A 66357-nucleotide genomic window follows, 5' to 3' on the forward strand; every position below is an offset into this window, starting at 1 on the left:
TTTTAATCTGTAGTGTTCTTAACAAATATTAGATATGCACCAGGCATCTGTGTTAATTCCACACAGTGAGAGGTTCCATTTCCTCTCACATAAAAATTGAAGTTAGAAAGAACAAAAGAAAAAAAATATTGTGAAACTAGTGAATGAGCTTTTCTGCCCTGCTCCCTTGTGCTAATTCCTTCAGAACATAACTAGGAATGGCAACCTGCTAAACTACTGCTTGGGGAGACAATCTCCTTGTGTAGTTTTCAGCTTAACAGTGAAACATAATATAGCTCCCCATTTTTACAACAGTCTGGGGTAACTAACGTCTGATTCAAATAACTGCCTTCCTTTTGTTGTTATTTTGAGGCAGTATGTAAATTAGAATATTTATCCACAAAGGGGTTCTTTTCCTGAATTTTCCGATCTTACTCCTCACATTGAGTTGCTTTTCCCAGCCTTAATACACAAGGAGGTGCTTATATTTATTGTAACTTTATATGCCATGTTCTGTTGACATCCATAGGAGATCTGCCCTTTCCTGAACAGAAAAGGAGGCAGAGTGGATTTGAGTTGGGGAAAGAGAGGGGGTGGAAGGAAGGATATGGAAGGAAGGAGGAAGGAGAAACTGCAACCTGGATATAAAATAAAGAGGAAAGAAAGAATGAAAAAGAAGATCTCTCTCCTCCTTTATTTCATTAATAATGTATTTATATCACTCTCTGATCTTCTAAATCAAAGTGTCTTTTTTGATGGATTGTTATCACATGCACATATGTATTTGATTTGCATAAAGAACATCCTGAGGATATGTAACCTTTCATGGATGCATATTTACAGGGCTAAGCATTTGGCACGGAGCAAACACTTTGTATCCCTAGAGAGTGCTACCTCCCTAGCTTTGCTCATTTGTCTGTAGTTACTTGTGTAAGGTTGAGAATCTTATCAATGCCCTACATGGCACAGTAACACAGTGAGTGCTAGCATGAAAGTATTATCTTGGCAGTAACCAACACATCTCTAATTAGTCTCAAATCCAGCTCAAATAAGAGAAATATCATGTCAACAAACTGCCTCCTTGGTAATTTTCCTGAGTTCCCTTGCAAAAATCATCAAAGCTGAGCATGTTTATCATTATAAACTCTCAAGTCTGCATGTGTCCTAGCAAAGGAAACACACACGCACACACACACACACACACACACACACACACACACACACACCACACCACACCACAGAGTGAGAGAGAGAGAGAGAGAAAGGGAGAGAGGAGGGAGGGAGGGAGGGAGAGAGGGAAAGAAAGAGCATTGAGGAAAACTAGACAGGAGGTTGATCTATGTGGTTTAGAGCCCTAATCCCTCCTGAAATTGAACGTCAGGTGCAGGTAGATGGGTTGGAGTCCCCACACTAGTGTTAAGAACTCCTCATCTATATTCTGTAAAGCAGCCTAGTAGATGCACTGGGTCCACAACATGGATTTTAGAGGAACTGATGCTGTGGTTCTTTTGGTACCTTAGGAGAAGGGGTAGATGTAACTTATGGCTTTCCTTGGGAATGACTTTTAGCAACAAAGCAATTTTACAACTTTTTATGGTACTTTCCTTTTTGAGAACATGGATTTTATTATTTTAAGTTATTTTGGCTTGAAGGAAAGTACTTCCTTTATAGATGCTCATTGCGGAAAAGCACTAGAGTGTTTAGAAGAAGGTTAGGTTGACCCGTGCCATAGTAAAGTCAATAAATTGTTATTCTCACCATGTTTCTCAAACATAAAATGTCTATACGGTGAGGAAATTTTGTCTCAATATTTACTATTAGATCAAACCTGAGAGTAAAAGAAATATCTCCATGCATTCACTGTCATTCAAGTGTAAATTAATTTATTTCCTAATTTTCGTTTGAGTACAACTCTTTAAAGATAGGGTCAATGTAAATCTCAGGGTAATTTCAGAACATATCTAATTACCATAGTAAGCTGAAAACTGGGCTGGAGACATGGCTCAGAGGTTAAAAGCAACAATTACTCTTCCAGAGGTCCCAACTTCAATTCCCAGCACCCACATAGTGGCCAACAACCATCTGTAATGAGATCTGGCACCCTCTTCTGTGTACATAAATCAATAAATCTTAAAAAAAGAAAAGAAAAGAAATGTTGATTAAAAAAAGTTTAAAAAAAAGAAAAACAAAATTTAAAATGTAGATGACTTATATCAATTTTAAATGCCAATGACTAGAAAAGCATTTTTATTTTTGAGCTTATAGTGAAATCATATCATTTTTCCATTCTCTTTTCTCTACTAAAGGCTCCTGTATACACATTCTTTCTCTCTTTCAAACTCATAAATTGTTTTGTATAAATGTTATTACATATATACATATAGATGTATATAATAACTACATAATATATAACTCATATGCACAAATAACCTATGCATTTAATTGAAGTAATATTTGTGATACATATATATGTACCTATACGTATATAATCCTAAATTATGTATGAATACCATTAGGTCTTACAAATTATTTAGTTTGCTTTGGCCCATGGTAGACCTTTTCTTCCTATCAGCATTATTTTGTTCACTTTATTTCTTTATGGTTGAGATCCTATGAGATTTTCCCATTCACACCAGGATGCCAAAAGTTGTGGTCCCAGTTCAGGTCATATTTAGGAAGTCATGTTTATCAGACTTTATGTGTCTTTATGGGCAATGCATGACATTCCGAAGAGACATAATCTCACAGCAAACTCCCTGGTCCTCAGACTCTTACATTCTTTCTATTCTATCTCCTTCAGTGAAACATAAACCTTGTGAGTGGCAAAAGTATTTATTGTAAATGTGACAGGTGGAACTGGGATCCACAATTCTTCATTTGATTGGTTGTGAATTTATGTCATTGTATGCATCTGTTTCAATGACATGTCCTTAAAGAGATGTGAGGAACAGAATTTAAATGTATGTGTAGGAACAAGAATTTTGAATCTTTAGGGCCTTTGCTGCTTTAGTGAAGGGGCAGTAACAGTTTCTCCTCTAAGATCTAAGACTTCACTAGCTCTTGGTAGTTGGTTTTGTTTCCATAGCTAGGCATGATTTCCCTGTTAACCAGCAGGAAAACCTGTTCATTTACAGCTAATAATTGCATTTGTGAAACCTCCTAGCCTAGTATATAGACATAAGAGCAAAGAAGTCACCATAACTAGATACAACTCACAGTAGTAAAGGTATAACAATTTCATAGAATTTCATTTTTATTTAATGATGTGGAAATGGAAATATTTTACTTAATACATTTTATGTATTTCGATGAATTGGTGATTAATTCTGGAGAAATGTGTAATAATAAAATTGCACATGGTAACCTATTCATGATTTTGATTAAGTATATATACCAATTCATGGAACAGCAAACAGTGAACTGGAAGAAGCATTCTGGTAAATTATGTGTAAATGTCCATATTTAAAGAGAAGTGGGGGTGTTTATCTAGACTTAAAACATTTGGAAATGTTATATATGTCATCCGAGTGTAAATAAGGAAGAGGTCCATGTAGTTAGACTTAATTACCTATGCTGAGTGACTGACATCTGACATTGAGTAATATAATTCTTACTAAATCTAAATTATAACTTAGCATGCAGTATGGTATGCAATGACAGATGAAGTATTTTGTTCACCAAAGATTGCATTTTGAAAATCCTATGATTATTTTTTTAGAAATATCACACAAACCCAAATGAAAGCATGATAATTTACTAAAGGACCCAGAGGAATTAAGAAACAGACTGATGCTCTTGTAAAACCTGGTCTATTGAAAGTTAAATAAAAAATAAAATTTATAATCTACATATTTTAACACAATGATTGGAAGGCATGATAAAAATTTACTAGGATCCAGTTTTAAAATTTAAAACGTGATTAATATTATTAGATAAGAAAATATGGATGAAGCTCTGAAGAAATTTAAATCTATACCATGAATATTAACAGTCTATATTAGAGAAGAATATAGTGTGGTAATGTGATTGGCTATCTACAATCTCAGAAGAACAGAGGCAGATGTAGGCAGATCTCTATGTGTCAAAAATATCATCATGTTCACAGAAAATTTCAGACAAGCCGAGATATATACTGAGGACTTGCTCATATGAAATACAGCCTGTATTTCAATCATGGATAACTTCACTGGTTCCAGTATAAAGAGGCTATAATATAATTGGATGCAAAATAATAGCTCAATGAATCAAACCCATACAATCACCATGTGACACAATTTGCATGAGATAGCAACTGGACTTCATCTTTGAAATTCATCCCTAACATAAGAACTATGTTTAGTTTTAAACTAGGTTTTGAGAGGGCTTTTCCTTTTAGAATGTGGCCTATTCCTGATATTATAAATTGAATTCTTATCTGGCCTTATTAATATAATGTAACACTTGGGGCCAAAAATGAAACCAAGGAGGGCTGCACTAGAAGCCAAGATAGAGAAGACTTCCATAGCCACCATGACCTTCCCCTTGGTGCTATGGTAGACAGGGAGGAATGTGACCCAGACACAGAAGAACACCAGCATGCTGAATGATAGAAACTTGGCTTCATTGAATGTGTCTGGCAGATTCCGAGACAAAAAAGCCATAATGTAACTTCCAAGTGCCAAGGAGCAGAGGTATCCCAGTATACCATGGCAGGCAAAATCTGAGCCCTTGTTACATATAAGGATGATATGTCCATGTTGAGCAAGAGCATCTTTGTCAAGGAAAGGAGGAGAGGTTCCTAGCCAGATTCCACAGAAGACAAGGTGGACCAGAGAACATACAGGGATTATAAGGTTTGGAGCCTTTGATATTATTAACCACCTCACCACCCTTCTTGGAAAGGTAACCTTGAAGGCAATAACCACAGTGATAGCTTTGACCAACACAGTGGCAAGAGCCACAGTGAAAGCACCTCCAAACACGATCTGCTGCAGGATACATGTGGTAGTGTTGGGATGGCCAATGAAGAGCAAGGAACATAGGAAACAGACATTGAGTGAGATGAGCAACATGTAACTGAGGGTCCTATTATTAGCCTTGACAATTGGAGTGTCTCTCTGCTTCACAAAGAGTCCAAGAACCCCAGCTGTGAGGACAAAGAAGCACAAAGCTTTGGTTGTGAGAGACATCCCCAAGGGGTCCTTATGGTCAAGAAAACTCACGACTTTTTGGAGGCAGTGTTTCTTCTTTGTGTTTGCATAATGACTGTCTGGACACTCCATTCACTTTACCATATCTGATAAAAAAATTAAAGTGATGTTTAGTTCAAGCTGAATTTATCCCTGTAACTCTAACCCATTTGTCTGTACCTGTTAACAGGACTGTTATCTACACCAGTTTCCTTCTTCTCAGGGACAAAGTAGTATGACTTCTGTAGTGAATACTTTCATATTCATACCACCCATCTTGCTTCTTAGATATTTCAGTTATTATTTACATGCACATATAAAATGTGTGGCTCCAACTCAGCTCTTTTTCATCACGCTCCATTTTTCATTTTCTCCAATTCTTATTTCCCAAGTTATTGTGCTCTCTGTCTTCTTTTTAAATTTTAATACACAGTGAACATATTCAATGATGCTAGTATTTATAACTTAGAGGGGAATCTAGTGGAATATGGGTAACATTTTCAGAATCCACAATCTTAAATAAAAGTGATGTCTCTTTTTTGTAAGTAGTTATGAATTGCCAGTAGCTTCTCATACAACCCCTCTTCTTCATAGTGTTATAAATTAAATACACCTTTTCTTTCTTACATACTTTCAGTTCCTTTTTTGCTATTGGTGTATCTCTTTTGGAAGTCTTTAGAATACTGAGTTACAATGTGTAAACCTACTTTATGTCTGATACCACATCATAAGTTATATCCACATTATGAATTTGACTAGTGCAAAAGGGGGAAAATACCCTTTGAAATTATTTTCATAAAATCCTGTTCTTAAACATAGGTTCTCAAATTTCTTATCACTATAAAATTCTTTGTTTTCCTAGTTTGACTCTATAGGCATTACTATATTTTTATAGTATGGAATAATTTTCTAGTGACCTGTTGTCATTCCCATGGGGGAAAGGTCAGAACTATTTTGGAGTATGAACTAAAATAGTCCAATAATATTCTGCTCTTGATAATTTGCAAAATTCATTGTGTATTTGAGGTAATTAAAATTGATTTATTCAATCTATATGCCCTGTCCCCACACCCATCTGCCTGAGCCACCTGCCATTTCCTGAGACTTAGAGACCAGCCCCCAGCTCCCTTCTGGCCCAGAGCTCACACTCAGACCAGAGGTGAGAGAATGGGTTCACACCCAGGGAGGTCTGTCCCTAGGTAACATACCTGGGGTCAAGCCATTCCCAGGGAAGACCTGCCTAAATTGACCCCAGTTGCCAGAGAGCAGGCAGGGCAACCTCAGGAAGGCTTCCCTTTCCTAAGACCCACCAGAGGACCCTACAATCTACACACCCTTCCCCCACAACCATCTGTCCAAGACTTCTCCATTTCCTGAGACTTAGAGACCAGCCCCCAGCTCCCATCTGGCCCAGAGCTCCCATCTGGCCCAGAGAGCTCCCATCCAGCCCAGAGAGCTTCCATCTGGCCCAAAGAGCTCTCATCAGGCCCTCAGTGCTCCCATCAAGCTCAGAGAGCTCCCATCTGGCCCAGAGAAAGTCAGAGCTCTCACTGGACAAAGAGCCATCATTGGACCAAAAGTAAACTCAGGAGACAGGACTCTGCCAGCCCTGATTAGTCCAAGACTGGCTTTATGAGAAGTAGAATCCACCACATCTCATTGGACAAAGAGAGGCTTCCATAAATGTCAAATCTGTCAGCTCTGACTAGACCAAGAGTCCAGATAAGAGAAAAGAATGAATCCATGAGGAGATGGGCAGACATCAAGGCAAAAGTACATACAACAACATAACGAACAATACAGCATCACCAGAATCTAGCCCTCCTCCAACAGCAAGACCTGAACATCACAAAGTGGAAGAAGCAGAAACAAAAACAACCTTAAGAATAGCATCATGAAGATGCTAGGGACCTTTAAAGAAAAAAAAATAAAAAATGAACTTTAGGAAAAAATAAACAAAAAAGTGGAGGAACACAATAAAGAAAATGAGAAAAAGTCAAAAAATGGGAAGAACTCTATAAAAAAAAATCAAGAGGAAAAGACAAATAAAGCAGAAAAAAACAATAAATCTCTTAAATAATAACTTGAAAAAGCAAAGAAACAGGTGATGGAAACAGTCCAAGACCTGAAAAAGGAAATAGTAACACAGAAGAATACAAAAACAGAGGGAATGCTGGTAATAGAAAATCTGAATAAATGAACAGGAAACACAGATGCAAGCATAACCAACAGAATACAAGAGACGGAAGGGAGGATCTCTGGTGTAGAAGATATAAGAGAGGAAATAGATTAATCATTCAAAGAAAATATTAATGCAAAAAAATATAATACAAAATGTGCAAGAAATCAGGAATATCATGAGAACACCAAACCAACAAATAATAGGGATAGAGGAATGAGAAAAAATACCAAATCAAAGACCCAGAAAATATATTCAACAAGATCATAGAAGAAAACTTTCCCAACTTAAAGAAGGAAATGTCTATGAAGATACAAGAAGCCTATAGAACACAAACAGACTAGACACCCCCCAAAAAGTCTTCTCAACACATAATAATTAAACAAATAAATGTACACAATAAAGGAAGAATATTAAAGGCAGCAAAGGAAAAAGGCCAAGTGACTTATAAAAGCAAACCCCTCAGAATAATACCCAATTTCTTAATGGAGGCATTGAAACCCAGAGAGACCTCGACAGATGTAATGCAGACAATAAGAAACCATGGATACCAGCCTAGACTAATATACCCAGCAAAAATTTCAATCATCGTAGATGGAGTGAATAAGACATTCCAAGACAAAGCAAGATTTAAACAATACTTATCCACAAGCACAGCCCTTCAGAAAGCACTAGAAGAAAAATTCCAACCAAAGGAAGTCAGAAATACCCAGGAAAACACAGGCAATAGATAACATCACAGCTGTAAATCCCAAAGGGGTGAGTACACACACACACACACACACACACACACACACACACACACACACACACAGAACACACACACACACACACACACACACACACACACACACACAGACACACACATACAAACATACACACCCTACCACCAAAAAAATTAACAGGAATGAACAATCACTGGCCATTAATATCCCTTAATATCAATGGACTTAATTCACCAATAAAAAGCACAGCCTAAACAGAATGGATACAAAAGCAGGACCCAACTTTCTGTTGCATACAGAAACATTCTTCAAATTCAAAGATAGACGCTACCTAAGAATAAAAGACTGGGAAAAGTCTTTCAAATCAAATGGTCTAAAGAAGCAAGCTGGTGTAGCCATCCTAATATCCAGCAAAATAGACTTCAAACTAAAATCAATCAAAAGAGATGATGAAGGACATTACATACTCATCGCAGGAAAGGTCCACCAAGATGAAGTCTCAATTCTGAACATTTTTGCCCCAAACACAAGGGAACCCACCTATGTAAAAGAAACATTACTAAAACTTAAACCACATATAAAAACCCCACACAATAATAGTGGGAGACTTCAACACCCCACTTTTACCTCTGGACAGATCTGCCAAATAGAAACTTAACAAAGAAATAAAGGACTTAACTGATATTATGACTCAAATGGAGTTAATCTAAATCTGCAGAACGTTCCGTCCTAACCACAAAGAATATACCTTCTTCTCAGCATCCCATGGAACCTTCTCTAAAATCAACCACATGCTGGGCCACAAAGGAAATCTCAACAGATACAAAACAAATAGAATGAACCCCTGTGTTCTATCAGACCACCATGGTTTAAAGTTAGATTTCAACAACAACAAAAACTACAGAAAACATACAAGCTCATAGAAACTGAATAATGCTCAACTGAATCACCTATGGGTTAAAGAAGAAATAAAGAAAGAAATTAAAGCCTTCCTAGAGAACAAAGAAAATGAATATACCACATACCTAAACTTATGGAACATTATGAAAGCAGTCTTAAGAGGGAAATTCATAGCACCAAATGCCTGCATAAAGAAGTTGGAGAAATCTCCCACTAGTAACTTAACAGCAAACCTGAAAGCTCAGGAACAAGAAAAAGCAAAGTCTCCCAGGAGGAATAGATGCCAGGAAATAATCAAATTGAGGGCTGAAATCAGTAAAATAGAAACAAATATAACTATACAAAGAATTAGTGAAACAAAATGTTGGTTCTTTGAGAAAGTCAACAAGATAGACAACCCCTTATCCAAACTAATGAAAAGGCAGAGAGAGAATATCCAAATTAACAAAATCAGAAATGAAAAGGGAGACACAACAACTAACACTAAGAAAATCCAGAAAATCATCAAGTCATACTTCAAAAACCTCTATTCCACAAAACTGGAAAATCTAAAAGAAATGGATATTTTTTCTGGCTAGGTACCACATACCTAAGTCAAATCAAGGCGATATAAACTATTTAAAAATTCCAATAACCCCTAAGGAATTAGAAACATTCATTAAAAGTCTCCCAACCAAAAATCACAGGAAGAGATGGTTTCAGCTCAGAATTTACCAGATTTCCAAAGAAGGGAATCCCAATACTCTTTAAATTGTTCCACACAATAGAAACCAAAGGAACATTTCCAAACTACTTCTACAAGGCTACACGTACCCTGATTCTGAAGCCAAACCAAGATCTAAAGACCCATCTCTGTCATGAACATTGATGAAAAATATTCAATAAAATATTGGCAAACAGATTCCAAGAACATATCATAACAATTATCCACCGTGATCAAGTAGGTTTCATCCAAGGGATTAAAGTTAGATTTTAACAACAAAAATTGCAGAAAGCCTACAACCTCATGGAAACTGAATAATTCTCAACTGAATCACTAGTGGGTTAAGGAAGAAATAAAGAAATATTTATTGTCATGGTTGAATATACAAAAGTTTGTCAATGTAATACACCATATAAACAAACTGAAAGAAAAAACACATGATCATTTCACTTGATGCTGAAAAGGCATTCGACAAAATCCAACACTCCCTCATGATAAGGGTCTTGGAGAGATCAGGAATACATGGAACATACATAAAAATAATAAAGGCAATTTACAACAAGCCAACAGTTAACATCAAATTAAATGGAGAGAAACTCAAAGAGATTCCACTAAAATCAGGAACAAGGCAATGCTGTCTGCTCTCCCCATACTTATTCAATATAATACTTGAAGTTCTAGCCAGAGCAATAAGACAACATAAGGAGACACAAACTGGAAAGGAAGAATTCAAGCTTTCACTATTTGCAGATGACATGATAGTATACACGAGTGACCCCAAAAATTCGACAAAGGAACTCATAGAGCTAATAAACACCTTCAGCAATGTTGCAGGATACAAGATTAACTCAAAAAAATCAGTTACCCTCCTATATACAAATGAAAATCAGGCTGAGAAGGAAATTAGTGAAACATCACACTTTACAATAACTACAAATGTTATAAAATACCTTGGGGGTAACTCTAAGCAAGTGTAAGACATATATGACAAAACTTTAAGTCTCTGAAAAAAGAAATTGAAGATGTCAGAAAATGGAAAGATCTCAAATGCTCATGGATAGGCAGGATTAACATAGTAAAAATGGCAATCTTACCAAAAGCAATCTACAGATTCAATGCAATCCCCATCAAAAAGCAACACAATTCTTCAGAGATCTGAAAAAAAAAATAGTTAACTTCATATGTACAGACAAACAATGAAGGATAGCCCAAAGAATCCTGTACAATAAAACAACCTCAGGAGACATCATGATCCCTGACTTCAAGCTCTACTATAGAGATACAGGAATAAAAACAGCTTGGTTGCTACTGGCATAAAAACCAACATGTGAAACAATGGAATCAAATTGAAGATGCTGACATTATTCTGGACACCTATGAACATATAATTTTTGACAAAGAAGCCAAAACTGTACAATGGAAAAAAGAAAGAAACTACAACAAATGGTGCTGGCATAACTGGATGTCAATGTGTAGAAGCCCGTAAACAGATCCATATTTGTCACCAAGCACAAAACTTAAGTCCAAGTGGATCAAAGAACTTAACATAAATCAGTTACTCTGAACCTGATAGAAGAGAAAGTAGGAAGTAGTCTTGTGTGTATTGGCACAGGAGACCATGTAGTGGGTAGCCATCCCAGCATTGGCCTGGAAGTTCCAACCCCCACTGAGGCTTTGGTAATGGTCACGCCCACAAGGCGGGGCAGAGGAGGAAGCGGAAGACGAAGGATCGGGAAGTACTCACTCTCTTGGTTCCCGGACTCTGGACGCTGGAGGTAGACCGAGCAGAGTTCTCCAGAGAACAACGCCGGATTGTGCTATACCCTTGCCAGACCCTGTAACCTACCCCCTCATTTGTAAGTACCCCACAAAATAAACCTCCCTTTTAACTACGTGGAGTGGCCTTAATAATTTCACCAATAAGACCACTTCTAAATATAACACCAGTAGCACAGGCACTGAGAGAAACAATTAATTCAATGGGACTGCTTGAAACTGAGAAGCTTTTGTCATGGTCACGAAGATAAAGCAAGAGCCTACAGAATGGGAAAAGATCTTCACCAACTTCACATCTGACAGAGGGCTGTTATCCAGAATATATTAGAAACTCAAGAAATTGGACATCAAAATGCTCAACAGTCCAATTAAGAAATGGGCTACGGAGCTAAACAGAGAATTCTCAACAGAGGAAGCTAACATGGCTGAAAGACATTTAAGGAATTGTTCAAATTCCCTAATCATTAGGGAAATGCAAATCAAAATGACTCTGAGATACTATCTTACAACTGTCAGAATGGCTAAGATAAAAACACTAAAGACAACTTATGTTGGAAAGGATTTGGAGCAAGGGGAACTCTCCTCCACTGCTTGGTGGGAATGCAAGCTTGTACAGCCACTTTGGAAATCAATATGGTGTTGTCTCAGAAAACTGGCAATCAATCTCCTTCAGTACCCAGCTATACCACTCTTGGGCATACACCCAAGGAATGCTCAATCATCCAACAATGGCACATGCTTGGTTATGTTCATAGCAGCATTGTTTGTAATAGCAAGAACCTGGAAACAACCTAGATGCCCTTCAACTGAAGAATGGATAAATAAAATGTAGTACATATACACAATGGAGTACTACTCAGCAGGGAAAAACAATGACATCATGAGGTTTGTAAGCAAATGAATGGACCAAGAAAAAATCATCCTGCCTGAGGTAACCCATACTCACAAAGACAAACATGGTATGTACTCAATCATAGGTGGATACTAGATGTAAAACAAAGGATGACTAGACTGCTACTCACAATTCCAAGGAGGCTACATAGTAAAGAGGACACTAAGAAAGACACAGGGATTGTCCAATGATGGAGAAATGGATGAGACCTACATGAGCAAACTGGATGTATATGTGGGGGGTGATAAAGGGCAATGTTTGGGGGGAAAGAGAGCTTATTGGAGCAGGAGATCCCATCTGGATCACGAACAGAGAGGGACAACAAGGAAAGAGAGACCATGATAAATGAAGACCCCATGGGAATAGGAAGTAGCAAAGTGCTAGAGAGTTCCCCAGTAACCCACAAAGATAACTCCATAATAGACTACTGGCAATGGACAGGAGAAAACCAACCTGACATACTCTGGTGATCAGATGGCCTAACTTGTGGTAGAATTCTCATCCAATGACTAATGGAAGTGGATGCATATAATATTAGAAAGCCCAGGGAAGACCAAATTTCATCAGGCATATAAGGTTGGCTGGCATAAAGTACTACCCTTAACTGAGAAGCTATTTGACCTCACAGCTGCTATAAGAGGAAGACTCATTAATCTTTAAGAGTGTGGCCAATGGTAATTAGTTCATACTCCACCAGGGGGCTACACCAAAGAGTATTTGGGTAGCAAAAGTTAAATTTAATGAGTTTCTCTCAGTTATTTAAAGGGAGAGAGAAGAATTTAGATAGATAGATAAGTTCAAGACTTTGGAGGGAGGGAATATGATCCAAATACATACAATGAAATTCTCAAAGAAAAATAATTATTGAAAAATTTTAAAATTGGTATAACCATGGTTAAAAATTTATTATTGGGTGTGAGAATACTGTCTTTTAAAGATTTTTCTTCCCAATGAAACTTACTGTGAATATGTTCATGACCTATTCTTCTAAATGAGGATTCTATATTCCATTGCAGCTCTTAGGTCTTGGTACAGCTCTCCATAACAGACTGCTGAAACTGCCTTGGGGATATTGTTTAATATACTGTTTATCAAAGTTGAAGCAGAAGAACATGGACATCATTCTATTTATTAAGTAAATTTGAAATTATTAGTTATGCTGTACAGTCAGAAGGTATATATTGGAGGTATCAAACACAAATTTCTAGTTATCTGTTCTGTATGAAAAGTCTTGCTGAGAAGATTCATTATTAGAGTAATCTATTCTAAAATGAGGTGAGTTAAAATCATTATTACAAGTAGAACAACATCCAATTTTGGTACTTTCTTACTATGTGGTACATTATATGTGGGGAAAAGCATATGGATTAGTACAGAGGAAAGGGGTTTTCTGCAGCAAATAATATATGCATATGATTATAAATTAAATCAATTAAGAATTTCAATACCTACTCTGCACTATTTCAAGACATGGTGATGCGCATTTAATACCCTAAAAAAGAGAAGGAATAAATTTGTCTGACTCCTTTCTGGATATTTTTCAGTTTGTAAGGTAATGCAGTATCCTATAGAAATGTGGAACCATTTCTGTAAGATTTATTCTTACCTGTCTCATTAGAAATCTCATTGTCTCCACAAGAAATGCAATGATAGCAGCAAACAGCCTTGCCCTCCAGGGAAATTTTCCTGAATCCAGGCCCACAGCTCTCACTGCACACAGACTTAGGAATCTCTCAAAAATAGAAGCAGAGTTAACAAATGCTCATGGTTTATTAATTTATTAGTTAATTAATTTATTTTGGGGGGGGGGAATCTGTGGATCGGACACAGGGACTTGCACTTGCTCGGCAAGCGCTCTACCATTGAGCTAAATCCCCAACCCACTCATAGATTATTGAAAATCTGTCCTCCACTGCTGGTGGGAATGCAAGCTTGTACAGCCACTTTGGAAATCAATATGGTGCTTTCTTAGAAAATTGGGAATCCATCTCCCCCAAGACTCAGCTGTAGCACTCTTGGGCATATACCCAAGGAATGCTCAATTATACCACAAGGGCATTTGCTCAGCTATGTTCATATCAGCATTGTTTGTAATAGCCAGAACCTGGAAACAACCTAGATGCCCTTCAACTGAAGAACGGATAAAGAAAATATGGTACATATACACAATGGAGAACTACTTAGCAGAGAAAAGCAATGATATCATGAGGTTTCCAGGCAAATGGATGGATCTAGAAAAAAATCATCCTGAGTGAGGTAACCCAGACCGAGAAGGACAAACATAGTATGTACTCATTCATAGTAGGATACTAGATGTAAAACAAAGATGACTAGACTGCTACACAACTCCAGGGAGGCTACCTAGAAAACAGGACCCTAGGAAAGACACAGAGATCACCCAATGACAGAGAAATAGATGAGATCTACATGAATAAAATGGAGGAGAGTGGGAGTAATGAAGGGCAAGGTTTGAGGAAAAGAAAGCTTAGGGGAGCAGGAGATCCCAGCTGGATCAAGAACAGAAAGGGAGAACAAGGAATAACAGACCAAGATAAACGATGACAACATGAGAACAGGAATAGGCAGAGTGCTGGAGAGGTCCCCAGTAATCCACAATGATACATCCATCGTAGACTGCTGGCAATGGTTGACAGAAAGCCTGATCTGATCTAGTCTGGTGATCAGATGGCCAACCACCCTAACAGTCGTGCTGGAACTCTCATCCAATAACTGATGGAAGTGGATGCAGAAATCCTTGTCCAGGCTCCAGGTGGAGCTCCAGGAGTCCAAATATCAAGAAAGATGAGGGACTGTAAGAGTGTGAATTATTGAGACCAAGATTGGAAAAGCACAGGGACAAATAGCCAAACAAATGGAAGCACATTAATTATGAACCAAAGGCTGTGGAGCCCCCAGCTGCAGCAGGCCCTCTGGATAAGTGAGACAACTGAGTAGCTTTAACTGTTTGGGAGGTACCCAGGCAGTGTGATCCAGACCTGTCCTTAGTGCATGAGCTGGCTGTTTGGAAACTTTTGCTTACACAGGGATACTTTGCTCAGCCTGGAAAGAGAGGACTGGACCTGCCTGTACTTAATCTACCAGGTTTAAATGAATCCCCATAGGAGTCTTGGCCCTGGAGGTGAGGGGAATAAAGGGGAGGGGCTAGGGGGAAAGTGGAGGCTGGGGTGGGAGCGGGGAGGACAGGGGAACCCATGGCTGATGTGTAAAATTAAAACACAAATATAATAAATTAATAAAGGAAAACCTGAATAATATTGTTTTTAATATCACATAATTTATTTCCAATTTTTATTCCAATAAATGTAGAAGAAGATTTTGAACCTTTGTGATCTACATAAGAAAGTTCTGAGGATTATCACACTGTTACACCGTTTGGAGCATAATGAGGTAGGGAAAATTGTGATGCTGGTAGGTCATGGCTTCTATAGTTACTTTTTAATGTGCTGAAAAACTTTTATTTTTACCATACTAATGGGTCTTACTAGTCAACTTGACAGGACTTATAGTCACCATGTAGAGAAATTGTTGAGCATTTCTGTTGAGCATATTGTCAAAGAGAAGTTTAAATGTTTCACTATATAGGTTGTTGTCTCAGAATGAATGACAACTAGAAAAAGGGGATCTGTGGTAATTACTTTTTTTCAATTTGGCAAATGTTGTATGCAGGAGTACATGGAGGTCAGAAGAAAACTTTCAGTAGATAGCTACTTCCTCCTACTCCCTGAACTCTGGTATAAACTCAGGTCATCAACATTAATTTTAAGGGATTTTACTGCTGAACCATCTAATAGCCATGAATGCCCTTTAAATATTTCATTGCACTATATAGGAAAAGAAACCATAGGAGAAATAAACTATTGATATACCATTTATATGTAGACAAACCTAAACAAATAATAATTTGACCAATATACACTTTGTAGGTGACAACATCGTGTGGACAGTTGTGGTTACTTGCTTTCATAGAAAATCATTTGAACCTATTACTTGTAACATAATTAACTGGGTTTAATATATAAAAATATTGAATATATATTATGTGTCAAGCGGACATTTTTGGATCCAGTCTATTTGGTGTTCTGTTACCTTCTTGTATCTTTATAGGCATTTGATTCTTTAGGTTGGAAAAGTTTTCTTCTATGATTTGTTGAATATATTTTCTGTGCCTTTGAGTTGGTATTCTTCTCCTTCTTCTTTCCCTATTATTCATAGGTTTGGTCTTTTCATGGTGTACCAAATTTTCTGGCCATTTTGGGTCATGATTTTGTTGGTTTAAGTGTTTTCTTTGACTGCTGAATCTATTTCCTCTACTGTATCTTCAATGCCAGAGATCCTCTCTTTCATCTTTTGCATTCTGTTGGCTATACTTGCATCCGTAGTTCCTGTTCCTTTACTCAGATTTTCTACTTCCAGCATTCCCTCAGTTTGTGTCTTCTTTCTTGTCTTGATTATAGTTTTCAAAACTTGAACTGTTTCCCTCACTTGTTTAATTGCTTTCTCTTGGCTTTCTTTAAGGGATTTACTGATTTCTTCCCATTTTTGTTTGACTTTTCCTCGAATTTTTTAGGGGATTTTTTCATTTGCTCTTTAAAGATCTCTAGCATCTTCTTAAGGTCATTTTTAAGGTTGATTTCTTCTGTGTCTTCTGTGTTGGGATGTTCAGGTCTTGCTGATGTACATTCCAATGAAGCCATATTGGTTTTTAATGTTGTTGATTGTATTTTTGCACAGCACATCTACCCATCACTTTCTCCACTTGATGCAAGTGGAGGAAATCCATAGTAACATCAGGTCATACTTCAAAAACCTGCATTCCACAAAATTGGAAAATATGAAAGAAATGGACAATATTCTGGATAGGTACCACATACCAAAGTTAAATCAAGACCAAATAAACTATTTCAATAGACTAATAACCCCTAAGGAAATAGAAACAATCAGTAAAAGTCTCCCAACCAAAAAAAGCCCTGGACTTGATGATTTCAGTGCATATACCCAAGGAATGCTCAATCTTACCACAAGGACACATGCTCATGTTCATAGCAGCATTTTTTGTAATAGGAAAAACCTGGAAACAACCTAGATGCCCCTCAACTGAACAATAGATAAAGAAGATGTGACACATATACACAATGGAGTACTATTCAGCAGTAAAAATCAATGATATCATGAAATTTGCAGGCAAATGGATGGAACTAGAAAATATCATCCTGAGTGAAGGTACCCAGACTCAGAAGGACAAACATAGTATGTACTCACTCAAGAGTGGATACTAGATGTGAGGGAAGGAATACGGAGACTTCAACCCACAGCTCCAGAGAGGCTAGCTAACAGGGAAAGATCCTATGAGGGACACATGGATGGCTCAGTGAAGACTAAGTAGATGAGATCTACATGAGAGGATTGGGAGTGGGAGGGGTGATGGAGGATGAGGAGTGGGGGATTCCAACATAGGGAAATGGGAGTGTCAAACTAGAACAGGGACACAGTGGGAGGGCAGGGAGGAAGACATCATGATAGATGTGGACATCATTGGAATAGGAAGAGTCATGGTGCCAGGGAAGCTCTCAGGAATCGACAAGGATGACCCCACCTGGGTGTGCTGGCAGTCATCTAGAGGGTGTTTGGACTGGTCTACTCTGGTGACCAAGCTAGTGAGTACTCTAACTGTCATCACAGAGCCTTTGTCAAGTGACTGATGGAGGCAGATGGAGAGATCCATGGCCAGGTGCCAGGCTGAGCTCCTGGAATCCAATTGATGAGAAAGAGGAGGGATTCTGTAAGTGGGGGACGTTGAGATCATGATGGGATGATGTGCAGGAATGACAAGCCAAACTGGTGGAAGCCCATGAACTGTAGACTAGTGGCTGTGGAGTCCCCATGGGACTGGTCTAGGCCTTCTGCATATGAAAGACAGTTGTTTGGCTTGAACTGTTTGGGAGGTACCTGGACATGGAGACTGGGAGCTATCCCTTGTGCATGAGCATGCTTTTGGAAGGCCAGTGCCTGTGGTGTGACACCTTCTGCAACCTTGGTGCAGTGGGTAGGGGCTTGGACCTGCCTAGGCTCAGTGTGATAGGCTGTGCTGACTCTCCATGGGAGACTTTGATTTGTGGGATGTGGGGCTTGGGAGTGAAGTCTGGGGGATGAGAGGAGGAGGGAAATTGGGTCTGTGGGTGGTATGCAGAGTGAGTAGAAAATTTCTTAATAAAGAGAAATAAAAAAATGATTATGTTTCATTTGAAATTCTTGAGCAATGTGAAATACACAAATGATGCATGAGCCATTGAGCTTATGATATTTTCTTATGAATAACAAACTGAATTTGATAAGGTAGTCAAACAATGATTGTTGAGTGTACAGTAGTCTTTCTGTGGTAATATTTGTTTCTAGTACTTATAATCCTTTATAATTAATACGCAATACAGCCAGCATATATCCCTCATGTCCTTCCTCATCTTATTCTCTTTTCTTTCTGGTTTATATATTATAGGCACAAAATATGTTTTAAAAGATTTATTTTTAAATAAACTCAAATACTAGAGATGATTTGGTAAAAGTATGTATCTGTGTGTATGTACTTGAGTGATAAACATTTAGGCCATAAAATTGCAATGGATTCAATGTTTTTGAGTGATATTTGGATGTAGACTGGACTGGGTTCAAATGCAGAGGGATATATCTGCACATGGCCCTAGTGCAGAGATATAGGGTATGTATCCCAGTATTGTTCATCTATTTCATGTTTACACAGGCATGTGAGAATAAACCACACTACCAACACAATTTTTCTTCTAAAGACCATTCTTTGTCTACATCTCCAGTTACACGAGTACAACACTAGCATGCTACTGAGAAGCAGGAACATCTGAAAATGGCAGGGAATTTTGTTTGTACTAGATTATAAGTTTGAAAAATAAAAGGGTATAAAGTGTAAAATATCTGTAAATTATTGACAATTTTCATAATAAAATAGTCGCCAAATTAGTAGGAATAGACCAATACAATTTTGTGTTTCTGTTTATTGGAAGTACAACAACTCCCATGTTTTCTGACTCATTTCATATCATCTAACCAGTAAACATCAAACTCAAACATACTCTCTCATTCTGAATCATTCACTCAGTTAATACAATGTTTTCCACATAGAAATTTTACCACTCTGCTATCTTTATGCATAGAAATAGGTATTTATCTATACATTTATAGGATAGATAATATTAAAATATTTTATTATCACACAGAAAAAAGTGTCATTGGAAATTTCAGTAACACTCGACAGGAATTTGAGGATAGAGCTGCTGAAACTCAAACACCAACTCCTGCACACAAAACAGTAAGAAATATCAATGACTTGAGCTATTGCAGTAGCCTAGTGTACTAAAATGCTGTTTGAATGCAACTATCAGCAATCCATAAAATAAAAATGTCAATTGTGCCCAAATTGATTTAAAAAAATACGCAGCTATAATTAGTAAAATTAATGAAAATAAATACACAAGTTAAATGTGATAAAAGTATCAGAAAATAAACAATTTAGACATAAAGAGAAAATACACATGCTTCTACATCTCTACCCCTATTCTCAAGTGTTTTCAAGTATCTGCATGCCACACAACTGTCACTCAGGCAAGTGACAAAGGGAATAAACTATCACCACTTTTAGTGACAACCTTGTGTTATAAAAAATGCAAACATCATTTGATCCCATTCATTCTTTATTTACTCTAAAGAGAGTGAAGAACTAGACATTTAGGCCAGTAGTTATACATGTATATGAGTGAAGTATTGAGAAACAGGAACACATACACAGTTCACAGTGAACATTTTTCCTGCTTTATTCTTGATGCAGATTTGACAGCACAGTGTGAGAGCATCTGAGAGAGTAACTGAATATCTATGTAAAAATTCTCTGGAGCTTGAGGTGTCACACATATTAGTTGCCATAGCACATACATTAAGAGTTACACTGTGATTAAAAAAGGGTGATCAGCATACTCTATTAGACAGCCATTTACTTGCACCTGTTTAGTATGATACTCATTGAATTCTATGGGGTTTCTTCCTGAAGACATCATCAGATACTGTTTTGTGGAAGTTTTCAAGAGGTGTGCTATATTTGATGGACCAAGATATAGAGTCCTTTTTTCACTCAGCTTCCAGCCTTATAAGCGGAAGTGTAACTGGGAGCATAACAAAATATGCTCTGATCAAATTGAAAGTAGAAAAATGGCATTGAGATTCTGAAAGAATTTGGGGCTGTTTCTTTGTGTGTAGATTGGAATAACATGGAAAAAAGACTCAAAGCATTGCTCTGATTCTCTGCTTATGATATCACATGAAATTATCCTGATGTCATTTATAATGAAAATACAAAGAAACTTCCTGTATGTTTAGAACATGTTTGAAATGTTTCTCCACAGGCCAGCTCATGCTTCTAAGGAAGAAGAAAAAAAAACCTGTCAACAAAGACCTATCTTTGTCTTTATTCTGTACCATTCTCCAAAAGTACCTAGGATGAATGAAACTGAACAAAGAAGTGGAATGTTTAGGAGCAAGAAGAGGTAAGTCAAAGTTAATGGGTTGTGCTACTCTAAGCCTCTTCAGTGTCTATGGTAATGTGCTATTCAGAAGAGCATATTTTATGGACACTCATCTTTCCCCATCTGCTTTTACCTCTGTAGCCAAAGGAAAGGCTACCTGTACATTTGTGATTCCTTATTTTCCAGGTGGTTCCTCACCTCTGGAGGAATCTTGGACACTTTCTTCCCTGGGGCTCTGTATCTGACATCCACATGATTAATTTGGTTGATAAATATGTATGAGGAGAGTTCAGATAGTTTCCTGATATCACTCATATTTGTGGAAATTAATGCCCCATGGAGGATGACACTTTTGGAAAATACAGTACCAGCACTGCCTGAACAATCTATTTATTTAACACTTTAAAAATGATCTCAGTAGATTTTGTTAGATAATTCACATTGAGACATTCAATAACGATTCAGAAAAAACTCACAGTCAGAATTCATGGTTAAACACTTGTATCTCAAAATCCCTGTCAGGGAAAAGTAGCTCCATGTTTAGAGCAGTTCAATTCCACACACCATGCACAGTGGGAACTATACTACACCAGTGACAGTTATAAAATATCTAACCAAATCCTGTGCCCCACTGTCTTGAGAACCAATAATCAAGCCAAATTCCAAAATTCCCTGAAACCTGACGGTACACACCTATCCAGATCATCAAAGAACCACTGTTACATTTATAGTATTACAAAATGATGATGTTTAAATATTCAACATGATCTATAGAGATCTTGTGTGCTAACATTCAAATTTTAAACAACATTTCCCACTCCTCATCTCAACCAATTATTACTAAAGAGAAGATAAGGAGAATAATTGATTTCTAAAGCGTGATCTCGCTTCATGATACTCAGTTCTCACAGAACAATTTCTTATGTTGACCCATTTCTTCTGCTTTATCTCTGATATTATACAATGTTTTTAGTATTTTATATTCCAGTAGTCATTGTGAATAAGTCTTGTTGGGTATCTTAGAAGGAAACAGAAACTAGGAAATGATGCTCTATTTTATGTGTAAGTTCTTCTTACACCATTTTCTTAGTCATCTATTTTTTCTTTGCATTCTAGACTTGCACTGCCATTGAGAGAGTGTTCTAATGAATGTGGGCTGAGGAGCCTCTCTCACTGGATATGGACTGCAAAGAAAGCAGGACACATGTAGGACAAGTCATTATTGTGGGTGGTTGTGAGTCTTATTTATCATATGAGATGATAAAACAGGGTTAGTGATCTCATCTGGATTTTACTGTACACTTAAAGATCAACATTTAAGTTCAGTACCTCTGGTTCTGTAAAAAGCTGTCCTGAGGGGCTGAAATGTGAATAGAAAGGGATGTAAGAAAAAGTCTTTGGAGGCACACAAAACGAATTCCATTCTTATGTATGTATGTATATATGTATGTATGTATTTAATTAACTAATTAATTAATTAATTAACAGCCTATTTTTGCAGTTTCCACTCCTCCTCTTCTCTCAGTTCTTTCCCCTGGCTCTGCTCTGCCTCTACCTCTAATCCACTCCTCCTAGTTTCTATGCAGAAAATGTCAGCCCTTTCATGGATATCAACATTACATGACATTTCAAGTTGTAGTACAACTGAGCACATCACCATGTATTAAAGCTGGTTAAAGTGAAGCAGTATGAGGTGTGGGGTCTAAACAATATGCAAAGGAGTTAGAAAGAGCATTTTCTCAGAAAATTGGTAATTGATCTACCTCAAGACCTTGAAAAGTCATCTTTCAGGAGTGTAAATAAACTTTCCAGTAGTTCAGATTTGTATGGTATCCAGTTTTTTATGTAAAACAATTATTATTTTAATTAATATATACCATAAAGAATTTCACTGTGTCACTATCACACTTGTGGGCATTCCTTTTTTGGTATTTGCCCCTCTGTCACCAATATCTGTTGCTAATCTTACTACCAATTCTATTCCTCCATTCAAACAGATTCCTTCCTACTTTATGACGTATGTGGGCTTGTTCAATTTGTTAGACAAGTGTTTCCATTTAGTAGCTAAAATACTTGAATGTACATTCACATGCACAGTTCCTCAAAGTATTCCAATTACTAGACTTAAATCAACGTAAACTAGACAATGGTACTCTAACTGCTAGTAAAACAAACAGAATCAGTCATTAAAATTCTCCTAAACAAACAATGCCAGAACCAAATAATTTTAGCAGAGAATTTTTCCACACATTCAAAATTGAATTAATGCCAACACTTCTAAATTACCCTGAAAAAGGAAAACAGAAGGAACATTGGTTAGTTCATGTTATGAGCCCTGAGTCATTCTGATACTCAAGCTACATTATGCTATAACAATGAAAAAAGAATTATAGACTAATTTACCTTATGAATATTGGTACAAAATATACAATAAAATATGTCCAAAACAAATCCAAGAGTACATCAAAAGTACTATTATGATCAAGTAGGATTCATCCCAGAGATGTCAGGATGTTTCTGTCTAATAAATTCAATAAATGTATTCCATAAACCTCAAAAATAAAAACACAGCATCATCAGAGGCACAAAAGTTCTGTCACAGAATCCAACATCTCTTCATGATAAAAAGTCTTGGAGAAATTAGGGAATCAAGGCATGTGTCTGAACATAATCACGGAGGTTTACAGCAACCCTATAGGTGACATCAATTTAAATGAAGAGAAACTCAAATAAATTCTGCTAATATTAGGCACAAGAGGTTGTCACTCTCTACACAGTTATTGAACATAGTACTTGAAGTCTTACCTAGATATACAGGAAAACTGGATGAAATCAGGGGAGAAAAATTTGAAATGAATAAATAAAAAAATTATATGTAGATATTGTGAAACTATACATGAATGACTCCAAATATCCTGCTAAGGAATTCCAACAACTGATAAACACTTTCAGCAATTACCGGGATACACGATTTCCTCACAAAAATCAATAGTTGTCCTATTTACAAATTACAAATGGACCAAGAAAGAAATGAGGGGAAAAAACTTTCACAATAGCCAACACAAAAAAATATCTTGGGAAAACTCTAGCCAAGCAAGTGAAGTACTTCTATGATTTAAAAAAAAAAAAGAAATTAAAGAAAAGATGAAAAGATCTCCCATGCTCATAGATCACTAGAATTCCAATAATAAAAATTTTCAGCTTACAGAAATTAACCTACATATTCATTTCAACACTCATCATAATTCCTACACAATTATTTTGAGAAATAATTTCAGTTTTACTGGAAACAGAAAATCCCAGATAGCTAAAATAATCCTCAAAAATAAAAGTACAGTGGGAATGGAGAGGAGGAGCTGGGGGGAAGAAGGGGTGGGAGTGGGGAGGACAAGGGAACCCATGGCTGATGTATAAAATTAAAACACAAATATAATACATAAAAAAGGAGGAACAAAAGCACAGCAGCAAGTCTCACCATACACAAGTTTAAGTTGTACAACAAATCTATAGAAATACAATCCTTAAGGCATTGACATATAAACAGAGAAGTTGAACAATGGATCAAATTGAAAATACGTAAAAATCTTTATCTTTAATAAAAAAGTGAGAAGTACACTGTGGAATATAGACAGAACCTCCAACAAATACTGGTGATTGAACTGCATGTCGGCATGTAGAAGAATGTTGATTGAGCCATCTTCATCACCTTTCACAAACTCTGGTACAAATTGATTAAAAACTTCAAAATAAAACCATATACACTATTCCCGACAGAGGAGGAAGTGGGGAATAGTTTTGAACTCATTGGTATAGGAGATGACTTTTTGAACAGAGTAATGATATGGCATGCACAAAAATCAATAGTTAATAACTTGGAACTTAGGAAACATAAAAGTTTCTCTAAGGTAAATAACACAAGGTTTGAGGGAAAGAAAGCTTAGGGGAGCAGGAGATCCCAGCTGGATCAAGAATAGAAAGGGAGAACAAGGAATAACAGACCATGATAAATGAAGACCACATGAGAACAGGAATAGGCAGAGTGCTGGAGAGGTCCCCTTGAATCCACAATGATACATCCTCTGTAGACTGCTGGCAATGGTCAAGAGAAAGACTGATCTGACCTAGTCTGGTGATCAGATGGCCAAACCCCCTAACAGTCGTGCTGGAACTCTCATTCAATAACTGATGGAAGTGGATGCAGAGATCCTCAGTCAGACCCCAGGTGTAGATCCAGGAGTCCCATTGATGAGAAAGAGGAGGGACTGTAAGTGCATGAATTGTTGATACCAAGATTGGGAAATCACAGGGACAAATAGCCAAATGAATGGAAGCACATGACTTATGAACCAAAGGCTGTGGAGCCTCCAGCTGGATCAGGCTCTCTGGATAAGTGAGACCATTGAATAGCTTGAACTATTTGGGAGACACCCAGGCTGTGGGACCCAGACCTGTCCTTACTGCATGAGCTGGCTGTTTGGAACCTTGGGCTTACACAGGGACACTTTGCTCAGCCTGGAAGGAGGGGATTGGACCTACCTGTACTGAATCCATAAGGTTTAAATGAATTCCCAGGGGTGCCTTGGCCCTGGAGGAGATGAGACTGGAGGGGATGGGCTGGGGGGAAGATGGGGGTGGGGGCAGGGGTGGGGAGGAAAGGGGAACCCATGGCTGCTGTGTAAAATTAAACCACAAATATAATAATAATAATAAAACACTAAAAAAATTAAAAAAATAAATAAATAAAATAAAAAGCTAGCTTATCAAACAAAGAGGGACTCCTCCCTACCTCCCTGAGCTGGGAGGAGAGGCTGCTTGGGATGAGTCTACTGCCAGTTTGTACTATGCTTTGTACAATAAAAATTGTTGTTGCATTCTGGAAAAAAAAGAAAAGAAAAAAGAAAAAAAAACAATAGATACCAGAATGGAGAAAAGTTTTATCAATTCCACATCTGACAGAAACTTATAAACAAAATACAGAAATAAGTAAAGAAAAATCCCTGTTATGTAACAGGCTATGCCTGACAGAAATCCAGGTAGATTCCCTGCATAATTTTTGAAAAGAAAACCATTAGTGCACACACTAAGACCAATAATTCAGAAATAGTGCCTGATGAGACAGAAAAGCTCCTCTAAGGCAAAGGACACTGACATTTAGACAAAGCAGCAGGCTAAGAATTTGAGAAGATTTTTACCAAGTCTACACCCGACAAAGGAGTAATATGAAAAATATATGAAGAACAGAAGAAATTAGGTATCAAAAACCAAATAATCCAATTTTAAAATGTGGTACAGATGTAAACAAAGAATTCTCAGAAGAGGAAAGTCAAATTACTGAGAAACATTTAAAGAAATGTTATTTTGCCTCCTCTTACTGTATATTGTTTTGTCCTGTACTTTTGGGAATGGAAACATATGCATAGTGGATTTGAGAGAGAACATGTATAGGGATGGTACCTATGAAAATCCCATACTGTATTTAGTCTGTGTTCAAGTGCTCTCAACCACACATATTCACTTAGACATCAAAAAAGTACTCATATTTTATTTCAAAACATATTATATATTAGAGAAGAAAGGAACTTACCTTCTGTACTCATGTCCATTAGCTAGGTATTATAAAATGGGTGACTGAGTGGAGATTATAAGACACAATGTACAAAAAATCAGTTCATATGACATTGTTTAACATTATTATTAGAAGAAACAGTAAGTGTCAGGAGAAATGTATATCTTGTATTGTATCCTAAAAGATGTTCCTGTACCAACATTAAGCTTGTCTGTTGACAATTTTCTAAATGGTCTTATTAATAGAAAACACAGAGCTAGATATAGAGGTGAAAACCTGAGAATGATCAGAGAAATGTGAGCAGCCACATGCTAACGTCACCTCACCAACTCTGTAGCTTCCAAAAGCGAGATATTTCCTGTCAACCCACACCTGTATGCCTTTCTGTTCTGCCATCTGATTTGCTCTTTGTCCAGCTACATCATTTCTTCTTCCTGACTAATTCTGTCACTGCCCAATTCTGTCACTTCCTGTCTGTCTGTACAGACCTCCAGAACTCCATGGTTAACTAGTGTTGGAATTTAAGGCATGTGCCACCATGCCTGGTTCTGTTCGCAGTGTGGCCTTGAACTCATATAGATATCCAGAAAAATTCCTGCCTCCCAAGTGATAGATTTAAAGGTGTGTGCTAACATTGCATGACTTTTGAGTTTACTTGTAATAACTGCCTTTTTCCTCTGATCTCCAGGCAAGTTTTTTTTTTTTTTATTAAAGCACAAATAAAATACCACATTTCAGGACAAATAAAATATCACCACACTTGTCTGTTACTATTTATAAAAAGTTAGATCAAGAAAATGCTTTCTCCTTTAATTTTTGAAGAGAATTTCTCTCTGGTCTTAATAAAATTATGTAGCACTTGGGAACAAAGATGCATCCCAATAAGCCTGCATTAGAGGTCAAGATGGAGAAGACATCCACAGCCACCATGATCTTACCCTTGGTGCTGTGGTAGATGGGGAGAAAGGTAATCTAGACACTGAAGAACAACAGCATGCTGAATGTCAGCAACTTTGCTTCATTGAATGTGTTAGGGAGATTCCTGGCCAAGAAAGCCACAATGAAGCTCGCAAAGGCAAGGGAGCCGTGATATCCCAAGACACAGTAGAATAAAGTAACTGAGCCCTTATTGCACACGATTATAATATGGTCATGCTCAGAGTGTGTATCAATGTCAATAGAGGGAGGAGAAACTTGCAGCCAGATTGCACAGAGAAAAATTTGGATGATAGTGCAGATGGCAATGACATAGTTTGGTGCCCCTGAAACAAGGAAGTACTTCATCCTTCTTCCAAGGACTGTGACTTTGAAAGCCAAAGGCACAGTAATTCTTTTGGGTAACACTGTTGAAACAGCCACAGTGAATGCCACTCCAAATGTTATTTGCTGCAGAATACAGGATGCTGAGCTGGGATGGCCAATGAAGAGCAATGAGCATAGGAAACAAAAGATGAGTGAGATGAGTAAGATGTAGCTGAGATTCTTGTTATTGGCCTTTACAATGGGAGTTTCATGGTACTTCACAAAGACCCCAAGAATCACAGCTGTGAATGCAGAGAAGCACAAGGCCATTAAGGCAAGAGCCCACCCCAGGGGGTCCTCATAGGTCATAAAGATCACAGCTGTGCCAATGCACAGGGTCTGCCCTATATTGGCATACTGGTCCTCTGGACACTTCACACATTGATGTACATCTGATGGACAAAGGGTAGTGTTATTAGTTCATCTTCAGCATCTATTGACAGGAAATTTCCATTTTGAGTGTTGAAGTTTTGTAATATCTGCATTTTGTTCCTGAGGTTGTAATGGAATTATATGGATGCATGGTGATGCTTTCATTTAGTAATATTCATTATCTTTATGAGGAATGAAACCAAAGAATCACTTGTTTTGTCCACTTAACTGTATTGATGAGATCATTAGTTGTGTTTTCCGAAAGTAGTGATATTTCTAGTGCATTCTAAATGCTATGATAAAATGACTTACACTGGTGAAGTCACAGAAGCTAAATTCATCGACCAGTTTTTCTGAGTGTATTTTAACATCCCAGATCCCTAGAATTCAGTGCATCCTGAGATTGTTGTTTCTTTTATGAATGCTATGCCCATGAGAGATGGAGATGATGACTTCTACTGGGACAAGCTCTATGATACATTTTCTAGTGTGAATTTGCCAGTCCAAACATGCTGACATACAAGTAACACTAAATCAAATATGTAGGCTGTGTGTGCTTACAAATATTTATATGTGTGTGATCATGTAAAAGGAACAGAAGATCTCATGAACTTGAGAGTGCCTGGATTTACATGGGGAAAGCAAGAGGATAAGCATGAGACGAATGTTACATGAATTTAGTATTAATGTGTGAAAACAGCAAAAAGTAAATATTTACATAAATATGCCCCCATTTGTGTCTTCATCTGGAAACACAGTCACCCAACTCTCATGAACTGTTTTCAAAAAGCCAAAAACCTTTACTGAAGATAGAAGCCTCTATATATACTTAGCACTAAAAATCACTACATCTTGATTCCATTACTTTGGAAGCAGACAGCATCTTGCAACTTACCTAATTTCTATCTCTGGGAGATTTTGAGAGTATCCATGTGTACTCAGGCTAAGTAAGCAGTGATGACCAGTATGAGTAAGATAACACAATATGCTTAAATAGGAATTATATCATACAATGTTTATGTTGAGCAATATTCCCCTATTAATTATTTGTAACACCCACTGTGGCATTGTAATTTCAGTTGAGCTTAATCATTGGGTAATTGCAGAAAGTGATGATGCACTTCCAGGATTTTAACTCATTATATCTATAACAAAGCATTTAAGGGCACAAGCTATCCACTAAATTGTTTAAGGAACTGGAAACTTGGCTCAGCTGAGGAGATAATGTATTGCTATTGCAGAAGACCCAACTTCAGTCCCCAGAACTCATATCAAGTCTCTCATAACTACCTGTCACTCTAACTACAGGAACATTGGATCCCTCTCACCTGCATCTGCACTGGGTTGGACATAACTATCCATCTCATGTACATACACACAAAGTAACAATAAAATATTTTTGTTTAATTTGTTTTATTTATTATTAAATACCCTTTATTCTTATTGTTTTTACATTTAAAACAATTTCATTACACTTTGCTTAGTTAGATTGGTGAATGTTGTACATGGGAGTACATGGAAGTCAGAAAGCATGTCTAGAAGTAGTCAATTTTCTCCTACTAACTGGAACGTGGGGGTAAACTCAGGTTATCAGCTTTAGTTGCAAAGGTTTTAACTGCTGAGCTATCTCACAGGCCCTAAATGTTCTTTGAGTACTTTCATTTTATTTTCTTAAATTACAGAGCATTGAGAGAAAAACTGTGTGTCTGCCATTTGTATTTAGCAGTCCTTAATCAAATAATTATTTGACAAAAATGGGCTGTGTAGGTGAAAAGACATTTTGAATTATTGTGGCTAATTGTGTTTCATAAAAACCATTTTATTCTATTACTTTGTGACAGTAGTACCTGGGTACTGTATATAAAAACACTGAGTATAGGACTACTCATATTATCCACATCATGTGTCAACATGTATCCTCAGTTTCCTCAATTTTTTTTATAATTATTATATTTGTGTTTTAATTTTACACATCAGCTATGGATTCCCCTGTCCTCCCCACTCCTGCCCCACCCCCATATTTCCTCTACACCCTCCCTACATTCCCACCTCCTCTATGGCCAAGACTACCCTGGGGATTCATTTAAACCTGGTGGATTCAGTACAGGCAGGTCCAGTCCCCTTCTTCCAGGCTGAGCAAAGTGTCGCTGTGGAAGACCAAGGTTCCAAACAGTCTGAACTGGATTCACTGTAGGGCCATGCCTGAGGCCCCTCTGGGAGTTTCCCCGAAGACTGAGGCAAAGTATTTCCTTGTCTGTCCCTTGTTTATCTACATTCATTGGTCCAGTGTCTTCCCTTACCACACTTTCTACATACTCGAGAAGGAAGGGGCATTCTGTTGTCATTGTTCATTAAAGAAATATTGTATCTGGAAGTGCCCAGTTTACAGTCCCTTTTCAAATGTCCTTGCTTTCCACATCCAAAACATGTGACATTACTCAAACCTCTTGAAATTGCTTCTCCTATCCACATATTTTCATAATAATGAGCCTCAACATTAACCATGTCTCTAATCCAATCTTCCAAAGGTGTAGATCTTGCCTTTAATGGACTGATTATTCTCTTGCATGCTGCATTTGTGTTCTCAAAAACCAAAGATTCAATTATTATCTGGCTAGCTTCTGAATTCGGGGCCATTCTATTTACTGCTGAAGTCAGTCTTTGTAAGAAATCTGTGAAAGATTCTTTTGGACCCTGTATAACCTTTGTAAATGACTCCATTTTCTTTCCTTGTTCCTCAACTCTGTCCCATGCATTCAAGGCTGCCATTCGACATAGAATTAGGGTTTGGATATCATATAAACATTGTGTTTGTGCTGCAGCATATTAGCCTTTTCTCACAAGCTGATCCTGGAAGACTTGTATACCTTTATCCCTACATTGTTTTGCTATGTTTTTAGCTTCCTCTTTGAACCACATTTGCCAATGGAGCTGTTGTGCAGGATCCAGAAGAGCCTGTGCCAGCTCCTGCCAATCCTGTGGTATAATCCTATTATAAATTGACCAGGAGTTTACCATTTGCTTTACATATGGGGAATGTATGCCATAAGATACTATTGCCTCCTTAAACCTTTATAAGTCTAACATTTCAACTGGAGCCCAAATATTTTGTATATTCACTTGACCAGGTAGCTGTTGTATGGTTAATAGATAAATTAAGGGTGAATGTTTAACTTTATCATCCATTCTTGAAACAACTTCACTGTTAATTGGTTCTGCCTGAATATGAATTTCTCTATAATTCATTTTATCAGGTTTAACAAGTTTTTCTAAAATTTTTCTCCTGGCACTTAAATTGACTGTCTTTTGAAATGGTAAAATAAGGATAAGAAGAGTAATAATGTGCATAATTCAATCAACACTAATCTTCTCATATGGTTGTTCCATTGTCAGACTGCCTAAAATTTCAAACAAAGCCCAAATTTCTCCCAATGTACACATAAAACCCATTTTTTTAATGTGAAAAAAAATTCTCCTTTAAATGCTTTCCTTTAAAATATCTGATATTATTGACTTACCAAGTCTGTGTAGAACAGTAGAAATCCAAGGGAATTTCAAAACAGTTACCTAGACTCTGAGGTGGGAATCCAGAAAGAGAGAGAGAGAGAGAGAGAGAGAGAGAGAGAGAGAGAGAGAGAGAGAGATTAGCCATGTTCTGGCTAAAAGATTGAATCCAACCACATATTCCTGCTTGAGCCGAGTTGAGCCTGGGCTCTGCCTTCCTTAAACTCTGACAAAGTGCATTGGTGTTTTGGCCAAAAGCAGCCTATCTGCAGTTGCACCTAGATACTGCAATTAGCGGTAGCTTCCACAGGCCTGAGTTATTCTTAGCACCGACTTTTTAAGCAAGTATCTCCAGTTGCAGGTAACTGCTTATAGCTAAGATCGGTTGGGCCTGAGTGCTAAGCCAAGCTAGGCCCAAGCTAAGGAGCTGGGTCCAAGCTAGGGAGCCAGGCCAGAGCTAGGAAGCCAGACCCACTGCCAAGCCAAGCGGTTTTTAATGAATTATTGCCCCACGTTGTGTGCCAAATGCACATGTAACCATCTTGTTAAATAAGAAACACTGAGTCAATTGCAGAGTTAAAAGCCAAGAGGTCAGAGCAATACCTGAGAGCTGACAACCTTACCCTTCACTGCTGCTGCTGTCTTTCCTCTACACAAGATGCCTACTTCCTGTGTCCTGCCTTTTATATAGACTTTCTGTCCTGCCTTCTCATTGGTTGTAAACCCAGCCACATGACCTCCTCATCACTGCCTGTACAGACTTCCAGGTCTTCTATGGTTGGTACTGAGATTCAAGGCATGTGTTGCCATGCTGGCTGTATCATTGAACACACAGAGATCTACCTAGCTCTGCCTCCCAAGTGCTGGGATTAAAGGAGTGCACCACTACCACCCAGCTTCTTTTCTGGCTTGCTCTGACCTCAAGGCAACTTTATTAACATACAAAAATATCACATTTCAGGACAAATAAAATATCACCATAGGGGCAAACTATAGACACTGATGAAATTCACAGAATTATAAGAATGTTCTTTTAAAATACTTACTTCTCCAATTTGGAAAATCTAAAATAAATGAATAATTTTATCAAGTTCTCCATACCAAACTTAACTCAAGATTACATATAAAATTTAGTTAGACAGTAACCCCAGTGAAGTAGAAGCAGTCATTATGAGTATCCCAATGGGAGGGGGAAAGTCTTTGGTCATACAGTTTTGTGTAGAATTGAACTAAATATTCAAAGATGAGTTAATACAAATTCTCCAAATCTTCCTCAATTCCTTTATGCCTAATTTATTTTGTGATGTAGATTTATGTTGATACTCAAGTGACAGAAGGCCCAATAAAGAGAGAATAGCCAACCAATTTCCCTTGTGATAATCAATACAAAAATACTCAATAAAATAATTGTAAAACTAATCCAATGCGTTATTAACATTATCATGTCAGAGATGCAGGGATGGATTAATATATGAAAATCAATTAATATATCAATCACATAAACAAACTGAAAGAAAAAAGAAAAAGCACATGATGATGTCATTAAATAAGAAAAGGCTTAAACAAAATCCAACAACTCTTCATCATAAAAGTCCTGGAGATAATAGTGATGTAAGGAACATACCTCAACAGAATGCAGTTTACAGCAAGTCCATAGCCAACATTTTTAAAAAGGTGTCTGTAATGCTAACATCTTTATAATGAGTATTTTTATATCTTTTTAAAAATTTTGTAAGACAATGCAAGTGTGAATGTACATGGAAAAGATTTCTGGATCAAGAACAGAAAGGGAGAACAAGGTATAACAGACAATGATAAATGAAGACCACATGAGAAGAAGAAGAAGCATCTATGGCCATACCACCCTAAACCGCCCAATCTCGTCTGATCTCAGAAGCTAAGCAGGGTCAGGCCTGGTTAGTACTTGAATGGGAGAATAGGAAGAAGCAAAGTGCTAGAGAGGTCCCCAGAAATCCACAAAGATACCTCTACTGTAGACTACTGTCAATGGTTGAGAGAAAGCCCGAACTGACCTAGTCTGGTGATTGGATGACCAAATACCCTAACACTCGTGCTGGAACTCTCATCCAATAACTGATGGAAGTAGATGCAGTGATCCTCAGCCAGGCCCCAGGTGGACTCCAGGAGTCCAGTTGGTGAGAAAGAGGAGTGATTGTAAGAGCTAGAATTGTTGAGGCACAGGGACAAATAGCAAAACTAATGGAAACACAAGAACTATGAAACAAAAGCTGTGGAGCCCCAAAATGGATCAGGCACTCTGGATGAGTGAGACAATTATCTTTAGCAGGAATTGGGCGATGGAGTAGGAGGTCATCTGACTAACTTAACAGAAAGACTCCGAAAATTCATTTTTTTCACGAACTCTATGTGTAACAGTGTGTCTCTGTGTGTGTGTGTGTGTCAATGTATTTGTGTGCATATATACACTAATTTTTGCCCAAAGTAAGTAGGAGAGTTATTATTTGAGATTTGAAGGCCTGAAGGATTTGGGCATAGATTCTGAGCCAGTATGAAGATAATATCTCAGCTGTCTCATGAACTGAACAAGCACCCAAAGTCACAAAATGAAAAGGAAACAGTTTGAACTGAGGGATGAAGTCACTAGTAAGATGAACAGCAGATGTTGATGACAGAAGAGCAAATACTGACAAAGGATATGATACATGTGTCAATTGTCAGAATAAAACCTCCCTTGCTGTACATTAATTAAAAATGGTTATTCCACACAAAACAAAAACTCAATTCCATGCTGAATCTGAACCACTGGAAGGTTTTTTGCACCACCCATGTAAGCTCAATTTTCTCTGTCTTTTTATGAAAGAATCTACCTGTCACACACCTCTATATCTACATCTTAGGCCCCAGGGGGGATCACCACAAAAGTTCATGGACTTTTTACATGTTTATTACTAAATGTACAATAAGATTCAGAGGAGAACAGTAGTCCTGGTAGCCTCATCTCAAATACTAAATAGGACATATCACCACCCCCAACAAAGTCATGCCCTACATTTGCCCTACATTCTCTGCAGGACATATCCACAGAGAGAGGCTCTTCACCCCATACTCAGCAGAACATTGTCACAGTGGCAGTGCAGTTGCAACAATGCAAGTGAAGTAGATGAGTAGGAAAATTGTATGAGAAGAATTTATAAATAAATCCCAGGGTAACTTCCAGTTTCTATTTGCTTCTAAAATACTCAATAAGGCATCTTCGCAACTACAACTGGATTATAAAATGAGAAACTATGTAGAAAACCACAGATAAACAAGAAGAAATGGGTCAAGCCATGGTATTGATTTGTGAGAACTGAGGATCACAGAGGGAATCTTTGTTTAGAAATCAAATATTCAATTTATCTTCTCATTAATGATTGGTTGGGTGGAGGAGGGATGATATAACTTATGTAGTAGATGAAATGTGGCACACAGGTCTGGTGTTCTTTCTGGAGCTCTTTGAATATTTACAAATCAACATTTAATTTGTCAATGAAATATGTCAATGTTCTATGATGAGCTGGATAGTTTAGAAAGAGCAGGAATCAGGAAATTAAATGATTTCAATTGATTATTAGTTTTCAAGACAATAGAATCACAGGCTTTGGTAAGATATTCTGTATCTGCCACTGGAATAGAGTAGGCCCAGCTGTGATGCTGTGTGTAACTCAATTACTCTAACATGAAGTTGCTTTTCCCTGACATGAACTTTGTGACACAATTCCCAGTGTGGAACCATGAATCCTTATTTTGTGAGTACTCCTGAACCAATAATGCATGTCTCACTGTTGATAATAAAACAAAATCCACTGACATCATTTCTAAAGCTGTTAACATTAACAGATTGATGAGTTAGTCATGGGACCAAATTTTCCCAAAATGTCATCTTCCCTGCAGCATTAATTTCCAAAAAGTTGAATGATGTCATGAAACAAGGTTAACTATCATCCTATATATTTATCATCCAAATTGTATGTCATGGACTGGGGGCATCAGATGCAGAGCCTCAGGGAAGATATTTCAAAGTATTCTCAATGGATGAGGAAACAACTGAACAAACACACAAAGAGAAAATGAATCATGAATACACAAGTAGTATCCTATTTGGCCTCAGAAATAAAAGCAGGTTGGGATACCTGGGTGCCCATTTGATGTGGTGATCAGCATGGCATGTCATAATCTACATTTCCCAGGCTTAGAGCAGAAAAAAATGTTCACTTTTATTTTGCTCTACTTCCTCCTGAATATTCCACTTCATGTGGCAAGTTTAGTTCATCCCAGGTGCTTTTGGAGAATGAAGCAGAGTGAGGACAAGGATGGAGCACTGCAGCCATGTGCCTTCGTACTTGATGTATTTCCGGGGCCAATGGACATAAACGATTTCATAGAACCTTTCAAGGAACCGTAAGTATCTTTGTATTTGTATGTAAATGTCATCATGAGTATTTCATGAGTGGTCAAAAAAATGAGGATCAGAGCAATGCCTTGAATGCTCTGCCCTGTTCTTTCAAACTGCACACTAATAAACAATGCCATTTTTTTTTATCGACTAAAAGCAATTTTTCTACTTTTAATTTGCCCACAGAGTATTTTGTTTTTTCGCACAGTTATCCTCCTACTTCCAAATCTGGAAGCTGAGTGAAGAAAGGACTGTACATATTTTTCCATCACTTATATTCTGCCTCTTCACAGTATCTGGGGAACAGTTTCAGCTGAGGTCTTATCAAAAGAAACCCCACTCTATTTCAAGGAGTATAACTCTAAGTGGGTACAAGTAAATACCCTAAGTGGAAACAAGTAAATACCTATATAATCAGCTGGTGGACATTCAATAGATGTGTAGGTCCCTATGCATTGCTAGGGCATCTAATGTTTTTGGCACAACTAGTTGTGAAGAGAATTTTCACATAGATTTCAGTTATTCTCTCAGAAGCTCTGCCTGTGGTCACACTATGCCTTCAAAAGGTGCATCAAGAATGGATGTAGGAAATCTGCCCCCTTTGAATGTCATATGTGTTCCTATTTCTCCATTCATCTCTTATATGCATGTACAAATGTTGGCCTTTAATTTCAAAGTCCATTTCTTCACTCTCTCTTTAGACTGAGGAAGGATTGTATGGGATTAAATGATATGTTTGCATTCTTTGAGAACTGAGGATATCCCTGCTTACTTCCCTTGTCAATTGCCTGAGAGACAGTTGTAGCATCTCCGAATTGGCAACAGTAGCTAATAGGTACAGAGGGGTTACCTACTAGTTAAACTTTGCCATTGTTTAAGAAGCATGTGTCTATTCTCTGAATACATCTAAGCTGTCTATTCTCTGACACTTACATCACATTTACCTTTAGATAATTGTATTAAATATATCTGCACATTTTACCTATTTTGGCACTATACACACTGTTGTTTTCTGACTCACTGAGAGCAGACTCCCTTTCAAAGACAGCACTTTAGTCCACCAGGGGACTCTAACAGCTCAAGTAATTGATGTTCCTTAATGGTTAGTGTGCTGGAGTTAGTGTTTGAGATTCACAAGTTCAGCTCTCAAATTCCTATTCTGAATTACTTCATTTTCAATGACACTTTTCTGTGTGATATTAAAGAATATTCTAAAATTATTTTATTTAAATTACATAAATTAAATTACATAAACTCCTATTTTAATACATAGAGATATCACAGTGGTAAAATTTCTAAGTGAGAAACAGATTGTATTTAAGTTTGAGTAAACTATTAAAATGAAGGTGTATATTTGATCTTTATTTGTTAAAAGGTAGGAAATGAATTGGAAGAAACAGGAGTTATTATTCTTCCCATAAACATAAACACAAACTGGTAATATTTTCTTCCACCTGAACTCTTCCCTATTTTTATTATATAAAACTCCATAAACAGTTTCCATACATTTTACATTCTAGAGTCTTGTATTTTACAAACATGTAATACCAGCACATACAAAGCTAAGTAGGATGCTAGTCTCGTGTTAGTGTAACTTGAAAGGTATTCAATAGTTGTAGTCTAGAAACATTATGTTATCAGACATACACTTTGTGAGTATGTGACATGATGGTGTAAACATAAAATAAGTGAACAATGCTGAGGAGGTAGTACATACCGTTAAGCTCTATACTCAGGATCAAGAGAAAGTATGTCCATGTGCATTTGAAGCCAGTTCAATCTACAGTAATTATTATTCAAAATCATAGCATCTATTCCCTATTTATGACCTAACTGAGCATTGATGCTATCCATACCCACAAGAGAATACAGACATACATCTTCACCAAATACATCTCTGGTATTTGAACTCATTTAAAATAAATTCTTAAAAAAGATTTTATTTCTTCAATGGATAAAACAGAAAGAAAATAGAAGAAGATGTTCAGGATGAGAGATGTTACCTATATTGCCCACTCATTATAAAGAATTGTAAGTACAAGAACCAAATGTTTCCCAGACAATTGTGCACACATCTGATATATATGAATGCCTTATCTAAGTCAGTTAATCTTATGAAATTAACTGAACTAGAAAAGGCATTCATAAATACCATAAATTGAATGGCTCACACATCACATGCATTTTTCATATTGTTCAATAATTTAAAAACGAAAGGATGATCAGGTTTACTGTTTGATCAAATCCTGTGGCCTTGTCTTTATCTTCTGAGCAAGCACTCAAATGCCAGAGATGGACAAGACTCTCTGTGGAAGATGAGGATGTCTCATCTTATTTATAGGATAAAAACTCCCATGAATTCTTAAAGGCTTTTGTAAGCTTCCATCTTCTTATGTCATCCCAACATCCAAGCACAGAAAATTTCTTTCAGTCTTTGGTAGTGGTTTGGAATAATGTGCAATACATGATAGTGTTTGAGTTGATTACACATGATTATCTGTAAATCTGTCTGTATTAATCACTGTAACATTTTACAGAAAAGGAGATGACAACAATCAGTTTTCACTGGCCGTAGCTTTTTCAGTGGATGAAGTCAACAGGAACCCTGATCTTTTACCAAATATGTCTTTAGCATTTGGATATGTTACAGATAGTTGCAAGTTCATGTCACAAGCATACAATATTGTTCAGTCTTCTGTAGGACGTCATTATAATGCCCCTAATTATGACTGTATTGAATCGGGCATGTGTTTAGTGATGCTTTCAGGACCAAACTGGGAAGGATCATTAATAGCTGGGAAAGCAATGGACCTCTACCATTATCAGCAGGTGAGATTTTGTGTGGTAGTTTTACAAGAAAACCTGTCACTATTGGTGCCATTCCAAGATGCTTAGAAGAATGTTAGGGGAAACTGGCCTTACACTTATGTCAAACTATGTAGTTCAAGTATACTATTCAGAGATTTCATGGGCCTTTTATATTTCCCTTTTTGAAGTATAGATAAGGGAAAAAGTACCAGGAAATGTGGTATTTAAGAACTCTTTGTAGAAAAGTGTGTTTAACAAGGTGTTAGGAGTGCTTGACACCTCATGCTCCTCCCTCTGTCCTAGGTCATTCAGCTTACCTTTGGACCTTTTCATCCTATCCTGAGTGATCATGAACAATTTCCTTATCTGTATCAGATGACCCCCAAGGACACATCTCTAGCTCAGGCCATGATTTCCCTCATACTTCACTTCAGCTGGAACTGGGTTGGGTTGGCCATCTCAGACAGTGATCTTGGTATCCAGTTTCTCTCATATTTGAGAAGAGAGATGGAAGAAAATATAGTGTGCTTAGCCTTTGTGAACATGATTCCAGTCAACAAGCATTTATACATGTCAAGAGCTGAAATATATTATAACCGAATCATGACATCATCCACAAATGTTGTTATCATTTATGGTGAAACAGACAGTACTCTAGCTATAAGCTTTAAAATGTGGGAATCTCTAGGTATACAGAGACTATGGATCACCACCTCACAGTGGGATTTTATTACAAGTAAGCATGACTTAACATTTGACTCATCTTACAGGACTCTAACTTTTGCACACCATCATGCTGAGATTTTTGGTTTTAAAAAATTTCTCCAGACTTTGAGCCCTCTCACCCCAGATGAATACCTGGCAAGTGTGGAGTGGATGAACTTTAACTGTGAAGTCTCAGCTTTTAATTGTAGGACACTGAAGAATTGCTCATCCAATGTCTATTTGGAATGGCTAATATTACAGACTTTTGATATGGCTTTTAATGATGCCACTTATGATATATATGATGCTGTGAATATTGTGGCCCAATTTTTCCATGAGATGCATCTTCAGCCCACGGATAAAGGGAAGAGATCCAATTCTAATTGCTTGAAGGTATGTATCTTATATTGGATGATGTTTGTTTCATCAATGTCAAAGTCTTTAATAGACTCTCTGATGCCCCATTCTAGTGGATTTGGAAATATTTCCTCAAATATAAAGGTGTCTGAACTGTTTTGCACCTGAAAAAGTAAATATATTTGTTATAAATCTCAAAGGCAAAGGCAGTGGAGTGGAACATAAAATTTATCAATGAAAATCAGTGATTTTTTAAAAGAGAATATCCTCACCCCTGTTCTAATTCTGGAAACATCTATGTCCTTCCTCATTAATCCTCTCTGTGATGGCAAGATAAGCTTTCATTCATTAATTGTCAAATATCTGCAAGTCAGTGTAGGGATTGGTTTTTAAAAGTGTAATTAAGTGATTCTTCCCCAACTCTAGGCTCTGGAACACACAGAAGTAATGGTAGGATTCTGTTCAATACATACATATGTACCCATGTGTGTGGATAAATGGTTATCATTGTTCATGGGTGTATGGGTGTGTTTCTGTGTATCTGTGTGTATATCTGTGTTGATGTGTAAATATGTGTTTCTGTCTATATGCATATCTGTCTGTTTGTATAACAGCATAAATTTGTCTTACATCAATATTTTTTTCTGTAGGTGTGTGTTCATGTGTATATATTCCTGTGTGTATGTGTCAGTGTATGTTCTACATGTGCCTATGTGTGTGATTTGTGTATTTATAGATTTGATTGCACATATGTATATCTATGTTTCAGTGTATCTGTGTGTATTTGTGATCTGCATCAATGTCTTCCTGTGTGTTTGTATCTGAATATGTCTATGAATTTGTGTGGTGTGGTTTTTGTCGGTTTCTGTTTCTGTGTGTCTGTTTGGATGACAAGTGTGTCTTTGTGTGCCTTTATATTCATATGTGTGTCTTAGCTTACATGTGTATATGTAAGTAAATAGTATGTGGCTGTATTATGTATGTATCTCTGTATGAATCTAAGCCTGTGTGCATCTATATGTGGGTGAATGTTTAATATTTATGTTTGGTGTCTGCATGTATGTCATTCTCTGTGTGTGTTTGGTTGTTTCCTCAGAAAGAACTAAAATTCTAGGGACATTATGATAATTTTATTAATCTACTTGCTTTCATTGATATTTCACATCTGGGCACCTTCAATCAAGTTGTGTTTAAGATGGAATCAGAATATGTTTTCTGACTTCAAGGCAGGGTGCTTAAACTATAAAATGCTGACTGTCTTTCAGCAATACTCCATTTTTAGGAAGATCAACTTCACTAATCCTGCTGGGGGCAAAGTGAAGATGAGACAGAAAGAAAAACTGCAAGCAGAGTATGACATTTTCCAGATTTGGAATTTCCCAAATGGTCTTGGACTTAAGGTGAAGATTGGAAAGTTCAGCCCATATTTTCCACATGGTCAACAGCTCCATTTATATGAAGACATTATAGAGTGGGCCACAGGAAGTAGAGAGGTGAGTCTGACCTAATTCTTCTGATTTCCATTACAAAGCAGTAACACTGTCAATAGATCTGTTTGTGTTTCCTTGTAATTTAGTTAAATGAAACAGACTATCACACAAAGAACCATTCTTTAGCCTCCTTTAATATGTCTCTCCATTTTACTTTTTGATGTGATTTTTATTAATTCTTTGAGGATTTCAGGCATGCATACATTGAATTTTTATCATACTAAAAAAAGGTTTCTGTTTTAATATAATTATAAAAACGCTGTTACCACTGTTTAATATTATTTACAGGAAAGTAAGCAAAATTCTCTTTGTACTTCTCTGGTTACTACACAGAGATTTTCCTCTTTACTACTGAACCTCTGCCACCTGTGCTAAAAGGGTGAGGCTAATTATAAATAATCAGTAAAGTAAACATATGCAAATCATTATTTTTATTACATAATTTGTTTTAAGCATTCTTTTACTAACATGCCCTAAATTAGCAACATCTCTAGCCATTCATTAACATCACATTTTCATGACACTTTAGATACCCTATAATCTTGTTTTTTCTCTCTTTCTTTTTTTTCTTGGTGGGTATGTGTGTTTGTCCGCATGTATGTCTGTCCAGCCTTGGAATGTATGATGTAAATGGATGCCCTAACAGTGACTTGGATCCCTGGGAACTGGAGGAAGCTTAGTGCCACAAAGTGGGTACCAAAAATCAAACTTGAGCCCTGGTCTTGAGCAGCAACAGTCATTGACAGCTGAGCCATTTCCAGCTCCGAATTTTATCCTGTAAAAGAAATTGCTAACTAGAGAAACATTTCTTGGTTCCATTAATTCTTTCATAGTTCTATCAAACAAACAAGGTTATGTTTAGTTTCATTGTCTATGTGGGAGGAGGTATTGGTAGCAAAGAAATTGGCTGTTAAAAATTTATAAAGGAGATATTCCATTATAGGTCTTTGGTATGTTATAGGTTGGAATTTGGATGTGGGTGTTTTGAAGGTTTCCAATTTAAAATTTCCAGTTACAAAGTGGCTTGAGTTTTAAAGAAATGTACTTCAGGGAAATCATGCAGTTTGATCTGAAGTTGTATCACAGCCCAGATTGTATGAATTCTTCAATTAATATTTTGTTTCTCAGAGTGATGAGGAGAGTCATTTTTAGCGCAAAGGCCATATCATCTGAAGGTATTAACAACTGAGCTAAACATTTATTCAAAATGCAGCAGTGAAATTTCATGTGTGCTCACACTGAGCCTCACTTGATCATTACTAAAACATCTTACGAAGGAATAGAGATTTTTAAGAACAATGCAAGTTGTACTCTAGTCACAGATATGCAAATGTCAATGCCTAAAAATGTAATAAATATGAAGATATCAAAGCAACACAGCTCCAAATGGTGCAGTTATAGGCTTAAATACATTCAATGGCATACTACAAAAAGAATTCAAAGATGACCTTGAAACTCAGAGAGAATGCAAATTACCTCCAGGAGAATGCCATGACATCACAAAAACTTCCATATAATAAGGAACTGAGAGAACATGTGACAGAGGCATTCTAAAATGGCAAAATAATGAAAATAATTCAAATAAAAATATGTAAAGGAAAGAATCCAATTTTAATCTATATGAAAAGTCTCATTAAGGCAATACTTCAAGTTGAAGACATGATGGCAACACTTGATGACACAGCAGAAGAATTAGAAGAATGAAACCACCAACAAGATAAAAATAAGAAAAATGAGAGATGCATGAATCAAGAGCATACTACTAAAGAATCAAATTTACAAACTGTAGTGAGAAAAGAAGCAGGAATCACCATAGGCATCCAAAGTATCTGAAATAAAATGCAACAGTAATTTTCCAAATTACTGTGGGGCATGTCACCATCCAGAGAGAGGAGACATTTAAGTACCAAACACATGATATCACATAATATCTTTCCCCTGATATATTTTACATAAAAATTGAAACACACAGGACAAAGAGAAGAAATTGAAAGGAGCAAAAGAGAAGCAAATTTCTTAGAAAGTCCCCTTCTGTATAGCAGCAGATCCCTTCCTGAATTGTCTTAAAATGGGAGAGTATTAGTGAGGCTAATCAAATAGAGTCATAAATGCCAACCCCATTTCCTATACCCAATAAAGTTATCCTTTAATGGAAGGTCACTGTGATGGCTCTTCTTGTTAGAAAATTGAATTGACTGCATCTGGAATTTAGTAAAACCCAAAAATGGAGGGCACAATTTTGAGCGATTTTTGCTTAATTTGACATAGGAAGATCCACATGTGATCCAGATCTTTGAAAGTGGAAGACATGCCTTATGCCAGGTGGTGGTGGCACACACCTTTAATCCCAGCTCTCTGGAGGCATTGGTACTTAGATCTCTGAGTTGGATGTCTGCTTGTTCTACAGAGAGAGTTCCAGGACTGCAGGATTACAAAGAGAAACCATGTCTCTAAAAACAGTACATAAAATTAAATATATATAACATTATTATTGTACACAGCAGTCACATCAAATAATTTTGCTATGTCAATCCCATTGTCAACATTGTAATACATGAGGAGAAACTCAAAGAATTTCCTTTAAAATCATTAGTGAGACCAGGTGTATGTGGTGGTTCGTATCTTTAATCCAAACTCTTGGGAGGCAGAGGCAAACAAATAACTGTCTGTATATGATCAGTCTGACCTACGTATTAAGTCCAAGCAAGCTAGGGTTGCATATAGAAACCTGCCGAAAAATACATGAGCAGAAATTGTACAAATATATGCCTATTCTCCCCTCTTCTTCAAAATAGTCCTTAATATCTTGGTGACAATAAAAAGAAATTGTAAGCAGGCTAAACAAAAAAGAAGGGAGGAATGTTCCTGCTGATAGCATATATTTTAATTCCAATATTCATGAGGAAGGAAACACAGGTCTCTGTGGTAAATATGCCAGCCTTGCCTATAAAAGGAGTTGAGGTCTCCCAAGAGAACTTTGTGACACCCTATTTCAAGAATAGGAAGATTTCTAGTTAACCATATTGTGGAGACCATGAAAGAGCCAGTGCATAGGAGACACTGCAGTTTCCACACAGAACTCTGTACTGAAGAAAGGACGCAATGTGAAGACAACAATCAGCAGCTTTCTGAAGCAGCCTTCAGATCGCTCTAAGCAGGTTTATAATGAAAGAAAATGACCTTTAATTTTAAACTTTAAGAAACCCTTTAATTAATTTTGAGTAAGCTAACTTTTATTCAGGTTTCCCCAGTACTTAGAGCTTTTGTAAAGCATTTTCACCTCAGGAAACACTCCACCTGCCAGTTCAATTCTTGTCAAATCAGCACTTTATTACCACAAATGGACCAGGATCTGCCATTTACCTGCTTATTCTTATACTCTCTTTTTCATGTTTTGCAGTGCTATTTTATTGGAGTTCAAGTATGATATCTGAGATACGAGGAGTTATTTTCCATTTCAGATGTCCACTAATTCTAGCTTGCTATGCTATTTTTGTTATGAAACATTGACTGTAGACACAGTGAAAAGGAATGGTAGATCAGGCTCCTGGCTTACAGTCAAGGGAAGACCTGGCAGTATTCTGTTGTCTGTAACTAAGGCATAGATCCTAAGGGGGAAAAAACACTACTGGTGTGGCCATTCATCTCTGCCCATCCTCCCATCATGATCTCAATGTCCCCTGCCTGCAGAATCCTTCCTCTCTCTCCTTAATTGGATTCCTGGAGCTCAGCCTGGTGCCTAGCCATGGATCTCTGTATCTACCTCCATCTGTCACTTACAAAGGCTCTATGGTGGCAGCTATGTTATTTGCTAGACTGGTCACTAGAGTAGACCAGTCCAGGCACCCTCTGGACTACTGCCAGTGGACAAAGCTGGGGTCATCCTTGTGGATTCCTGAGAGGCTCCCCAGCACCCTGCCTATTCCTATTCCCATGGTGTCCTCATCTACCATGATATCTTCCTCCCTGTCCTCCCACTCTGTCCCTGTTCCAGCTTGACCCTCCTTTTTTCCTATGTTCTCATGCCCCACTCCTTGCCCTCTGATACCCACCCACACACACACCCAGTCCACTCATGTAGATCTCATCCATTTCTTCTTTGTAGGATCATCCAGATATCCTTCCTAGGGTCTTTCCCTGTTAGCTAGCCTCACTGGAGTTATGGGTTGCAGGCTGGCCATCCCTTCCCTCATTTCTAGTATCCACTTATGAATGAGTGCATACTATGTTTGTCCTTCTGAGTCTGGGTTACCTCATTCCGGATGATATTTTCTAGTTCCATCCATTTTCCTGCTGAGCACTCTTAAATCAAATACTATTAAATAAATGTATTACAAATAGGACAACAGGCTAGTTCAATGAGGAGGATGTTTTTTAGTTAAGGTTGCCATTAACTTGTTAATGTGCTTTGTGGTAAGTTGACTAAAATTAACTAGAAAAACCAGGTTGCAAGCACCATAGTGTTTGGGCACAACAAACAACCTATTCTTTTTCCTAAATTTCTAGCAATGTGAAGCTACTCAACTTTATATTAATGTTGATAAATATGATTTTATATAATATACTTAGTGAAATGTGGCAACTCATTTTATGTGTATATGCATGTGGTCACTTGTTATTTCACCATGCTCATATAATGTAGATATGGAAGGAGTAGGTAAAACTATTGATAACAACATGTGTCTAATTTTCCTCAGATGATGTCCTCTGTGTGCAGTGCTGATTGTGGTCCTGGATTCAGAAAATTCCAGCAGGAGGGAATGACAGTGTGTTGTTTTGATTGCATCCCCTGCCCAGAAAATGAAGTTTCTAATGAGACAAGTGAGTGTTTGTAGCTAGGTAAATTCTTTACCTTGATCATTGTCTCTAATCCACATGAGCATGATCAAAGGGTTTTAAAGTCTACTTCACAAATCAAATACATCACTTTCTTATGTTTATGTTTATAGGAATGTGATCAATAACACCTTATCTTCAAGTAATTCCTTTTGCTATGACATACAGCTTTTACTCATTGAAAACTCATGGCATGTGTCATTTTCTCAAATACACAGTTTTGATAATCAAACTGCAGTGTGAGGGAATTCTACACAAGGTCTTTCCTAGTGTGATTATCTCCTCAAAATTACATGTAGATTATATTCCAATTATGAGTTTTTTAATAATATTTTTTCAAGTTATTCATGGGTGTATGTCTCTCTACAAAGTTTCTGTGTATGTGCTGGAATCAATGGAGAACAGAACAGGGCATGAGAGCCACTGAACTCTGTTATGTGGGTTATGTGGGTGCTAGGAACCAAATGACAGTCCTGGGTAGGATTAATAGAGACAGAAATAATTACTTGGAAAATTATCAGAAACGGTTTAGTATGAGAAAGAAAGATTCAAGCATTATCCAGAGAACCCTTTTTCAAAGTATTAATACAACTTGAAGTCTAGGGCAGTATGAATAAGTCATGGCACCTGATGGAGAAAATACTGTGTCATGTGTTTGATATTTTTCTAGACATCACCCATTTAATAATGCGACAAAAATATAAGATTAAAATTGTTTTCTGTGAAAGCAACTACTCATAATTACCTAAAAGGTGTTTTCACCTACATAGCTTTTATTAGTCAAATGATTCTTTGTTTAGCGTTGGCTCCATGCAAATGGCAGACAGATTGCTTTTCTCTTCTACTGCCTGTCATTCTATACAATGAAATGAAAGGTCCTAAAGGACACTTATGTCCAGTAATATGTCACAGTAATTAACTCCCTCTCCACTAAAGCTGATGATGAGTTTATCCCTATGTAGTAGGAAGAAATAATAATCTCCTAGATGTTGTTTTCTGACCTCCATGCACTCACACCTACAGCAGTCACTTAAGTATTAAATAAAGTCTAGTGAAACGGTTTTAAATATAAAATATATAAGATTGTGTAGCTGAAGTTTTTCTCATGTCCACCCAGCTCCTGTAGCTGCTCAGACCCAAATAATTACTCTCACAGGCTAATATTATTTAAAGATGCTTGGGCCATTTGCTTAGGCATACCACTAACTAGCTATTACACAGCCTATTTCTGTTAATCTTCATGGTGCCCTGTGTTCCATGGCTTTACTTGTGTGCCTACTAGGTGCTGCTCCCTAGACAGTGAGCTGGCATTCCCTGACTCTGCCTTTCCTCTTCCCACAGTTTTTTCTCCCTGCTGGTCCCGCCTATACTTCCTACCTGGCTACTGACCAATGAGCATTTTTTTTTATACAGAGCAATATCCACAGCACTTCCCCTTTTCTTTTTTTCCAAAAGAAAGATTTTTAACTTTAATAGAGTAAAATTACATATAACAAACAATTATCAATCAAGAATTATACTTACAATAGCTTGTCTATTTATAATATCTAGGCTTTTTGTTTTTGACAACATTAAAGAAGATATTCTATCTATTGTATATTTTAGAGTCTAAGTATATGACTTATCTTTTATCATAATTAAGGAAATTATAACTATATAGTTTTCAACTACATCTAAGACCTCAGAGGATATAATATTACCTGAGAAACGGGAGAAGGATACAAACAACCTTTGTGAGACTCAAGAGTAGACAGAGACAGCTTGCAGCCTGGACATTTATCCAAATTCCTCTGTAAAATAGTGGCATCTGTCTTCAGCACACAGGCCTAGAGTCTCTCAGTCACTTCTCTGTGTCCTATAGAATGTCTGACAGTTTCCTCTATGAAGCAGGAACCTGAAGGACCATTTTGCCAAGCAAAGTTCAGTGGTCACCTTCTTTTGGGTCCTGCTTGTGCAGTCGATCAAGCAATCCAGGCAAGAATAATTTCTTGATAAAATGGCTGCTTTTGCCAAAAAGATAAATGCCATATGGAGTGTCTTTAATGCCCGTCCTCCTCTCTGAAGTAACATGGTGCTGCTAGGAACAGACATGTCTCATTGTTCAGAAAGTTTAATTTTTTAAAAACATTTTAAATGCCATATTCTATAGGTCTTTGAAGTGTTTCAAGATTATATACCTATTTGAAATATATCTGTGTATACCTAGAAAGCTTAACTAACATGGCTACAAGTTTGACTAGCAAGAAGTCTGATTATTAATCTGTATTTGAAATTATCCATTACTATTTCAAATAATCTGCACATACATAATACCTTAAACAGCAGCATAAATATACATATAGCATACCAAAATTAATTTCAAATGTACATCAATAATCTAAAATCCATAGCAATGTAAAACATATTGAACAAGTTGCTGCTCTATATAAGTAGGTTCGACAATCTACCCTTTTATCTTATCATATCTATATCCTATATATCTATATCATAGCACCCTTTCTTCTTTAGAAAGATATTATATTTATAATTAACCTGTTTTAAATAAAAATATTGTTTTTTTCTCTGTCCCACACCAGAGGGATTTTCTGATATGGAACAGAAGACTCTCTCAACCTTTTCTTTTGGTGATATGTTTGTGTTTAGAAAGGGAGTGAGTCAATTCCATCTCCAAAGTCAGCTTGGTATATTTGGGAATTTGGGCATAACTTCTCATACTGTTTCCTGCTGAATAAGGGTGCTATATTCTTATTAGGACATAAAGAAAGTTTTTAGATTATGGGGTAGTCCATGAGGCTGTATTGTCTGAGCAAGTTGTCTTGCTAACATTCTAGGTGTTTGATCAACTGGACCATGGTCTCATAGGGAGTCTTTCAGGGGGTCTTGGCTGATCAAACCTGATGTATCTTAAACTGGAACAAATCCATACCCTTTTGCTTTCTGTGGAAACAAAAGCAGAGCCTCCTTTCTAAAGCAATATATCCTTAGATCCAAATGTTGAAATCAACGTAACTTTAAAATATACATATTGGTTTAAGTTATCTGTCTTTACAATCAAATATCTTTCTGCAGTTAAAAACCCCAAAGACAACACAATCCAGATTCTCTGTGTGATATCTATATTTATGTGACTTATTTTTGTATTACTTTCACTTTAAAGACTTTATTTTTTAAAACTATTTCTTTATATAACTGTGTGTGTTACGTTTTTCTCTCTTCCAAGCCTATGTTCATTTTTACACATGTTATAAACTGTTTAGAGGTTTATCCCAACTGAATCTGTCTTTTTGTGAATCTATTGCTTTAAACTGCAACAGCTGGTACTGAAGCAGAAGTCTTGGGTGCTAGCTCTGTACAATTTAGTTAATCAACATGGTGGAGATAATTTACTGCCAGCACTGGGAGCCATGATGCCCAATGACACTGGGATGCAGTGGGTCTATGTTTCTATCTAAACAGTGTGTAGCCCAGAAACCTCTTTTTTGTACTGCCAACGGCTAAATCCAACACACAGCATAGTAGGCAGCTTGGAGACACCTCTGTTTAATGTGTCATAGGTCAAGGCCACATGCCATGAACCTGCCATAGAGTAGCTCAAAACCGCAGACTGCCTCTAACTTCAGAGAGACAACAAGGAAGCTGTTTTAGCCCCATTTTAGAATCTTTTTAAAGCTTTCTCAGGTCATAGGTGGAAATTCTTGCTTCACAATCTGGTGCCATTCTGTTTGTTTATGTGTAACCCTGGCTAACTTGTAACTAGTTCTGTAGAACAGGATGACCTTGAACTCAGAATTCTGCCTGTCTCTGCCTCTCAAGTGTTGGGATTAAAGACATGAGACACCACCTACAGGTTGAAATTTACATACTTAAAGCAAACCACCTAGATCTGTTCCATCATTTGACAACTTCCTACTCATGAGGCTATCAAGGTCCAGCTATCAAAGTATTGAAATAAGTCTAGCCAACCCCACTTGGCTTCATAACTAACCTGACTATCAAATCAAACACTTCATGCTAATATGAGCTACCGCTTTTCCCTTAAAAACCACCATTTGGCTACAAGACATGTCTGTCTCCACTGTGCCCAGAGTCAGTTCTTTATATCCCAGCCAAATACATATTCCCCATCTCCATTTTCTTTTCCTTTCTCCCTCATTCTCTGTAGTTAGAGTTTTCCTGCCTGGCCCAGAGCCAGGACAAATCTCTCTTACCCGCCAGTCCCACAGTTGCTCAGACCCAACCAAGAAAGCACACAGAAACTTATATTGCTTACAAACTGTATGGCCATGGCAGGCTGCTTGTTATCTATCTTTTCTATCTTAAATTAACCCATTTCTGTTAGTCTATACTTTGCCACATGGCTTGTGGCTTACCAGTACCTTTACATGTTGCTTGTTCATGGTGGCGGCTGGCAGTGTCTCCCCCGCCTTCTACTTCCCAGAATTCTCTTCTCTCTTGTCCCGCCTATACTTCCTGTCTGGCCACTGGCCAATCAGAACTTTATTTACACAGAGCGATATCCACAGCAATTCTCTATCTCCTGTGTTTATCTTTTATTCACTTACCATGCACCTCTGAGGCAAATAAATTTCCTTTGTGTTGAGAACATGATCCTGGGGTATCTTTTCTGACTCCAAGGATTTCTACTGAATCTATTTAGTGTTGCTTCTATGTCAGTATTTTTAGATTGACAAATTCATACTAGAAAATATATTACAAGTCATGTCCCAGTAGAAGACAGAGTCTCCATCTATCATATAGATAGCATTCATAAAACAGAAAGAAAGAAACAGCAGGCAATGCATCTGTGGGATCTGAGACTTCAAAATACATTCTGTGCAAAACAATGGATAATGATTTCAGCTTCTTTCAATTAAAAACATTAAATCATTTAATCATAGCATTCAGAATGTACTGAAAATATATGTGCTTACCTTGTTAGATGGAAAATCGTATCATTAACACACAGTTAAATATACAACATAATGATGGTTTGGTTTCCTTTCAAATAAATATAATGAATGAATACAGTGAAATTGAAGCATTGCCATGCAGCAATGTCATTCACTTGCATCCTCAGGAAAAATGTAGACATTGGCCTGTTCCACAACACATTTAATTGAAATGTCTTGTCTCTAAAAATGCTGAAGCTGCACTAATCATTCTTTTCTTTCTCCATCAGATGTGGATCAGTGTGTGAAGTGTCCAGAGGACAAGTATTCCAATGCAGAGCAGAAAGAGTGCATTCCCAAATCTGTGGTCTTTCTGACCTATGAAGACCCCTTGGGGATGGCTCTGACCTCAATGGCCTTGTGCTTCACTGTGTGCACAGCTGCGGTTCTTGGGGTATTTGTGAAGCATCATGACACTCCCATTGTCAAGGCCAATAACCGCAGTCTCAGTTACACTTTGCTTATCTCACTTCTCTTTTGTTTCCTGTGTCCCTTTCTCTTTATTGGCCATCCCAATGCAGCTACATGCATTCTGCAGCAAATCACATTTGGAGCTGTATTCACTGTGGCTGTTTCCACTGTGTTGGCCAAAACAGTTACTGTTGTTCTGGCTTTCAAAGTCACAACTCCAGGAAGAAGGATGAGGTCCTACCTGACTTTGGGGGCATCCAAATATATCATTGCCACCTGTACCCTCATCCAAATTATTCTCTGTGCAATCTGGCTGGGAATTTCTCCTCCATCTGTTAGCATTGATGTACACTCTGAGCATGGCCAAATCATAATTGTGTGTGACAAGGGCTCAGTTATGGCATTCTACTGTGTCTTGGGGTACCATGGTTCCCTTGCCTTTGGGAGCTTTGTTGTGGCCTTCTTGGCCAGGAATCTCCCTGACACATTCAATGAAGCCAAGTTGTTGACCTTCAGCATGCTGTTGTTCTGCAGTGTCTGGGTCACCTTTCTCCCTGTCTACCACAGCACCAAGGGCAAGGTCATGGTTGTTGTGGAGGTCTTCTCCATCTTAGTCTCCAGTGCAGGCTTGCTGGGATGTATCTTTATTCCCAAGTGCTACATAATTTTGTTTAAACCAGAGAGAAATTCTCTTGAAAAGATAAGGGAGAAAACATCTTCCTGAACACCCATTTCATAAATTGTTACTGATAACTGTAGTGTTAGTACCTATCTTGATACAATTCATGATGTATGTAATAGCTTGTGACACTCAACCATTCTTCTGATTGTGATGCCTGAAATTATTATGAATACTACTTTCTGTACATTGTCTCCTATAAAATTCCAATCAATCATTTTTTCAACAAGATCTGGGTGTTATAGGTAATGATAGGATGAAAGTGTAGATTAATAAACTTTTAAAGAACAACAACTTGTTTAAAATGTTTTACATTGCTATGGATTTAAGTTTATTGTTACAAATTGCAAGTTAATTTTGTTATAATATATATATATATATATATACATATATATGTATTTCTACTCTCATTGGAGGTATTATGTTTATGTAACTCATTTAGAATGTAATGGATAATTAAAAATATAGATTAATAATTAGTCTTCTATGATAATCAAATTTATATTCATGTTAGTTTTGTTTTGTATGTATACATAGATATATTTCATATAGGTAGGTAATCTTCAAACAATTCAAAACATACAGAATATGGCATTTAAATATTTTAAAAATTTAGACTTTCTGGACAATGAGGCATGTCTGCTTCTGATAACACCAATTTCCTTCAGAGAGGAGGATGGCTATCAAAGACACTCCATATGGAGTTTATCTTCACCTGTTCTTGTCTGCACTGCTGGATTCACTAGACATAGAAGATCCATATGAAGGTGACCACTGAACTTTGCTTGGCAAAATGGTCCATCTTGTTCCTGCTTTACAGAGGAAACTGTCAGACATTCTACAGGACACACAGAGAAGTAACTGAGAGATTCTAGGCTTGTTGGCTAAAGACAGATGCCCCAACTTTACAGAGAAATTGTGGATGACTCTGTAGCTTGATAGCTGTCTCTGTCTATTCTCATAAGACTACCAAAAGTTGTTTGAGGCCTTCTCCCATTTCTCAGGTAATAGTATATCCTTCTGGGACTTTGATGTAGTTTAAGAGTAGATAATTATAATTTCCTTAGGTATGATAAAATATAAGTTAAATATATAACCTTAGACTCACATATATAGGGTAGATAGAATATTTTCTTTAATTGTGACAAATAAAATATATTAGATATTATAAATAGTCTAGATATTGTAACTGTAATTCTTGCTTGATAATTGTTTTGATATATGTACTTTTGTATGTTAAAGTTAAATTTTTCCTTTTTGAATAAAAAAAAACAGAAAAGGGGAAGTGCTATGGGATGTCCTGTATTCAGTAAATACATGTTGCTATGATTGATTTATAAATAAAATACTGATTGTCCAGTAGCCATGCAGGAAGGATGAATTAGGTGGGACAAGAAGGAGAATAATTCTGGGAAGTGGAGGCCTAAGGCAGAGAGACACTGCCAGCCACCACCATAACAAGAAACTCTAGCTACAAGACCAGAGAGAAATTCTCTTTAAAAATTAAAGAAAATATCCTTCTGAAATGACATTTCCTTAATTGAAATTGACAACTTTAGTGTTAGTACAGAACTATCTCTTAGGATACAATGCAAGATATATGCATTAGCTTGTGACTCTCAACCTCTCTTCTAATGATGATACCTAGAATTATCATACTGCTTTTCTGTACATTGTCGCCTATAAAATTCAAATCAACCACTTATTCCACAAGACCTGTCTATTAGACAATATTCCTATGTTCAAGGTCTCTTCTTTTCCTAATATACAAAAATACTAGAAATATTTATTTCAAATAGTATTTGAAATAAACTGTGTTCTTCTTTTGATGTCTGAGTGAATGTGAGACTTTGATAGCACAATAGTGAGACTAAACACAGTGTGTTGTTCTCACACACAACATTTCCCTAACTACACTCTCTCCCACATCTGCTATGCATGAATTAACCTTCCTAAAACAGAAAGATTTCAAAAGACAAGAACCAAAGATGACAAAACAATACACAGTAAGACAAGGCAAAATAACGTTTCTTTTTTTCTCAGGAAGTTTCCTCTTTAGTGAATGCTGGGTTTAAATCCCTAATGCATTTGAAAATTGGATTATGTGGTTTTTCATACATAGTCTCTTGACTTCTTGATATATTATGGATAAAATTCCTCTATCTATTGTGGAGATGGTAAAAGCCTTGTTTCCATTCCTGAGGCTGCTGCTCTGTTTCAAAGAGAGTGTCCTTTGCCTTAGAGGAACTTTTCAACTTCATGAAGCACTGTTTGTTAATTGTTGGTCTTTGGGTGTGTACTAACAGTCCTTTATTGAGAAATTCTTCTCCAATTGCAATGACTTCAAGGCTCTTTCCTACTTTTTTTTCTAAGAGGTTCACGGTATCTGCTTTTATGCAAAGGCACTTGATATAGAATGTGTTCTATATATAGACATTTGTTGAAGATGCCTTACTTTCAAATGTGTATTTTGTCTCTTTTTATCATAATCAGGTGTCTATTGGTGTGTGAATTTATATTTAGGTGTCAATTAGATTCCAGTGATCAATTTGTATCTTTTTATTTTAATACTATGCTGTTTTTATTACTATAGCTTTTTGTCAAATTGAAATCAGGAATGGTCAAACATCCAAACTTTTTAAATAATATTTAATAATTATTTCAATAATTCTGTACTTTTTGATGTGGTTTTCCCGATGAAGCTGAATGTTTTTCTCTGAACATATATGAAAAATTGAGCTGGAATGGTCTACAATCATAGTGAAGCTTGGCTGTACTGTTGCTGTTTGAATTCATAATTTTTTATTTCCTGAATTATTTCACTTTTGGTCAATATTTTATTGATTTCATTTCAATTTTAAGGTCTTGAACAGTTTTACTTATTTCCTTGCCCTGATTTTTTGTGTTTTCCTGGATTTCTTTTTTAATCATTATTATTCTCACATATACAGTACATCCTGACCACAGCTTCCCCTCCCTCCAGTCCATCCTATCCTACCCAACAGACTCCTACATGCTTCACTAGATCCATAGCTTCACCTTTTCACTTCACAAAGGGCAGGCCTCCCAGGGAGGTCAAGCAAACACTGCATGACATGTGACAACAAATCTAGGGAAAGTCCCTCATGTCAAGGCTGGATGAAGCAACATTTTAATAAGTATTTTTGTTTTATAATTAATTTAATTTTACATATCTGCCACGGATTCCACTGTCCTCCCTCCTCCCACCTCCCAGCCTTCCCCCAATACATTCCCCATCCCCACCTCCTCCAAACCAAGGTCTCCCCTGAGGATTCAGCTCTGGCTGGTAGATTCCACTAAGGCAGGTCCAGTCCCCTCTTCCTTACACCCCATACCAATCTGCCCAAGACCCCAGAAACTTCCTGAGGCTGGAAAACCAACCCCCAGCTCTATTTGCACCTAGAAGTGAATGACTCTGTTCATACCCAATGAGCCCTGCCCCTGGGACCCATTCCTTGGCCCCAGCCATTCCCCCAGGATCATCCACCCAGCTCAGCCCCAGTTATTGGCCAGCTGGCAGGGTTCCTATGGGAAGGCCCCTCCCTCAGCATGACCCATAAGTGGACCCTGCAATCTACATGCTCTGCCCCATACCCATCTGCCCTAGAACCCAGACACTTCCTGAGGCTTGGAGACCAACACCCAGCTCTCATCAGGCTTAGAGAGAGCTCTCTTTGGACAAAGATCTGTCATTAGACCAAGATTAACTTCAGGAGACAGTGAATCTGGATGAGGCAACTTAATGGGAAGAAAAATGTCTCATGAGGAGATAATATAGTCAAAGACTCCCATCTTCCACTGTTCAGGGCACCACAAACTCCACAAGATAAATAACCACTGCATGTACACAGAGGACTTAGCACAGACCCATGCAGTAGCCATAATTTCTGCTTCATTTGTTATGAGACCCTACAAGCCCTGCTTGGGTGATCCTGTAGGCCATGGTTTCCTGGCTTCCTTGACCCCTCTGTTCCCTATATTCTATCTACCTTATCTTCTCCTGGGTTCCCTATGCTCCAATTAATATCATTTCTGCATATACTTCCAGCAGTTACCAGAGGAAGCCTCTCTGATGTTGGCTTGGCTAGACACTGATCTGTGAACACTGAAGAATATTTTTGAATCAATTTATTGCTTTTTATTTTTGTTTTGTTTTAGTCAGTTTTGTTTTGTACATCACTAGGTCTCTGAATCATTCAGTTTCTGCCTTCTATTCATCCTTTTCCTGGATTTCTTTAAAGGATTTAATAAATTCATCTTTAAGAACCTTCATTATATTCATAAAAGCTATTTAAGGTCTTGATTTCAGGCTTCAGAAATGTTGGAATATTCAGATACTGAAGTGATAGGGTCAGTAGGCATTAGTGTAGATGCACTGTCTTGGCTAGTTTGGATTATATTTTTATGTCATGGAGCAGGCTACCAGAGGTGTTCTGCAATATTGCTATGGATGATATTGGAATGATTGGATCTGTAGGAATAGAGGGAGAAAGGGGGTTTAAGGGAAGCTTTGTTGTTTTCTATAAGGAGTGACCTATGTGTAAGCAATATGTGCCTGCTGGAGTTTAATGCTGTGATACAGTAATTGGTGCTTAGAGAAAGGTTTGAAAGGGGATATCTGAGGGATCCATAGAAAATGGGAACAGTGGGTCTGTGAAGGCTGCCACTGAAATTCTGATGCAAAGCTGATGACAAGCCTTGAGATGTTGGATCTGGAGGAAACAGGGAGAAGAAAAGGTCTGTAAGCCCCCTACCTGGATTTCTGGCAGGAATAGCTTGTAGGTTAGCAGGGAATTTCTTGATTCCTATCTAATCTTTAGATGTTAGCTTCTGTCTGATGTGGAGGTGATAAAACCTTTCCCCCCATTCTACTTCATCTCAAATGACATATAAGACTTAAAAATACCCATAGAAAAGACTTGTCCCATATTTGTTCATATACACTGAAAGAGGCTCCTCTTCCCACACTCATCAGAACACTGTCAAACTGGCAGTGCAGGTTCTAGAATGAAAATAAAAAGAGATGAACAGAAAATGGTAGAATAAGTATTGACACTTTAAACACATGGTGACTTCCCAGTTTCTATTTGCTTGTAAGATAGTAAAAAAAGATTTCTTCCCTGCCAGTATTAAAATGTTAAATAAGGAAATGATTGCGTGAAATCACAGGTAAAGTAGGAAAAATGAGTCAACACAGAGATTGATGTATGTGAACAGGGGCTTGTGAGTGGAGACCATGTTTTAGCAATCAAATATTCACATTATCTTCTCCTTAATCATGATTGGTTGGTGATAGCTCTTGTTTGGTATATGAAAGGTAGAACCCAAGATCTCTATGGATTGCTGTGGAATAATTCTTTTGTACACTGGTTTAATAAAACGCTGATTGGCCAGATACCAGGCAAGACGTATATTCAAGATAAACAGACAAGAAGAATTCTGGGAAGTGGAATGCTGAGTTTGGAATTGCCAGTAGATAAGGGAGCAGCATGTAATGGAACATGGGTAAAGCTATGGAAATCTTGGCAACATATAGATTAACAGAAATGGGCTGAGTTTAAATGTAAAAGCTAGTTAGTAGTAAACTAGAGATAATGGTCAAGCACTTTTATTTAATATAAGGCTCTGTGTGTTTACTTGGGTGCGACACAGAAAAAGGCCAATACAATGTATGTTTTTGAATCTATAAAAAAAATCAACATTTTTGTAATGTTGCAAATGTAACAATGGTTCTGTGATGAGCTGGGTAGTGGTAGAACAGCTGAGTTAAGGAAATTTCTGAGTTTGGCCTTAATATTGATTCTCAAGTCAATAAAGCACAGGCTTTGGTTGGGTATTCCAGAACTGTTGCAGCTGCAGCATTGGCCCCACTGTGAATGCTGTGTAGAACTCAATTGCTCATGTCATGGAGCTGCTTCTCTCTGACAGGGAATTTGTGATGCAGTTCCCAGTGAGTAACCATGAATTCTGACTTTGGGGGTCCTCCCTTGATCATTACTGCATGTCTAAATGTGGATCATCTAAGAAAATTTACTGACATCATTTCTAAAGCCATAGGTATAAATAGATTTTTTAGGCAATCCTAGGACCAAATTTTCCAAAATGGCATCATCAAAAAAGCCTTAATTTCCATAAATATTAGTATTATCATTAAACTACCTATACTCTCCTCACATATATTTAACAATCAAATTTAATCACATGGACATTAGATTCAGAAACCCACGGAAGAAAATGTCCAGGATTCCTGCAGATGTGACGAACCACCTAGAAAAAGAAGATTCAGGAATGCACAAGTATCCTTTCCTTTGGCTACAGAAATTAAAGCAGGTGGGAATACATGTGTGTCAACATAATGTGCTTATCTGAATAGCACTTCAACATACACTTTGCAGAGGCTCAGAGTAGGAAAACGATGTTCGCTATGGTTTTTCTCTTCTTGCTCCTGACCATTCCATTTCTTGAATCCAGTTTCATTCATCCTAGGTGTTTTGGGGGAATGAAGCAGAATTAAGAAATGATGGAGACTTGGTGACAGATTGTGTCTACTTCCTTAAAAGAGTACAAGTGGCTGTGGAGAAAGATTATTTCAACTACATTCTTCAAATGGACTACAAACTGCATTAAACTCCATTATGTAAAACCTCAGGAATAGGTGTTGAAAACACCTACGCTACTAGAAGGAAACAGTCATATCAATGTGCACAAGTTATTAATTGTTATTATGTAATTTTGGGTGATTCTTTTTACAAATAGGTCCAAAATTGTCCACACTAGATACAATGAAAAAACACATTTTCATATCCACATTAGGTATTCTATGAATTATAACATTTTCTTTTTCTTCCTTCTTTTATTTCTCTTATATGCATGTGGGTATTTTGTCTGCATGTATAATTATGCAATACTGGCATCCCTGGTACATAATGATACCAGAAGAGTGATTAGGGAGCCTGGGAACTGAAGAGAGCTTCGTGACAGTCAATTCAACCTGAAAATCAAACTTGAGTCCTCTTCATAAACAGCAATTGTAATTGACAGCTGAGCCATCTCTCCAGCCCTAGAAAAAAACCCTGTTAAAAAAAACTTCTCACTAGAAGAACCTTGCTTTGACTCCATAATTCTTGCATACTTCATTCAAACCAATAAAGATACTTGTAATTTTCTTCTGTGAATAGGAGGTATTAGTAGTAATAAATGTTCGGCTTTGAGGAAATTTGTACATGAAATATCCCGTTATGTGTCCTGGGCATAATTATGAATTCTGATGTGGGTGGTATTAAGGTACTCAATTCAATCTGACCCACTAAAATATGGATAGATTTTTAAAAGAGTTAAATTCAGGAAAGTCTACCAGATATTTTCATAAGATTTCACCAAAACACAAAAAACTATAACTTCTTCTCTGTGCATCATAATTTCTTTTCCCAAAATTATCCACATTCTCAGAAACAGATACAAGAAAATCGAAATAATTTCCTGAATCTTATCAGACCATCAGAAATTAACACAAAACCATGGCAACTGAACAACTCTCTAGTGAAAAGTATGTCCAGACAGAATTAAAAACAAACAAACAATAAAAATCATCCTAGAAATCAATGAAAATGAATACACTGCATACACAAACTTGTGGGACACAAGGAAAAGTGGTCATAAGGTGCAAGATCATATTACCAAAAGCTTACATAAAAATACTGAAGGAATATCACACTAATAATTTCAAGGCACACCCAAAAGCTCTAGAAAAGAAACAACAAAAATAATGTCACCAGAGGAGTAGAGAGAAGACATATTCAAACTGAGGGCTGGAATCAATAAAATAGAAATAATGTGAACAATAAAAGAACCAATAACTCAAGGGCTTAGTTCTGTATCCACACTAGCTGAAAGACACAGATAGAATATAGAGATTAAAAAATAAATAAGAAATGAAAAGGGGCAAACAACAGACACTGAAGAATTTAAGGGAATTATGAGAACATACCTTTAAAATCTAGACTCACAAAAACTGGAAAATCTAAAATATATGTATAAATTTTCATAGTATGTCTCCTTACCAAACATAACTCAAGATCAGATACACAATTTAAGTCATCCTCTAAACTCCATTGAAATGGAATCCATCATTATGAGTCTCTCAAGGTAAAGAATACTCACAGGCTTATAGTTTTAGGTGAGAATTCAAATAGATTTTCATAGAAGAGTTAACACCAACACTTCTCAAATAATTCCATAAAACAGAAACAAAAGAAACATTGACTAATTAATTATATGACATGGAATTACCTTCATACCCAGACTACAGAAGGGCCCAATAAGGAGAATTACAGATGACAATCCCTTGGGAACTTCAATGCAAAAATACTCAATAAAAATACTTGTAAATGAAACCCATTAACTCATCAAAATGATGCAGGGATTGTCAATATATGAAAATCAATGATGTAGTGACAATATAATCAAACTGAGTTTAAAAAAAGGCCTTTGACAAAATCCAAAACCACTTCATCATTTAAGTCCTGAAGAGATAAAAGGGACCTACCTCAACATAACCAATGTGATTTAGAACAATTGCATAGCCAACAATAAAAAATTAGTAATCCTGACTCCTATGTAAGCATGATTTTCATTTCCCCTTTTCAAATTTTGAAAAAGAACGTGAGTATGAAAGTAACTTCAAATGTTTTAGCTATAAAATGGAAAGCCATAGTTAAGTTGGGAGTCCAACCTCACAGTGAGAATGAATAGTGTAAAATTGACCTAATAAATCAAGGAACATGTAGAAGTTCTAGAAATTCCTATCAGTGTTGCTACTATGAATAGAAACTGCGGGCCTCATTGTGATAAGCATAAAAACTAATTCAATCAGTTAATGTAGGAGTATCTAATGGTCACCCATGCATGACTCTCATGGATTTTTCTGGCTATGCATATGTCAGGATAGCAAATAGACACTTGCTTATTTCACTATTATTCAGAAAGTGCAACATATGTAATAACCATTGATGCCTATCAACAGATGATGATCATATGCATATATAAAAAATTTGGTATGGGACTGTCTAGTGCCAGTGTTTTCATGGGTGTATCTAAATTCCTTAGGTTGAATTTTTCCTTCAAGTGCTTTCTGTAGGGCTGGTTTTGTGAAGATATATTGTTTAAATCTGGTTTATAATGGAATATTTTGTTTACTCTTTCTATGTTGATTGAGAGTTTTTTGGGGTATGATAGTCTGGGTTGGCATCCATGGTACCTTAGTATCTGCATAACATCTGTCTAGGACCTTCTGGCTTTTAGAGCATCCATTGAGAAATCAGGAGTTATTCTTATAGAACTGCCTTTATAGTTACTTGGACTTTTTTCTTTCCTGCTCTTAATATCTTTTCTTTAAACAATAGTTATCCAAAAACTCAGCCCCTCAGAAAGCACTAGAAGGAAAATTCCAACCTAAGGAAGTCCGATACACCCTCAAATACACAGGCAATATAACACCACAGCAGAGAAGTATAGACATACTGCAACCAAAGTAATAATAATAATAACAGGAATGAACAATCACTGGTTATTAATATCCCTTAATATCAATGGACTTAATTCACCTATAAAAAGACACAGACTAACAGAACGGATACGAAAACAGGACCCATCTTTCTGCTGCATACAAGAAACACACCTCAAATTCAAAGACAGACACCTCCTAAGAATAAAAGGCTGGGAAAAGACTTTCCAATCAAATGTTCTTAAGAAGCAAGCTGGTGTAGCCATCCTAATATCCAGCAAAATAGATTTCAAACTAAAATAAATCAAAATAGATCAAGCAGGATATTACACACTCATCACAGGAAAGATCCACCAAGATGAAGTCTCAATTCTGAACATTTATGGCACAAACACAAGGGCACCCACATAAGTAAAAAAAACATTACTAAAGCTTAAATCACATATAAAACCCCACACATTAATAGTGGGAGACTTCAATATCCCACTTTCACCTCTGGACAGATTGGCCAAATTGAAACTTAACAGAGACATAATGGTCTTAACTGATGTTATGGCTCAAGTGGACTTAATATCTACAGAACATTCCACCCAAACAAAAAAGAATATACCTTCTTCTCAGCACCCCATGGAACCCTCTCTAAAATCGACCACATACTTGGCCACAAAGCAAATCTCAACAGATACAAAACAATTTAAATAACCTCCTGTGTTTTATCAGCTCACCATGGTTTAAAGTTAGATTTCAACAACAACCAAAAAAAAACTACAGAAAACCTACAATCTCATGGAAACTAAATAATGCTCAACTGAATCACCAATGGGTTAAGCAAGAAATAAAGAAAGAAATTAAAGACTTCCTAGAGATCAATGAAAATGAATACACCACATACCAAAACTTATGAGACACTATGAAAGCGGTGCTAAGAGGAAAATTCATAGCACTAAATGCCCACATAAAGAAGCTGGAGAAATCTCACGCTAGTGACTTGAAAGCACACCTGAAAGCCCTTGAACAGGAAGAGGCAAAGTCTCCCAGAAGGAACAGATGCCAGGAAGTTATCAAATTGAGAGCTGAAATCAATAAAATAGAAATAAAGAGAACAATACAAAGGATTAATGAAACAAAGAGTTGGTTCTTTGAGAAAATCAACAAGATAGAGAAGTCCTTATCCAAACTAACCAAAAGACAGAGAGAGAGCATCCAAATTAACAAAATCAGAAATGAAAAGGGGGACATAACAACAGACAATGAGGAAATCCAGACAATCATCAGGTCATACTTCAAAAACCTCTACTCCAAAAAACTGGAAAATAAAAAGAAATGGATAATTTTCTAGATAGGTACCACATACATAAGTTAAATCAAGACCAGATAAACCATTTAAATAGTCCAATAACCCTTAAGGAAATAGAAACAGTCATTAAAAGTCTCCCTACCAAGAAAAGCCCAGGACCAGATGGTTTCACTGCAGAATTCTACCAGATCTTCAAAGAAGACTTAATACCAATGCTCTTTAAATTGTTGCACACAATAGAAGCAGAAGGTATATTACCAAACTCCTTCTATGAGGCTACAATTACCCTGATTCCTAAACCAAACAAAGATGCAACAAAGAAAGAGAACTACAGGCCGATCTCCCTCATGAACATTGATGCAAAATTACTCAATAAAATACTGGCCAACAGACTCCAAGAACACATCAAAACAAGTATCCACCATGATAAGTAGGCTTCATCCCAGGGATGCAAGGGTGGTTCAACATAAGAAAGCCTGTCAATGTAATACACCATATAAACAAACTCAAAGAAAAAAACCACATGATCATCTCACTAGATGCAGAAAAGGCATTTGACAAAATCCAACACCCTTTCATGATAAAGATCTTGGAGCGATCAGGAATACAAGGAACATACATAAACATAATAAAGGCAATCTATAGCAAGCCCACAGCCAACATCAAAATAAATGGAGAGAAACTCAAAGCAATACCACTAAACTCAGGAACAAGGCAAGGCTGTCCCCTCTCCCATACTTATTCAATATATTACTTGAAGTTCTAGTCAGTCCTATAAGACAACATAAGGAGATTAAGTGGATACAATTTGGAAAGGAAGAAGTCAAGCTCTCCCTATTTGCAGATGACATGATAGTATACATGTGTGACCCCCCAAATTCAATCAAGGAACTGATACAGCTAATAAAAACTTTCAGCATCATAGCAGGATACAAGATCAACTCAAAAATTCTGTAGCCCTCCTATATACAATAGACAAACAGGCTGAGAAGGAAATCAGAGATACATCACCCTTTACAATAGCCACAAATGATATAAAATACCTTGTGGTTACTCTAACTAAGCATGTGAAGGACTTATATGACAAGAACTTTAAGTCCCTCAACAAAGAAATTGAAGAAGATGTCAGAAAATGGAAAGACCTCCCATGCTCATGGATAGGCAGGATTAACAGAGTAAAAATGGAGAGCTTACCAAAAGCAATCTACAGATTCAACGCAATCCCCATCAAATTACCAACACAATTCTTCACTGCTATGGATATTGCTCTTTGTAAATAAAAATTCTGATTGGCCAGTGGCCAGGCGGGAAGTATAGGCGGGACAGGAGAGAAGAGAATTCTGGGAAGTAGAATGTGAAGAAAGAAAGACACTGCCAGCCGATTTGAGGAGAAGCAACATGTAAAGACACTGGTAAGCCACAAGCCATATGGCAAAGTATAGACTAACAGAAATGGGTTAATTTAAGATAGAAAAAGTATATAACAAGAATCCTGCCCCAGCCATACAGTTTGTAAACAATGTAAGTTTCTGTGTGTTTACTTGGTTGGATCTGAGCGTCTATGGGCCTGGCAGGTGAGAGAGATTTGTCCTGACTGTGGGCCAGGCAGGAAAACTCCAACTTCACTTCACAGATCTGGAAAGAATAATACTGAACTTCATATGCAAAAACAAAAAACCCAGGATAGCCACAAGAATACTGTACAATAAAACAGCCTCTGGAGGCATTGCGATCCCCAACCTCAAGCTCTACTATAGAGCTACTGTAATAAAAATAGCTTGGTACTGGCATAAAAACTGACATGTGTACCAATGGAATCAAATTGAAGACCCTGACGTTAACCTGCACACCTATGAACATATAATTTTTGACAAAGAAGCCAAAAATGTACAATGGAAAAAAGAAAGCATCTTCAACAAATGGTGCTGGCATAACTGGATGTCAATGTGCTGCAAATAGATCCATGTCTGTCACCGTGCACAAAACTTAAGTCCAAGTGGATCAAAGACCTCAACATAAATCCAGTTACTCTAAACCTGATAGAAGAGAAAGTAGGAAGTACTCTTGAATGCATTGGCACCAGAGATCTCTTTCTAAATATAACACCAGTAGCATAGACACTGAGAGAAACAATCAATCAATGGGACCATACAATCAATCAATGGGACCTGTTGAAACTGTGAAGCTTTTGCAGAGCAAAGGACATGGTCAACAAGACAAAGCGACAGCCTACAGAATGGGAAAAGGTCTTCACCAACCCCACATCTGACAGAGGGCTGATATCCACAATATATAAAGAACTCAAGAAATTAGATATCAAAAAGCCCAACAGTTCAATTAAGAAGTGGGCTATAGAACTAAAGATAGAATTCTCAACAGAGGAAGTTCAAATGGCTGAAAGACATTTAAGGAATTGCTCAACATCCCTAATTATCTGGGAAATGCAAATCAAAATGACTCTGAGATACCACCTTAAACCTGTCAGAGTGGCTAAGATCAAAAACACAGAAGACAGGTTATGCTGGAGAGGATGTAGAGCAAGGAGAACTCTCCTCCACTGCTGGTGGGAATGCAAGCTTATACAGCCACTTTGGAAATCAATATGATGCTTCCTTAGAAAATTGGGAATCCATCTCCCCCAAGTCCCAGCTGTAGCACTCTTGGGCATATATATATATATATATATATATATACCCAATGAATGCTCAATCATACTACAAGGGCATTTGCTCAGCTATGTTCATATCAGCTTTGTTTGTAATAGCCAGAACCTGGAAACAATCTAGATGCCCTTCAACTGAAGAATGGATCAAGAAAATAAGGTACATATACACAATGGAGTACTACTCAGCAGAGAAAAACAATGACATCATGAGGTTTACACGTAAATGGATGGATCTAGAAAAAATCATCCTGAGTGAGGTAACCCAGACTCAGAAGGACAAACATGGTACTCACTCATAGGAGGATACTATATGTAAAACAAAGAAGATGAATAGACTGCTACACGACTCCAGGGAGGCTACCTAGAAAATGGGACCCTAGGAAAGACACTGGGATCACCCAATAACAGAGAAATGGATGGGATCTACATGAACAACCTGGACGAGAGTGGGAGAAATGAAGGGCAAAGTTTGAGGTAAGGGAGGCTTGGGGGAGCAGGAGATCCCAGCTGGATCAGGAACAGAAAGGGAGAACAAGGAATAACAGAGCATGATAAAGGTGGGTGTGGGGCGGGAAGGTGGAGGACAGAGG

At 37.2% G+C, this 66357-nt stretch overlaps 1 protein-coding gene and 1 pseudogene across 2 annotated transcripts; one reads left to right on the forward strand and one right to left on the reverse strand.

Annotated features, from left to right (window-relative positions):
• Positions 1–27241: 27241 nt before the first annotated feature.
• LOC118576419 lies at positions 27242–29488 on the reverse strand (annotated as a pseudogene).
• Positions 29489–35858: 6370 nt separating this feature from the next.
• On the forward strand, positions 35859–52327 carry LOC118576422 (vomeronasal type-2 receptor 116-like). 2 transcript variants are annotated; one of them, XM_036176680.1, is made up of 7 exons: positions 35859–36052; positions 38075–38097; positions 38593–38876; positions 39159–39953; positions 41183–41410; positions 46105–46228; positions 51423–52327. In XM_036176680.1, the coding sequence occupies exons 1-7, from the start codon at positions 35859–35861 to the stop codon at positions 52325–52327; spliced, it is 2553 nt and encodes an 850-aa protein (XP_036032573.1). The 2 variants fall into 2 exon arrangements, with proteins under 2 accessions (XP_036032573.1, XP_036032574.1); XM_036176681.1 differs by lacking the exon at positions 38075–38097 and having other exon boundaries at positions 38585–38876.
• The last annotated feature ends 14030 nt before the right edge of the window (positions 52328–66357 follow it).

This window comes from Onychomys torridus, unplaced genomic scaffold, assembly GCF_903995425.1.
Source record: "Onychomys torridus unplaced genomic scaffold, mOncTor1.1, whole genome shotgun sequence".
Lineage (NCBI taxonomy): Eukaryota > Metazoa > Chordata > Mammalia > Rodentia > Cricetidae > Onychomys > Onychomys torridus.

What these genes read in the sequence shown, in the direction of transcription:
- LOC118576422 (XM_036176680.1), top strand. Translation starts at nt 35,859, where the DNA reads ATGTTCACTTTTATTTTGCTCTACTTCCTCCTGAATATTCCACTTCAT. An exon ending in TGTAAGTACAAGAACCAAAT is followed by an intron (nt 38,098 to 38,592) that starts GTTTCCCAGACA and finishes ACAGAAAAGGAG; the next exon opens with ATGACAACAATCAGTTTTCA. An exon ending in ACCTCTACCATTATCAGCAG is followed by an intron (nt 38,877 to 39,158) that starts GTGAGATTTTGT and finishes CCTCTGTCCTAG; the next exon opens with GTCATTCAGCTTACCTTTGG.